The sequence below is a fragment of the Rhamphochromis longiceps genome, linkage group LG4 (genome assembly GCF_057381845.1).
Source record: "Rhamphochromis longiceps isolate RC_006_pf linkage group LG4, R_longiceps_female_GT1.1, whole genome shotgun sequence".
Taxonomy (NCBI): Eukaryota; Metazoa; Chordata; class Actinopteri; order Cichliformes; family Cichlidae; genus Rhamphochromis; species Rhamphochromis longiceps.
In genome coordinates this window covers 30,237,972-30,299,315 of record NC_140560.1, presented here as the reverse complement: position 1 = coordinate 30,299,315, position 61,344 = coordinate 30,237,972, and the positions used below count along the sequence as shown (strand labels likewise).

At 39.1% G+C, this 61,344-nt stretch overlaps 3 protein-coding genes across 5 annotated transcripts in view; 2 read left to right on the top strand and 1 right to left on the bottom strand.

The window, feature by feature from the left end:
* Positions 1-2,363: 2,363 nt before the first annotated feature.
* On the top strand, positions 2,364-18,617 carry atp6v0a1a (ATPase H+ transporting V0 subunit a1a). Of its 3 annotated transcripts, none has more exons than XM_085404436.1 (22): positions 2,364-2,510; positions 7,160-7,323; positions 7,782-7,860; positions 8,040-8,137; positions 8,224-8,352; positions 9,190-9,272; positions 9,506-9,632; positions 9,717-9,799; positions 9,885-9,978; positions 12,517-12,729; positions 13,056-13,206; positions 13,467-13,606; positions 13,743-13,909; positions 14,014-14,104; positions 14,273-14,391; positions 14,489-14,705; positions 14,812-14,919; positions 15,011-15,118; positions 15,670-15,687; positions 16,194-16,311; positions 16,443-16,614; positions 17,618-18,617. In XM_085404436.1, exons 2-22 carry the CDS (start codon positions 7,207-7,209, stop codon positions 17,709-17,711), a joined length of 2,526 nt encoding a protein of 841 aa, XP_085260562.1. In that variant the 5' UTR covers positions 2,364-2,510; positions 7,160-7,206; the 3' UTR covers positions 17,712-18,617. The 3 variants fall into 3 exon arrangements, with proteins under 3 accessions (XP_085260562.1, XP_085260561.1, XP_085260563.1); XM_085404435.1 differs by having other exon boundaries at positions 15,643-15,687; XM_085404437.1 differs by lacking the exon at positions 15,670-15,687.
* A 9,867-nt stretch (positions 18,618-28,484) lies between these two features.
* stk17al (serine/threonine kinase 17a like) lies at positions 28,485-39,690 on the bottom strand. The gene is made up of 7 exons (XM_085404434.1): positions 39,357-39,690; positions 35,727-35,939; positions 32,149-32,293; positions 31,242-31,368; positions 31,080-31,128; positions 30,604-30,783; positions 28,485-29,914 (listed from the first exon to the last, which is right to left on the bottom strand). The coding sequence occupies exons 1-7, from the start codon at positions 39,467-39,469 to the stop codon at positions 29,629-29,631; spliced, it is 1,113 nt and encodes a 370-aa protein (XP_085260560.1). The 5' UTR covers positions 39,470-39,690; the 3' UTR covers positions 28,485-29,628.
* Positions 39,691-59,089: 19,399 nt separating this feature from the next.
* Positions 59,090-61,344, top strand: part of hsd17b1 (hydroxysteroid (17-beta) dehydrogenase 1) — a 2,435-nt gene continuing 180 nt past the window's right edge. Inside the window, exons 1-6 of the mRNA XM_085405264.1 lie at positions 59,090-59,273; positions 59,540-59,701; positions 59,786-59,965; positions 60,114-60,207; positions 60,326-60,509; positions 60,952-61,344. The exon at positions 60,952-61,344 is cut by the window's right edge and continues 180 nt beyond it. Coding sequence (XP_085261390.1) covers positions 59,090-59,273; positions 59,540-59,701; positions 59,786-59,965; positions 60,114-60,207; positions 60,326-60,509; positions 60,952-61,104 — 957 coding nt within the window. The 3' untranslated portion in view covers positions 61,105-61,344. The remainder of the gene's footprint in view (positions 59,274-59,539; positions 59,702-59,785; positions 59,966-60,113; positions 60,208-60,325; positions 60,510-60,951) is intronic.

Sequence of the window (61,344 nt, the reverse complement as noted above, 5' to 3'; positions counted from 1 at the left end):
CAAGCCTGCACACTCTCATTATTAACTTAGACTACTTCACTCCCAGTAAGTTCCATAGATTGCAAGCCACAGTCCCATAAGCGGTCTCTTTTTATCCTTAGGGCAGACTTAGATATCCCCAACAAGCACTGATCAGCTGTTCTAAGAGATCGATGGCTCTTGTAGTTCACTAATAGAAAGCGGTATAAATTGAAACCTAAACTTTATAGGGAGCCAATGTAAGGAGGACAGAGAAGCCTCGAAATTAGAGGACTTTTTTTTTTTTGACAGTTTTGGCGACTTAAACTTGGTCCTAAACGTTATATTTAATCAAAAAACACAAATACTATTAACTTAACTATTAAGATAATCATTTACTAACGTGGTTCACTTTCACTTCCCTCCAGTGGTCTCCGGGAGGAACAACAGTTGTACGCTACTGTTGTCATTTCACGTGCAATAGCGCAGTAGTACTTCCGGTTGGTTTGTTCAAAGTAAGAGCTGAGATTTAGAGTCTCTTTGACCACCAGAGGTCAGGATGAAGTTCATGCAAATGAACCTTTCCCCTTTCATTTTCTGCTTGTGTTATATATTGCTGAATATATTTTGTACACATATAAATGTATATATTGCAAAAGGTACTTAAACTCTTCCACCTTCACTACCTTTACCCATTGTAGGTTCATCATTAGACCTGCCTTCCTCTCATTCACACACATGTATTCTATATTACTATTCTATAATGACTTAAATTCTTCTTGTCTCCAGAGTATGGCTCCACCTCTCCAGGCTGTCTTCCGATTGATCTCTACTATCACTAAAGATCACAATGTCTAAAATCTATACAATTTGAATCCATCTGCCACTCCTACCACACAGCTCACCACATCAATATAGACTTCCCCATGCAACACCGCAGTTCCTCTCTTGGTACCCCATCAGATACTTTCTCTCTGTTCACAAAGGCGGGTGCAACTTCTTCTGAACCTCTTTAAAATCATCAATTACAACAATTTTGGTCTTGTTTAGGCATCGAAATTAAATTACATTCTTAGAACTTCATTTACTGTAACTTTTTTTTTATGATAAATGGAAAATATATCTTTAAAAACAATAATATGTATTGATAAAAAATGAAAAAATGTCTCTCCTAAGAAGCTCTTTTAGAACAGATGTAGTTGTGATGGAGGCCTTACTAAACAACAATGTATTAAAACAGACAACAGCAGATTGATACTTCTGCAAGGCATGAATGCCAAAATTACTTCTTTACAGGGGTTCTGATGTCTGTTCATCCATCCATCTCTTACTCGGTTAACTTGGTTAAGGACATTGACTGAAAAACAATTAGGTCTTTGCCACAAGAAAAAACAAAACAAAACAAACAAACAAACAAACAAAACCATTCCAAACAAACTCAATGGGGTTTATTTGAAGAACTTATAGATTTTATCCTGGAAAACAACAACAACAAACAAACAAAGAAAAAACTGTGAGTACCTAGTGTGGGTTTACAGCTTCTTCACACAGTACAAAAACATGCATGTTATATTAATAGGTGATTCTAAATTGCCCATGAATGAGAGGTAGATAAAGTGCTTATAGCATATAGAATATAGTGCTGCAAGAATGGATAGTTACAGTGTGACTTAAAAACAATGTGAGCAGTCAGTAAGAAGAGAAAAATGATGTGTACATAATGTGTATAAATGTGAGTACATTATGTGGCTATCTACAAGCACAAATGCCCGGAATATAAAAAAATAATGCAACAATAAAACAGAATCCATTTATCCATTTAATTCATTTAGAATTTAGATTAAAAGAGAGCTCAAAAGAAGGGTTGGGACAGGGGTGGGGGTGGGGGCCACTGGCTTTTCAGAGTGTGGAAAACAGAGCTGACACATGCAAGAATTCTTGTCATTGCTTTGAATGTATATACTAGTTTGGAATGAGTGTTGATTGATCCTGAAATAGATAATTATACAAAAATGGGGACAGTGTTTAACAGTTTTAATGGTTATTCATGGTTATATATACATATACATATTCTAAATAGGTCTACAGTTCAAAATTCTGTAGAAATATTATGGAGAAATCCACCATAGTGTGATGAATAAAATCTGAGTGGGTTTAAGGATTATGTCATAATTTCTATGTCATTTGATGTCTCTGTTACACGTTTGTAAAGTAAGTCTGTCTTTTGGTTTTCTTGATGTGCAGGCTATCATTTTTTTGTATTATAATTGTGTACTCTCAATTCATATATTTTGGAATTTGTCAAAAAAAGTCAATACTTCCGGCGAGGGCATTCAAAATAAAAGTTTCAAAAAGATTTAAGAACGAAGTCCTGGTGGTTGTATAGTGATCACGTGGTTATGGTTCGTCGGCGTCGTCGATCGTCATAGGTTTCCGGGACACTTCCGCTTCGAAAGTCGAGGAGTAACCCTGTCAAACGGCCGAGCAGTCCACAACAAACAGCAAAGAGGCAACTGTAAGATAAAAAGGAAGAGACGATCTCCACGTAAACAGTAAGGACAACTATTTGTAAGGTTATAAGCAATTTTGTTAATATTACGCTAACACTAATGTATTAATTTGTGGGCTAAGTAAGTGAAGCTAATTGCTGAACAACAGGTGTGCCAAATTAGCGTTAGCTCGGCTGCTCATTCGGCTAATTGTTATCCAAGTTAAGACAGCCCGATTTCAGTAGATAATAGTAAAATAGCATGTCGTTGCACTAATGTTAAAGTTCGCCTCTAACCAGTAACGCTGGCTACTCTAAGCACTGCTGTCAGCTCGTGTTTGCATTGCTCCACCATCGCTAATTGGCTCTTCTGTTATGGTAGTGTTGCTGGATCAATACCTTGTAAAAATGACAAAGGTTTTGTTTATTCTAAGCAGCTACTTGTAGGCTTTCTGACTTGTTTGGCTGTAATGGGTGAAGCCTCTGTAGTCAGGTGATTGTACCACCTGTCTGACGTGTTTGAGCGCCTCTGCTGTTAATTATTGAGCTAAATGCAAGGCGTTTAAAAGGTGTAGTTGCTTATGCTTCCAAACCTGCTTTAGTTACATGTACACTCAGTGGTGATACTGGTGTCAAGCCAGCCTCCAGTTTGTTTTACGTTCCCTGTGTATTCAAAGTATTACGGGAATGGATGTGGAAACCGGATTTCAAAATAAAAGCCAACTTCGAGTGAATTAACAGATATGTTAAGAACATAATAACATATAATTTAGGCTTTTTTTTTTTTTTTACAAACTCTAATGTTAGATCTATATGACACAGCCTTGTACCCTAATTGTGCCCTGTCACTATCAAGGCCATCTTATTTTGGATTTCAAAGTAAAAGCCCTGTGAATCTTCATTTTTGAACTACTCTTTCAATGACTTAATAATGCTCTTAAAAGCAAAAGTCGTATTTCCAAATACTATTTGAACTTTATATCAACACTTTCCAACCACAGTCTTTTTACAGTGATACCATATTAATATCAAGTCATTCTGATTATGCCTTCCAAAATAAAAGACTTTTCAAATTGCCAAGATACGACCTACTCTTTTAAAGATTTCAAAATGCTCTAAAAGTGAAAATTGCTGTTTCCACAGGATAATTTCACTTTAGGTCAACAGTATACAACCTCACGATGTTACCATATCAATTTCAAGTAATTCTGATTATGCCTTCCAAAATAATGGCCTGTTGAAAATGCCCATAATTTACCTAACTTTCAGTGATTTCAGAATGCTCTAAAAAGGAAGATTTCAGTTTCCACAGGGTAATTCCACTTTAGATCAACAGTATACAACCTCACGATGTTACCATGTCAATTTCAAGTCAGTCTGATTTTGCTTTTCAAAATAAAAGCTTTTTCAATTTGCCCATATATGACTTACTCTTGGAGCGAATTCAAAATGCTCTAAGATGGAAAATTGCTGTTTCCACAGCATAATTCCACTTTAGATCAATAGTATCCAACCCCACAGTGATACCATATCAATATCAAATCAGTCTGATGTTGCCTTCCAAAATAAAAGACTTTTCAAATTGCCGATATACGACCTACTCTTTTAAAGAATTCAGAACGCTCTAAAAATGAAACTTGCTCTTTCCACAGGATGAATCCATGTTAGATCAAAAGTGTACATCCACACCATGGTACTACTTCAATTTCAAGTCATTCTGATTTTGCCTTCCAAAATAATGGCCTGTTGAAAATGCCAATAACTTACCTAACTTTCAGTGATTTTGGAATGCTCTAAAAAGGAAATTTTCTGTTTCCACAGAATAATTTCACTTTAAATCAACAGTATACAACCCCACAGAGATACGATGTTAAGATCAAGTCACTCTGATTTTGCCTTCCAAAATAAAAGTATTTTCAAATTGCCCGTAGACGACCTACTCGTTTAACGATTTCAAAATGCTCTTAAATTGAAAGATGCTGTTTCCACAGGATAATTCCACTTTAGATCAACAGTATCCAACCCGACAGTAAAACCATGTAAATTTCATGTTGGTCTGATTTCGCCTTTCAAATTAATGGCCCGTCGAATTTGTCCATATGTGATATACTCTTTCAATTATTTCAGAATGTTTTAAAAATGAAAATTGCTGTTTCAACACATATTGGGTTTTCATTTTGAAAAGCAAAATCAGACTCAATTGATTATGACAGAATTGAATCATAAAGATGATGTAAAAGGAAGCTGAAATTGCCACTAGGTTGTAATTGATAGTACGTTTATATTTTAAGTCTGTGGAAAGATGTCATGGTTGGTTTGCAAGCTGTTTTGTAATTTCTTTATTTAGAATGACATCTTTTATTTTGGAAGGCAACATCAGACTGATTTGATATTAATATGGTATCACTGTGGGGCTGTATACTGTTGATCTGGAGTGGAATTATCCTGTGGAAACACGAAATTTCCATTTTAGAGCATTTTGAAATCACTGAAAGTTAGGTCAATTGTGGACAATTTGAAAAGGCTTTTACTTTGGAAGGCAAAATCAGAATGACTTGATATTAATATGGTATCACTGTGGGGCTGTATACTGTTGATCTAAGGTGGAATTACCCTGTGGAAACAGGAATTTTCCATTTTAGAGCATTTTGAAATTGTTCCAGGATCAAGTCAGATATGGGCATTTTGAAAATGCTTTTATTTTTGAAAGCAAAATCAGAATGACTTGATATTGATGTGGTAACATCGTGAGGTTGTATACTGTTGACCTAAAGTGAAATTATCCTGTGGAAATAGCAATTTTCACTTTTAGAGCATTTTGAAATCTTTAAAAGAGTAGGTCGTATATATGCTCAATTTGAAAAGTCTTTTATTTTGGAAGGCATCATCAGAATGACTTGATATTGATATGGTAACATCGTGAGGTTGTATACTGTTGACCTAAAGTGAAATTATCCTGTGGAAACAGCAAAATTCTTTTTAAGAACATTTTGAAATCGTTAAAAAAGTAGGTCGTATATATGCTCAATTTGAAAGGGCATTTATTTTGGAAGGCATAATCAGAATGACTTGATATTGATATGGTATCACTGTGGGGCTGTATACTGTTGATCTAAGGTGGAATTACCCTGTGGAAACAGGAAATTTCCATTTTAGAGCATTTTGAAATTGTTCCAGGATCAAGTCAGATATGGGCAGTTTGAAAATGCTTTTATTTTTGAAAGCAAAATCAGAATGACTTGATATTGATATGGTAACATCGTGAGGTTGTATACTGTTGAACTAAAGTGAAATTATCCTGTGGAAACAGCAAAATTCTGTTTAAGAACATTTTGAAATCGTCAAAAAAGTAGGCCGTATATGCTCAATTTGAAAGGGCATTTATTTTGGAAGGCATAATCAGAATGACTTGATATTGATATGGTATCACTGTGGGGCTGTATACTGTTGATCTAAGGTGGAATTACCCTGTGGAAACAGGAAATTTCCATTTTAGAGCATTTTGAAATCACTGAAAGTTAGGTCAATTGTGGACAATTTGAAAAGGCTTTTACTTTGGAAGGCAAAATCAGAATGACTTGACATTGATATGGTATCACTGTGGGGCTGTATACTGTTGATCTAAGGTGGAATTACCCTGTGGAAACAAGAATTTTTCATTTTAGAGCATTTTGAATCGTTAGAAGATTAAGTCAATTATGGACAATTTCAAAGGGCCATTACTATGAAAGGCAAAATCAGACTGACTTGATATTGATATGGTATCACTGTAAAAAGACTGTGGTTGGAAAGTGTTGATATAAAGTTCAAATAGTATTTGGAAATACGACTTTTGCTTTTAAGAGCATTATTAAGTCATTGAAAGAGTAGTTCAAAAATGAAGATTCACAGGGCTTTTACTTTGAAATCCAAAATAAGATGGCCTTGATAGTGACAGGGCACAATTAGGGTACAAGGCTGTGTCATATAGATCTAACATTAGAGTTTGTAAAAAAAAAAAAAAAAAAAAAAAAAGCCTAAATTATGTTATTATGTTCTTAACATATCTGTTAATTCACTCGAAGTTGGCTTTTATTTTGAAATCCGGTTTCCACATCCATTCCCGTAATACTTTGAATACACAGGGAACGTAAAACAAACTGGAGGCTGGCTTGACTGCAAGTCTCGAATTGGAGGCTGGCTTGACACAAGTGTGGTGATGGAGGTCTTGTAGTCGGTGAAGCTTACTACAGCTACAGGTCACATGCTCCCCTTTAATCCAAACATAAGCCTTGTGTGGTAGTTTTTTACAGCAGGGGGTTATTATACTGCTTAGCTGCAAAGCATAAAATCTATACCTTTTAGTTTTAGCTAAACGCTCTTTAAGAGGTGCTTTCTCATGGCCTTGGCTCTTAACCTGTGTTTTATATTTACAGCAGAAATGAGGTCCTCTTATTGTGTTGCAGTAGCCCAGATCAAACTCTTTGACCATAAGTGCATTCTTGCACTGATCATGAGATCAGCATGAGGCCTGGCTTTTTTATTTCTTCTTTCTTAAAAAAAAAAAAAAAACTTGGTACACTGGTGTTAAACTAACACCTCACTGTTAAAGGCTTCCTCATTAGTGACAGAGAAAAGTGCAGAATGTAGAACTGTTAAGGTCCACTACATTTTTTTTTTTTTTTTTTTTTTTTTTTTTGCTTTAGCGTTCTCTAATCTTTTATATTTGTTGAGGTGATTTGTGGATTCACGGGTGCTGAGTGCTCACATCTTGAAGCAACATGGGAGAGCTCTTCAGAAGTGAAGAGATGACGCTGGCTCAGCTCTTCCTCCAGTCGGAAGCTGCCTACTGTTGTGTCAGTGAACTGGGAGAGATTGGGATGGTCCAGTTTCGTGACGTAAGTCTGTTTTTTTTTAATCAAACTTCTAAAGCATTACTTTTTATTATCTTCTACTATCTGAAAGTCGCATTAATTAATTATTACGGTCATGCATGTGGTGACGTAAACAACATCATTAGTGGCACTATTGAGAGAGTGGATGCCTTCTGCATCATGTGCTCACAGCTGACCCTCATACGTGCATGAGAAAAGCCATTCCTGACAAGTCCTGAGGGAAGCTTTGTTCTTGAGCGTAAGATGGACAGTAACACAGAAGCTCTGTGCATCAGCATGTCTTGTATCATCAAATTGTTTCCATTAGTTTAAGAAACTATACCCATTACAGAGTTTAGACTTAACAGAATATATTAAGTCTAAATAGTGTTTACAAAAACCTGCATTATGACAGCTATTGGTTATATTCTTTTAATTGAATTGTTTATATTCGTTGAACCTTGTGTGTTTTTCCTTTGCAGCTGAATCCTGATGTGAATGTGTTCCAGAGAAAGTTTGTCAATGAAGTACGACGATGTGAGGAGATGGATCGTAAACTCAGTGAGCGCTCTTAAATGTTCATTTTTCTATACCAAACTGCATTAGTTAAGTTTCCACCCCTTAAAGTATTAAAATACAGTTATATGAAGATGGTAGTTCATTATCCAAGCTTTACCATTCACTTGTATGCCTTTTTTTTAAACACCTTCTGAAAACCTTCTTTTACATTTCTCTCATAGGGTTTGTGGAAAAAGAAATTAAGAAGGCTAACATCCCAATACTCGATACAGGAGAGAACCCAGAAGTTCCTTTTCCAAGGGACATGATTGACTTGGAGGTGATTTTTGTTTCTTAAAGATAAGTGTAAGTGCTGTCATCTGCTACTTCAGTCAGCTCATAATCCCTCTCATTGTTTCTCCATAGGCCACATTTGAGAAACTGGAGAATGAACTGAAGGAAATAAACACCAACCAAGAAGCGCTAAAGAAGAACTTCCTGGAACTGACCGAGCTCAAGCACATTCTGCGTCGCACACAACAATTTTTTGATGAGGTCAGCTTAACTGCACACAGGCCTATAAAACAGCAGCACTCCAGCCTGTCGGTATAACACTGCCATAGCCAGAAAGGGAATTGTGACTTTTACATTTACAATCTCCAACTGTAAATCAAAAAGAAGCAAATATTTAACTAGTAACATCGGAAGAAGCAAATTGTTAAATGGCTTTTGTTTTGTATCCAAGAACAGGCTATAGTGAAAACAATACTTAACTTTTAGAAATGTATTTATTGTGGCAATTGGGAAGTCATTGATGGCTTACAGTCTGCTGATAGGCTGCCTGGTATGGTCTTTGTTTCATACAGACGGAAGCACTTATTGCTGTTATTGACGCTTTGGTAAAGCAGTGTTTGCACTCATGTCTTTTTATGGCTGTTCACATGCTGACCCATTTACACAGGTTATTCACAGTAGTTCCTGTACATTAAACGCCCTGCTGTTTAGTACTTGACACTGATTTCATTCCAGGCACTTTGTTCATTTGCCAGACTTAATCCTTGCTTTTTCACCTTTGGCCAGCACCTATTTCACTTCACTGCCTTTGAAAGCAAACCTGGCTGTTGACTTACCACGTTAGGTCATCTTTTACAAGTTATTATGAGGTTTGATGAAGGTGAATCATTAAGCCAGATAAAAAGATGTTCAGCCATTAACTGGAGTGAGAAACTTTTTTTTTTTTTTATTAAGCTCCCATCTGAATGTCAACGTTGCTGTAAATAAAAGCAGTTTGAGACATTTCATGGCAGTTTTCGTGTGTCTGTGTGTGTGTGTACACTGTAGAGAAATGATTATGTTGCTATTGTTACTAATGATTTGTTGTCTGTCCTGTAGATGGAGGATCCCAGTTTACTTGAAGAGTCATCCATTCTCCTGGACCCAAATGAGCCCGTTAGAGTGGCTCCTCTCAGGCTAGGGTGAGTCTGTTTTGAAGTACTGCACAATTTAAATACCTCCCACAGATGAGCTCTGATTGCCCCTCTTAGTCAGGCATCCAAGGTCACCTAAAGCAGAAATCCATGCAAAATCTATCTGCAGTTCAGAATTCCTTCAGTCCACACCCAAAAGTGATTGTTTTAGCTTTCTTGTCTTTGAAGTTAATCAGAGGGTGTTTATATTCCTTTATTTATCTTTCTAACATATTCTATAGATTTGTTGCTGGAGTCATTGGCAGGGAGCGGATTCCCAACTTTGAGAGGATGCTATGGAGAGTTTGCAGAGGTAATGTGTTCCTGAGACAGGCAGATATTGAAGATCCTTTGGAAGACCCAACTACGGTAAGTGCTGCTCACAAATGAAACAATTGTGAAAGTAGTTGAGATGTTTGTGTTTTCTAACTTAACTTGGTGATGTTTCCACAGGGTGATCAAGTCCACAAATCTGTCTTCATCATATTTTTCCAAGGAGACCAGCTGAAGAATCGAGTGAAGAAAATCTGTGAGGGGTAGGTGAATTTGCATTTCTACTGTTAATGAAGTGTCGTTGACCAATAGATTTTTTTTTTTGCTTACTTATTAATGTGTTTCTAGATTCAGAGCGACACTGTACCCATGTCCAGAAACCTCACAGGAGAGGAAAGAGATGCTTGCTGGGGTGAATGCTCGCATTGATGACCTGCAAATGGTAAATACACATACTCAGAACTGTCTTACTAACACTGAAAAGCAAGCTTCATTTGGTTGTTTCTTTTTTTTTTTTTTTTTTTTTGCTCTGTCAGCAAGACATTTTTTCTTTGTCATGAAGACGTTACCACATTTCCTCCTCTTGCTCATGAGGATGTGAGTTATTTTCTGTGCAGAGACATGTCCTTTAACAGGAAACCACGTTTTTGTTTTTCTTGTGCGAGTAGTGCAGTGTGTTTCCTAACTCCTCATAGCAGTTGTCTACTCCCAAAGTGGCTCAAGGGAATCCCTCCTTCCTTTTGCTTTGCACATGACACTCCTCTTGGTTTTTGACCATGTAATGTTACAGCAGGTAAAAGAAGTGTTGAACACAAATCAGTTTTCATTTTCTAAGTAAATGTATATCTAAAGGGGTTATTGACATGAAATTCTCACCAGATGTCAGTAACAACCTATCCATTTTATACATAAAAAGAAATGAAACCATAGATGTCCATAAAGTGTAATAATGAGAAATGAAACAGTAGAAAAGGTTTTGAGTACATGAAGGAAGAAAGGTATAAAAAAAAAAAAGCATGGAAACTTATCTTAGAGTTGGAAAACAATCCTGCCACTTAGTTCAAATTAATGTTAGCTAGTTCAATCCCAGCTGATGACCTAAAAGACGTTGTCTCATTACCAAGATGCCAACATGTCATGATGGGTAAATCCAGTGAGCTCTCTCAAAACCTTTGCAGCCTTATTGTTGCAAAACATACTGACGCCATTGATTACAGAAGAATTTCTAAACTAGTGAAGGTTGCAGTGAGCACTGTTGGGGCCATAAAGTAAAAAGCATAATTAGAAGAGTTGTCCAAGAGCCAAGGACCACTTGTGGAGAGCTATACAAAGACCTGGAATCAGCAGGTACAATTGTTTCAAAGAAAACGATAAATAATGCACTTGACTATCGTGGCCTGTATGCATGCTCACCACAGAAGACTACATTGCTAAAGAAAATAAGCCTGTGAAATACTGACAGAATGCAGTCTGGCCAGATGAGACCAAAGCTGAACTCTTTGGATGCCATAATACACACCATGTTTGGAGGTCAAAAGGCACCGCTTACCATCCCAAAAATACCATACTAACAGCGAAATTTATATTATTAAAGGAAGGATTAATGGGAAAATGTACAGAGACTTTTTTGATAAAATCCTACCTGAGCAATTCATGTGACCAGTTTCTCGATATGAAATATTCAACAAATCTCAGTTCAAGCATGTTCAATACTTTTATTTTTCCCTGTGTTATTTTTTTAATTATTACACTATTTTATGTTTATTTTTAATACTTATTTTACCCACTGTACATGCAGTGCTATGGGGATTTTACATCATGTTACACAGACTCGGGTATCACTGAGGTCCCACATGCTACTTCACTCTGTCAACCTGATGTGTCAGCACAGTTCAAGTGTCATGTACTTGGATATTGATGAAACAATGACAGTTTAAACCACAGGAAGTTAAAAAAAAAAAAAAAAAACTTGCACAAGACAGTTGCTTGATACTCAACATGCCCTGTGCATGACAAATCAATGGATACTTCTTTGCTCCTCTGCATGCTGGGGGAATGTGAATCTCTGTGTTTGTGGATTATGCTTGTTGCTACTTGGGCATGAGATCCACGTAACAGAACGGCATGTCAGTGTTGTCTCAATAGCAGGCAAGAATTTGGGTGTGGGAGACAACAGAGATAGATATGAGCCTTCTCTTTGCTAGTCATGGGCTGGGCTTTTAATCTCAGTCATAGAGCAACATACCTGTGAATATTCTGTCTCCCTTATGGGAATCCCTTAATGGATTAGACACCCTGTTGCTCTTTAGCATGACCTTTTTTGCTCACCATTTATGCCAGTAAAAGGAACGTCTGATTCATTTATACTATTTTTGTTTTCTTTCGATTCTGTTTAATATTACACAGCCCTAATGTTAGATTTTTACCTTCAAGGTCATCAAAAAAAATTATAGTAATATTGTGATAGATATAGAAACTTGAAAAAAATTATTAAAATGAATCAGTAGTTTCATTAACCGTGTCCTTGGTTTTAGTAAAATGATTGCATTCGAACTTGAAACTAAATGAAAATAAATGTGTATTGAGGTGCAGAGATGTGTGTAACCTTTACTGTACAAAACCATACGCACATTTACACTGTCTAGTTGCAAGGTATTATATTTCACACACCTGTTATTGTATTTTTATGAATGGTAAATGTCAGTGAAGAACATGACAGTTTCTAACAATTATATTCAGAAGTTTTAATAATGGGTCTGATTTGGAGAAAGGCACCACCATTACACTGATGCAGTTTCTGCTGAAACATGATGGCAGGAATGGCTGTTGGCTTTCTGTGTGACTTGTTTTTAGAGAGTCTCATTGACATTCATAGATTTATTTATTTATGTGGCCAAAAGAATTCTTCATGATCTCACTGATCATGTCAAAAAAAATGTATTGCTACTGTGGCCATCACTGCTCTTGTTTGTCATTAAAGGTGCTTAACCAGACTGAGGACCACAGGCAGAGGGTCCTGCAGGCTGCAGCCAAGACAATAAGAGTTTGGTTTATCAAGGTGAGGAAGATGAAGGCCATCTACCACACCCTCAACCTGTGCAACATCGATGTCACTCAGAAGTGTCTGATTGCTGAGGTGTGGTGTCCCATCTCAGACCTGGACTCCATTCAGTTTGCCCTGCGTAGGGGGACGGTGAGTAACAGAGGAGCAGTTTATATTTGGTGTAAACTAGCCAGTCAGGTTTTTACAAGGAAGATGATTTCATGTTTGAAAAAAATCAGTTTCTGCTAAATGTTTTGGGTTTTTTTTTTTTTTTGTTTGTTTTATGGTTGAGTCCTTTTTGCTATATTGTCTAGTTCTACATGTGGTGTAACAATAACAAGAACTCGTTATGGCTCTCAGCACATGATCCGATTCTTGGAATAGCTAGTTTTGCATTGTTCCAGGCTTGATGATCTAAAGTTAGGACTTTTGTTGCATGACATTCATATTTTTTTTATTTTATTTTTTGGTTTTAGGAGAAGAGCGGCTCTACTGTGCCTTCAATCCTCAATAGAATGCAGACCAAACAGACCCCTCCAACCTACAACAAGACAAACAAGTTCACCTCAGGCTTCCAAAACATTGTGGACGCTTATGGAATTGGCAGCTACCGTGAGATTAACCCAGGTAAGCAAACTATGAATTCTGTGTGTTAATGCCCAGCTGGTTTGTGTGGACCTTTTTGTATAATGTGGCATTAGGTTTCTATAATCTGTTTACTCAGCTGCCTTAAGTATTGAGTTACAGACAATTAAAAGGCTTTTACTTCAGCTCCCTCATCAACCGTTATCACCATGTTGGAACATTGTGCATGTTTCATTCATTTATTTATTTCTTTATTGACATACTACACCACCCTTGTATGATGCCTGCCTCCTTGTCTCCAGCACCATACACCATCATTACGTTCCCCTTCCTATTTGCGGTTATGTTTGGTGATCTGGGCCATGGGACACTCATGACCTGTGCTGCTCTATACCTTGTGTTAAGAGAAAGCAGACTGATGGCACAGAAGAATGATAATGAGGTATGGATCCCATCATTACCATCTCATTAGTCCTAAACCATCCCTTGTCGATGACACACAAGCACCGATTCCACAGGACATCGTGCATTTTATTTTCACAGTTTCCTTATGAAAGTTCAATATCTTTTTGTGACAGATATTCAACATGATGTTTGGGGGGCGCTACATAATTCTGCTGATGGGAGTCTTCTCAATGTACACTGGCATTATTTACAATGACTGCTTCTCAAAGTCCCTAAATGTGTTTGGGTCTGGATGGAGTGTCAGACCAATGTTCAATTCCAGAGCTGGAGGCAACTGGACGTAAGTGTCACTGGTAATAATTGACAAGAGCTTTAACACAGGGACTTCTTTTTTTGTTCAGTATGTAAGCTCAAAAATCTGATCTCTGTCCTCATTCTGTTCAGGGATGGTACACTTAATAGCAGTACAGTTTTGCAGTTGGACCCAGCAGTTGATGGAGTCTTCAATGGGCCGTACCCCATTGGCATTGATCCAGTAAATCATTTTGTTTTTAATCTTTTGGAGCTCCATATTTATACATCTATGTCAGCTATTTTGTCTGTCAGTTACAAAAAAAATCCACAAAAGTCAGCAGTCATTGGCAGACATAAACTAACCTGAATACTCGCATAGTTTATAATTCGTAATTGCATTATGTCTCAGATATGGAGCATTTCTGTCAACAAGCTGTCATTCCTCAACTCCTTCAAGATGAAGATGTCTGTTATCCTGGGGGTAATTCACATGCTGTTTGGAGTCACGCTAAGTCTCTTCAACCACCTGTGAGATTTCCATACCTATGTATAATTATGCATTGATTCTTATGTTTTTCTTTTTGAATTTGTGGACTTCTAATATTCTTTTTGTGGTTTTCCTCAGGTATTTCAACAAGCCCCTGAATATTTACTTGGGTTTCATTCCAGAGATTATCTTCATGGCCAGCCTGTTTGGCTACCTAGTCATTCTGATCTTTTATAAGTGGGTCTCCTATGGTGCACGCACTTCCAGGGATGCTCCCAGTCTCCTTATTGCCTTTATTAACATGTTCCTGTTCAATTACAATGACCCCAATAATAAACTATTCTACAGAGGACAGGTGAGATCAGCATACTTGCAACTTTCTTTTTGTCATGAATGAAGAGATCCATCTAACTGTCCTTATTTTTTTTCTCTTGTACTTACTTTCCACCTTTTTTTTGTAGATGGCCATACAATCCCTTTTGGTGGTAATCGCCTTGGCATGTGTCCCCTGTATGTTAATAGTAAAAACTCTGGTTATGCGAAGACAGTATTTGTGGCGGAAGCATCTGGTAAGATAAAACAGTCCGCGCTCACAGTCACTCAATATACTTTTATAATAGATTTAAATAGATTACCTCATTACGTTTCACTGTGTTACAGGGTACACAGAACTTTGGAGGAATCAGGGTGGGCAATGGGCCCACTGAGGATGAGGCTGAAATCATCCAGCATGACCAGCTCGCACAGCAATCTGAGGATGAACCTGAGGTAAAAGATGTGTTCCCATAATAACACTGAAGTCAAACATCAAAAGTTAATGTCTTTTTGTATTACAATAATTGCATACAGAGCATAAGTAACAACAGGACAGCAGCTTGCTGGAGTAACTCGGGAGAAGCACAAGTTAAAGGATCTTTTCACATCTTTGAATAATTTAGTCTTTCAACCTTAGTTGGAGACAGAAACTTGATGCCTTGTTTTTCCATTTCCACCCTTACTGTCAACATCAATAATGAATACAGACATTATGGATCCATTTTCTTGTAATTCCTGCACAGATTTAACACAACCATGAACAGATGGCGAGTAGTGAGTTATTTTACCTGGACTTCATAATTTTACTTATGTAATCTGATTACTCGTTTTATTTTAAGATGATCTGAAAGCACAGTGTGCTCATTCGCTAATGTTGGTTTCACTCGATTCTCCTTTTAAATAATTAACTGGTTTCTCTTGTTACTTTCCTGTTTATTGACGTTTGCCTGTCCGTGTGTGTGATGTCAATAACCAAGCGTTGCCTTTTGTCACCTGCTTTCAAGGCCTGTGAGGAGGAAGAGGTAGGACAGGAGCTCATGCTGCACATCCACCTGCACCCTATCCCCTCATGTTAATATACATGTCTTCAAAGTCTTTCCTTTACTGCCCCTGCTTTGTTGTCAACCATTGCCTGTTGCTACTAGTTGCGTCTGAATGTTTGTCATTGTATGGTCCGGTCAGGGACTTCTAAATGTATTCTATTGAAAATGGGCAGGGATTCGTCATGTGGCGGGTGCCAGTAGGCCAGTGCTTCCCTATGGTCTTGGTGATGTGCATGAGGCATCAGGAGGGCAGCTGACTCTTTGGGTTCACAGGTTCTTATGATGATGATACCTCTTTTTATTTTCGGGGTTGATGATCTACAACAAAAAATGGCTTTTCTGTCAATTCCCTAAATCATTGGTGACACATTAAAGCTGACTTCTCCTCTGTGGACCTCAGGACCTGTTGTAGAGATGTTGTTTTCTACTTTTTTTTTTTTTTTTTTTTATGCTGAGTAAATGAAACCACTAACTTTTACCCACAGTTTAACTTTGCGGATGTAGCAGTGCATCAGGCCATTCACACCATAGAGTATTGCCTGGGTTGTATCTCCAACACTGCTTCCTATCTGAGGCTTTGGGCCCTCAGTCTGGCTCATGCACGTAAGTCACTTCACCTGCAGTATTCAGTTATTTAGTAAGAGAAATGGCTCACTGTATTAACACCTAAATGCTTTGACTCTCAAAGGAATCAGAATAGTAAAGTTGGTGTGTATGTGCTTTCTTATTCACAGAGCTGTCAGAGGTGCTGTGGTCCATGGTGATGCGCATAGGCCTTTATTCTCGCAGCCTTGGAGGCTTCATCCTTCTGGCCATAGTATTTTACGTCTTCGCTGTTCTCACAGTTGTTATTCTTCTCATTATGGAAGGGCTGTCAGCGTTTCTGCACGCATTGCGACTGCATTGGTAAGTTTAGTTTTAATGTTGTTTTTTAGGATTTGTATATGTATTTGCTTGGGTTTGATATTAAACATACACTAATACCTTTGTGAAAACTTGTTAGTGTTGAAGGATAGGACTCCTTAAGGCAAATTACTGTCATTGCTACAAAAGCAAAGCTCTAGCTCCACCTGCAGGCTACAATTAATGTCTCAGTGACCATCCCAAGTGCTCAAGTTAACAAACTGGTTTTCCAATCATCTCTCCTGGCCTCTGTCCTGGAATAAGTCTGCTCTTGTCAGTGTGGTGCTGTTCATTTATGCTCTGTGTGGCATGCATAACAGTCTGTGGCTCGGCACCGATGAGCCTTTGTTGCCTCCTCATAAATGTCTTTGTCTGGCTTTGCTGAATGTCACGCTGGTTTTATAGTTCACCGGCACATTCACAGAGCACGTCTGTGTTGCAGCCGGCCTTCACAAAATTGTCCTTTCCACAGGAATGCTGGCTGAGCGTGCTTTCACAAATTGTCTTCATGGACAGTCTGTTTACATTTTAAGCGAGGGAAACTAAACGACCCCTCCCCCAATCAAAATATTTTTATTTCCAGTGATATCTGGAAACCATGTAATTACTGAACATCAAACTGACAAAACTGATACGCACAATGTGCAATATGTAATACTACATATTTCTTCTTGCCACACCAGACGGGCTTTGGAATGAATGCTATCCATGGCAGCTCAGCTAAAAGGTCATCTAGCCATCACTTAGCATTGGCCTTTTTTAAAAATAGACCCTGATCATTTTCCTGAAGGGAAGAGGCTTAGGTGTCTGTCCCAGGATGTAGACATGAGCTTATGCAGGTGTGTGCAGACTGTGGAATGAAGAGCAGGGGGCATCAGCCGCTACTGCTCTGCTCAGCATTAACCAAGCTGCCAACTATCGTCACTGTATGCACGACAAGGTTATTGTATGAAAGTATATATGTCTTTTTTTTCAGACTGATTTTTATTGATTTCTTTAATCGTAGGGTGGAGTTCCAAAACAAGTTTTACTCAGGCAACGGCTTTAAGTTCCTACCTTTCAACTTTGAAAGCATCCTGGACGGCAGAGCTGAAGACTGAACAAATCCTCTTCCTCTGTTCATGCCTCTAATCTGTTGAATTTGTGTGGTGGTGAATAGTGATATTTTTTTGTGTGATGCAGTTTCCACCTACTTGTTACCATAGCTACATAACTACTACATACTATTTACTTAGTCACTCGTCATCGTGTCTTGTGTTTTAAACTTCCCACTAGAATTGGTACCTGGAATATGTATTCAAACATAATTATTTATTCATTCCTTAATAGCCTTGATTCTAATCTGTTGTCTTCTTTTAGTCGGGCCTTTTTATTTTATGTTTTATTTAGTTAAATGTTATTTATGCATTTGGGGTTTTTTCTCCCTTTATTGCACTGCAACTTATGTACCATATACACCATGTTTAAAGTTCATATCTGCTGCTGATGGATTTAGGGGATGACAGACTTGTTTTCTGATTTTCTTGTATGTCTTCGTATTGTTATATTCTAATTTTCTTTGCTTTTCAGAATCATTTCTCAGTCAAAACCTTGTGCACTGCACAGCTCATCTATTTGGTTTAATAAGAAAGAAAATGCATACTAACCTCACACAGAGCTCTATAGCTCTGAAGGGAATGTTAACCAGTTCTTTGCAAATGAAAAGACTTTTTCATCCATTTGAGCCATTGATATGTTTTGTCTCTGTTCTCTCTGACGATCTACGTGACAACAGGGGAATCTATAGGTGTCCTAGTAGGTGGATTTTCTGTAGAAATGTTGCACTGAAATCATTGCACATTATCAGTCTCACTTTAGATTTTGGGTCCTGTATTATGTTTTCATTTATGCTCAGTTGTTTTTGATTTGACACAGTTAGAAAGCAGTAAGAACCACATACAGCAGACATGATCTTGTCAGAAAGGATTAAGCATCACACGAACAATAAAGTGGGAAAGGCTTTAAAATGTGGTGTTTGGCTTGATTTTTGCTTATCTTACTTTCTGCTGCAGCAGTAGAGCAAAAACAAAAAGGTAGCACTTTATTAAGTTTGTTAGTAAGTGCTTAGGTCATCATTTATATATCATTACTCATCCTTAATATGCTATTTATGTATGTTTATCCATCTGTTACTGTTACACGATATACAGCTATAGCTATCACTGCTGCTACATCACTGCTAGTATAATCATATCAGTCATAATACATCTTAATGAATGGCATAACAAGAGGGAATAATGCTATATAAATGACGAATTAACCATTTGCTAATACCGTAATAATGCCCTAATAGAGTGAAATTATTATAAAGTGCTACATACAAAAGTTACCTTTTTTAAATGTGTATTTAGAAATACATTTTGACTTTTTTTTTTTTTCTCAATCATGCCAAACTTAATGTATGGACTTTAAAGTTTTTAGAAACACTTTACATAAAATCTCAAACTATATGTATAATGATTTGTTTTACTTTAAACCTCCTCTAGGTGGCACTATTGGGTAGTATATGCAGCTGAGATGGTTCATAAAAAAGGAGAATTGATTTGATCACTCTAGAGCTAATAAAGACCCCTAAAGTTGCTTTTGACTAAATATTTGGACAGCTGGTTTTATTATAGTACTTTCTGACCAATGATGCTACCTGTCATAAGGAAATGTATCTGCTAGTGCACTGATGAACTGAAAACATATGTTTTAACTGGCCCCTTCTTAAACACAACCATGATGATTTAAAGGATGTTATTCTATAATGAGTCCAAAAAGAAGTATCCACTTGTGTCCTGACCCATTTTGAAAGATTTTGTTTAACTTTATCTGAAGCAAATATCTGTGATATGTAGAAGTCATCCTTTTTAAAATCGTACTCAAAGTAAAAAAGTATTGACATCAAAATAACGAGTACTTTATGTAAAATAGCCTGTTAATCATATAGTTACTGAGTGCACTTGTGAATTTTTTGAGGTAAAGGTGGTATAATTTTGTTGATCTTTGGTAGAATATCTTGGAAATCCAAGTCTTAATGTATAATAATGACTTTTGATTATGCTTTCTGTTAATTGTGGCAACTGGCTGCAGTGTGGTGGAAGTATGAAGTTCTATTTAAACCACATTTTTTATTTTATTTTAGTGGTTGATAAATGTACTTAGTTACTTTTGGCCAATTTAGTTTGACTTGCCAAGACAAAGTCTAAGACATCCTTTTGGCAACGTGAGCAGCCTGACTACAAACATCGTCCACCACTCTGAGTTGAGGAACATAATGTTCTCTATTCACATGCTTTCGTTGTATAAAGGGGGAGCAGGGGGCTTCAACAGCCCAGGGTAATAATAGAACTCTTTATTTGTCTTTGTCTCTTTTTTTCTTCTTCTTAGAAAAACTCATTTAATTTGATTTTTCCCAGTGTGTCCTGTATAACCAGGGGTGAAAGTGAACTTGCATAAGAGCCCCAGATATCTTGCTGTGTTTACACATCCAGTGAATTTAACTCTGCTGTTTCAAAGCTAGAATCGCAGTGAGACTGAGCTTATGACTTTGCTCCTTTATCTAAAGCAAACGTGAACAAATAAGTGTACTTTAGTTTGGCAGGAAACAAGTATTCAGGAATTTTGTGTTTCTTCTCGAGCTGTAGTAGAGTTTTCTTGAGGATACCGGAGATGCTTTTTCAGCTGTTCTAGGACTTGGTGTCCTCTGGATGCAGGCAGAGAAAAACAGGTTGATGATATTGTCAGGAAAAGACAGCTACAACAACAGCAACTAAAGATCTTACAGCACAAAATCAGTTTTCTGTACTGCAAAGGCCTAGCTACACTTTAGTATTTTTTTTAATTACTGGGCAGATTCTCTGCAGACTGAACAAGTCCAAACTACATAATATTGCACATTTGCTGTATGACTGTTCTCGCAGGAATGGCTCTCAGCACCTTCGGCGTCTTTATGGGGTGACTCACTGTACCTATTTGGTACACTGCAGCTGCAATAATATTGATACTGTCATTTGGTCTTCTGTTTTCCAACCACACAAGTTCATGCATTGTGTTAGAATTCCAGATAATTAATAAAAGTCAAACCTCTCATATAGTTTACTATTGTATTCTTAAGAACACAAAGATCCAAGTTCATTCAGACAAAGGAACACAATTTTATTACTCTTAGGCTGCTGTTACACATTTCCATCACTTACAACGATTAAATTAGCGAGTTATTTATTGCTACCCTAATACTGCTTACTAAATCCTATCCCTAGTCATGGCTTTTGTACTAAAATATGATTTAAAGGAACTTAAGTAAACACTGAGAAAATTATCCACTTAGCTAAATATCATTATCATGAAGATGTTGTCTTTAACACCATAAAGACTTAGATGGCTGTGATAAAAAGTACTGTGTATTTTATTTGAGGATATCCGCACAAAACATGCTATTAGCACTCAGCAGCTTCTCCACTTTTAGAACTGTTCATAAACCATAGGACAGGGATAGAAAAATGGTCAATATTATTACTATAGTCAGAGGTTCTCATCAAACCACCAGGGGGCTTAACTGTCGTGCAGACAGTCAGTGTAATGACTTAAAGAAATTAATTTTATGCAATTTTTCCTTAATTTAGATGCAGCAGAGGCGGCAAATTAGAAAGTAGAACAGACTGGGGCTGACAGTCTGACACATGGCACCGGTACAGGAGCCAGACCAGGGACTCAGTTAGTAAAAATACCAACCAAGAATAAGTTCTGTGCTCTAAGCATTCAGTCATTGAATGTCCTTCACCAGTCATAAATGATGGACTAAGAAGACTGACACTCCTGCACAGATAACATGGCAAATGTAAAGACTTTCAAACTTAGTTTCTTTGCACCTGATCCTTCTGAAGGGCTGAAACAATCTGTTCTACCATGTAAGTGTAGGTTTTGTTCTGTCTTGACAGGACTACAAATAGGTCCATGAGGTCAGTAGGAGGCCTAGGTGAGTCTGGGAACCTGTTTTTGCTTTTGTGCACTACTGGGACTTTATTACCAGCTCTCCAGATCACATTGTTCTCTAAGCAGTTTTCCATGGCCTGTCTGGCCTCCACCTATTGTTTCCAGGCACTTTTTTATACACTGATTTGGCCGGAAGCTTTATACAATAAAAAAACGAAACGCATAAATGACAATGTTGAGCACAAGGGCAACTTACAAATACGCTCCATACCTTTGTGCAAAAGAGTTGCGTAACACAAAAAGCCAGAAGAGATGGAAAACGAGAGGGGGATAGAACGTGTCGGTTGCATAAAAAGATATGACAGCTGACTTTTTGACTAATTGATTGCTGTGGAAACCCTGAAAATATTCCTGGAGGCGGTAAGTTCAACTAAAATGTCACCAAGTTCCAGAAGAGGACACATTTTCTTCTCCTTTACCCTCAAACTCTTTTGCAACACCCACAGAACTCATAAAAGTTACCAGTCATAAAGAAAGCCGAACCAAAACAAACAAAATTAGCCTTAAAATGCCAGTGGCTGCTCCCAAAGTCTTTAATATGAATGAAAAAATGTCTCCAGTTTGAAAAGCTTGATCATAGCCAGAATCTCTAACCTATTGTCTGTGTGATAGTATATGTTTATGGTGATTTTTTTGGTACTGAAAGAAAAGACAACTTTTTTTTTACTTTTTTGATAATATTTGAGAAATGTCTTAGCTTTATGCATGATGGCTGGAAGTATCACTAAAGTCTTGCTTGAAAGAGAGCCATGTTTGACATGAAATATAACCAAACAATTTGTATGTATTGTATTTGTGTGCTGAATGTACAGTACCTTGCTGATCAAGGACCATAGTAAATGCAGAGAGTGCTGTTGGTTGAAAATCAAAAGCTCAAAAAGATCCAGACCACCAGAATCTGTTCCCGGACAGTTTGAAATCTGGACTTCCTCCCAACTCGTAGTGAGTCAGAGGACAGAGTTCATTGTGGGTACTCTCGTGAGTGCGTGTGTGTGTGTATAACTACAGTCTAAGTACATGTGAGTGGGCATTCATGCGCACCGGGCCCTGCAAATCCAAACAACAGAATTGGCAATGTTTTTGTTTCTTTCCAAGCGCTTACCCACACTGAAACTGAGCCTGAAGGATCAACTTAGCAGTGTTTCTTCTCCAGCTTTACAGTTGAAAAGTTCTCTTTGAGTTGAACGTGCCTATTGTGTGGCTTTTTGAGTATGATGTGTGCCAGTAGTGCCCCCATTTCGTAGAAGGACAGTCACCGCAGACGGGAGGAAAACAGGCAGCAGCATCAGGTCGTGCTACTCTTTGTTGAGAATACTTTTGTTGTTCTTCAGCTGTTTCCAGGGACAGAATAAATAGCTCCGCTTAACCAAAGGCATTTGCCTCCCTTGCTGCTATGAATGCATCACCATGAGAAACATATTACCAGCGGTTACGAGTGTTTTGCCTCTTTTGGAAATTTTTCTGTTTCTTTTTTCGTTTGGAAGCACCTCCGGGACACGTGAAAGAAATGTTCTCTATGTTTGTCCTGGTCAACATCTAGAATGGGAACATTTAGGCTTTCATTTTTCATGGCTGCCTTTATGTCTGGGAAGTGCTGCATGATTCTGGGGTTAAGACTAACTTTGTTCGGTGACTGTCAGCTACTTTCATTCATCAACTTCAACTGACTGTATGAGTCAGGGAGTCAAGAGCTATGGGTCAACATAGAAATTAGAAATAGAAAACAGTTGTAGTCAAAGGTTTACATTCACTCATCATGGGCATGAATGTCATGCTAATTTAATGTCTCTTAGTAGATTGGACATTGACCAGACACTTTTGTTTATTTGACCACTCATCTTGGCAGAATCAGTAGAGTTCATTGGTTTGTTTTCCTGGCAAAGTCCCGGCTTTAAAGAATAGTTCACAAATTTTCAGTACGGTTGAGATGGGGGCTTGGGGAAGGACATCCCAGAAGCTCAAAAACAGTATTCGTGTGTTTTCATGTTGGAACAGTTAACTGTGTCCAAGTTTCAACCATCTGCCTGTTGATTAAGGAGAAGTTGAAGATTTTACTATTCATTGCACTAACCATTTGTGCAAAACAGCCCCAGGGGATGATGCTACCACCACCACGCTTGACAGCTGTTACAGTGTTCTTAGGTTTGAAAGGTTCACCTTTACTCCTCCAAACACATCCCTTGTCATAGTGGCCAAAACACTGAATCCTTTTCTTGTCTGACCATGATGTTTGAATTTGCTATTGTTCAAAAATGAATCTATAATTCTTTCTTGGATTTTTCCACCGTTTTGAGTATCGGTCAGTCCAACGAAAATCAAACAAATCCTTTTTTATGCTGGCAAAGAGAAACTACCAGTTGCAGTGATCATGATCACTAACAAGTTAACAAGCCTTGTCCTTGTCAGGGTAAAAGACATTGTAGTATTATATTTAAATAAATGTATGTATAATAATTGAGCCTGTATATATACTTTGATTATGCTCAAACACATACACACCGCCACACTAGCCTACCTATGTTTTGTGTTTTTTTGACAGTGTTGAACTTTCTATAATAGCAGAGTAATCGGGAACATAAGCATAAAGGAATTTCCCCCTTATGTAAGGTGGTAGGATAACGTGTTCTGAGAAAATGGTTCACTGAAAGAGATCTAGAGATAGTGAGACGGAGTGAGACAGTGAGAGAGAAAGCATGGCATTTCCAGGGGACATAAAGAGACAACCAGAGAAGGACTTCAGGGGGATTGAGAGAGTTTAATGCCTCATGAGGTGCAGGGGACGCTCCTCTTCTTGTGATGGAAACGTACACCTAAGGGGCTGGCCAAGAAAATTAGCTTTCAATGGAAATCTGTTGGTAAAACCAAGAAGAGCGAATGCTTTGCGAAAACGCAGCTCTAGGCAACAAAGTCCTGCACTGTACTGTGGTTGTAGTCTTTGCAGTATGACATCTAAATATATATAAATACTGGTCGCTGTAATCTCTGTAATTAGTCAGGACAAATGGACTTGTGTACCAAACAGGCTTTGTAATAAAAGACAGACAATGTCAGTTCAAAACTTGTTGGTTCTGTTGCACATTTACAGCATATTTAAGGAAATTGCATGATGGATAACGTGCACACTCAGAATACCCATATTAGTGGTGCAAGCAAGACTCAGAGAGTCAGAAAAAAATGCCGCAACATTAAAACCACACACTTCTGTGTGACCTGCATGGACAGATATGGACAGTGGGGCTCTGTGGTGTTTTCAACTCTAACGTTGTACGTGGATTCTTTAAGAGGAGTATGGAGACTGGATCAACACCTTGTGTTCCTGGTTGCGTTCGTAAAGCCATCCTCAGTATTTGTGGTTTGGTGTTTTGCAGTATGTATCCTGCTATAGGAGTGCTTGGCCTGTAATAATGTTTACTGCATATGCCAAAGTAACATCCACATGACTTCCAAGAGACAAACTTTCCCAACAAAATATTGAGCATTTCAACAAGATCAGAAATGTCGTTCACAACCGCACATCTTTCACTGGTTGTTGTGGCTCGTTGTTGTGTAGCTCAGTCCTGCAAAAAATCCCCCATTTGTAGTTCTCTGCAGTGCTGTTGTTTTACTTTTCTGCTATTCTGTGTCTATTTTTAGTACCTGGCTCTGTGCGCAAGTATGGAAATTAACAGCACTCCTTTAAAAGTTAGCAAATTGTCTCTTGTTTTAGATAAGCTATTTTAGGATATTCCTCAGCATGCTGCCATCATCCATCCAGATAACTTAAAATATTTGACTATGTCAGAGAAAAATGTTTTACATAAACAAATAGTGATTCTAAATTGGCTGCAGGTGTGGATGTGGGCGTCTATGTTAGCCCTGTAATGGACTGGTGATCAGTCCAGGGGGTACCCGCCTCTCACCCTATGACAGCTGGGATGGGCTCCAGCGCCTCCACCTCCCTGCTCCACCTCCCAAATGCCAGTTTTGTAATGTGTTCCTAAGCTGTCAGTTGCAGATGGATGGGAATGCCACAGTCAAAATACCATGCTGTCAACAATTCTTTCTCATATAACTGATTATTGGGACCGTTACAGTAGAATGCAACATTTTCAGCTTTCCATTTACGTTTTGCAAATCCCAGTCTTGGATTTTTGCAGACCTCAAGGGAAAAATATGACAGTGGGTGGCACTGACAGACATGTCTTAAGGATATGCAGCTGGTTACCATTAAATCAAACCCCTGCTTAATGGCAACAAAATCATGTGTAGTCAAAGTTTGTATAATGCAAGCAAAAACAGTATTTGTTATTTTAATGTTATCTTTTTTGGCTGGTTGACTTAAGATAGATAAATGAATTTTGCTTAGACTCGGTGTTTCAAAGCAACATTTGCTGCCTGATATCATTTAAAACCATTAAGCAAGACCGTGACAGTCCACAGAGACTGCTGAAAGCAGGTTATCTGGATTCCATAGTAAGCTTTGGTCAGCTTTTCATATTTGTTTGGATTTGTAGGAACTAAGTTCTTGTTTGCCACACGGTCAGATTTTGGAGTGCACTCAAAGTTAGAAGACAGTACAAACTGTCTCCACATCTGCCTTAAATCATCTCCTAATGGTCACCGCAAATATCAAAGTCACATGAACTGAACCTGATTTTTTTCTGGGAAACAGCCACTTAATCAGTGACTTCTAGTAAGTGCGTGTGTTTATGTGTGTGCGCTGTGGTATGGAAACAAATTCATAAGGAAGATGAAAGGGAAGAGATGCATAAAAGACAGTTTTGGAAGGACAATGTTGAAAGCAGGCCAGTTAGACATTTCTGGCATTCCTCAGCTCCATGTAGAAGAAGGATTTTCTTTAAGGGAAACAGCAGATGCAGCCAAGAGCCACCAGACCAGGACCATGGAGATGAACTGGCTCAATGCCAACAACAAGAGGAAGAAGACATTAAAGCAAGAATTCGGGATATTGGCAGGCACGGATATTGTTTGAACTGACACAAGTAAACAATCACAGGGGGGAGAAAAAAAGGGAAAGAAGCTATATTACACTGGAACGGATTGCTCTCTGTTCCTCTTTACATAATCCTGGCATTTCCTGTTCACAGCGGCTGCAGGATATTTAAGGAAGACTAGCCTGAGGGGGCTTCTTTTTTTGTAAATTTATGATGCTGCATGCAGAAAGACATATTGAGAAGAAAAACAGATGCTTTCAGAGGAAATCTGCTCTTAGCTAATGTAATTGTGTTGGTATGCTTTTCTAAGGACACACAGGTGAACTACTGACAGCAGCTCAACAGAAAGCATGAAACGGGCTGTTGTTCAGCAGCAGCATGCAAAATACGAAATGGGATGATAACAAAGTATGATAGCCTCACAAAGACTGAGCGCTGTTCCCAAACTGGGAATCAAGAAGAAAATATACCTTATTTTTTAATCACAAATGTTAAAGGCTGGTCACTGCTGTTCTACGTAGGATTGTTTTGTATGCATTGTTAGATACAAGTGATTGTAACTAAGCAACAACAGTGCAAACAAGCAGAGAGATCCATAGGACGTGCTAATAGTGTCTATATCAGGGGTGTCCAACTCCAGGCCTCAAGGGCGGGTATCCTGCAGGTTTTAGATCTCACCCTGGGTCAACACACCTGAATCAAATGATTAGTTCATTACCAGGCCTGTGGAGAACTTCAAGACATGAGGTCATTTAGCCATTTAAATCAGCTGTGCTGGATCAAGGACACATCTAAAACCTGCAGGACACCGGCCCTCGAGGCCTGGAGTTGGACACCCCTGGTGTAGATAGTCATGAAATATTTGATATTTAAACTTTTTCACAAATATATCATATCTATGTTTAGATATGTAGCTCTGTATCATAATAAATCCAAGTGATTCATGTCAAGACAAAAAAAAAAAAAAAACTAGCAATTTAAATTCTATTGACTGACAAAAACAGCTTTAGTGGACCTTCCTTTTGCTTAAGTTCTTTAATTTCAGTTTGGAAAGCATTGATTTCCCTCACCACCCAACCCAGTTTTATTTGAAAGCTGGAATGAAGAAAAGAAACGGCCATTAAACTACAATCAGGCACCGTGCCAGTACCTGTATGTAACATGCTGACGTCATACTGTGACGTTCTTATTTTAGTTCAGTGTGTTAGCATCCTAACATTTGTAGAATAGCGGAAAAAGAAAAAACAAGCAACAGATCAAAGCATCACTCATTTTACTAAGATACTGGAAAAATGTAAAAACTTTGACGTCATGATGATGGTTCTAAGAGGAAAAGATAGATTTATAAAGATCGATTGTCTGGAATTCATGAATGTTTATTTTTAGTCAGCCTTCTCGGAAGAGCTCATGCCCACTAACTGGATCTCATTGAATTACATCATAAACATGTTATTACATTTTTTAGTTTTTCCAGAAAGCATATTCTCTTATTGCTGCTACGATAAAGAAAAAAGGAAAGGGAGGAGGAAAAACTCACCACAACCAGACTCAATATTTTGATACAAAATTCAAATGTATTTCTCATGATTGTTAAATTTCATAATGCAAGCCATCAACATTTATTTATTTTAACATAACGTCCACAAGGACAAGTGCAAACCTTCCTGAAATTCGAGAGGCGAAACACAGTAATACATAAAAGTTAACAAAGTTACCAAATACAATATAATGACATTAACATCTATACAATGATAAAACAAAACGACAACAAAAAAAAAAATATTACAAACTCAATATACATTTTCAGTACTTTCTTTTGAGAAAATGTCAATTCTCTGCTCCCGAGCATCTAAAGGCAAACATCACATATTCAAAGACATCTTGGGCTTCAGTTTTCCGTGACATATTTTATTCTGTTCCAGATTTAAAAAAAAAAAAACAAAAAACAAAAAAAACAAACCAAAATCCAGCCCCTGCGATTCCCTCTTTCCAAGGCTGATGTCACAAAATTTGTCGAGCATGATATCTAATGGCAACCTTGCAGCAAAACAAAAACAAAAGCCAAAATGTGCAACTTGTGCAAAGGTCAACAAAACCGACAAAAAAAAAAAAAAAAAAAAAAAAAACTGTAAAAATTTCAACTGTAACATTAACAGAAGTGAGGTTAAAAGAGTGGCACTTAATGAAAAAGAAAAAAAAAAACAGGTCACGTGACAAAAACAGAGGGTGTTGCAGACTGGTTAATATGTACAGTACATCGTGTGACACCTAACTGTGCTTGATGAGCCTTTGGTTTTACACAAAAGTCCAATAACAAAATAAAAGTGCTCATGATTGTCCTCAATAATAACAATGCTACCATATCCATCTTAACCTCAGGCATCGATGTGGCTTTGACCGTTTGAGGGGCTAAAATGGTACAAGACACATTAATAAACAATACAGTTAACGTCTGGCTTTCGCATAGGGCGCTGCTCATTGCTTTCCATTCTTTTTTCTTAAGTAGATCCACCTGTCAGAATGCTTTACTTTCTTCAACTCGTCACAGAAGGTCTGTCTGGGTCACTGAAACGTAACTTGTTTAGATGAGAGCACACACTGAGTGAAGTCATCCAAAGAAGTGGGAGGCCATCTCTCCTCTGAAACCCCGTCCGAAGGCTAATTGGGGATAAAGCAGTATGTGTGCAGGGGTGAACTAGCCAGTGTTCAGCTGAGCCAAGTTCAGATTTATCACATAAGGCAGCAGTGCAGTCCTCAACAAAGTCCTTGTTTTCTCCCACTCCTTTGTCCTGCATCTTCAAGCCCTCTCATATTCCTCCTGTACAATCATTCTAACTAGCACTGAGTAGCGTGTATTATTTAACATATACACAGTGACACACACAGGCGCAGGCAGAGGTATCAAGCTCACAGACGTCGCAGCAGTAGGAGCAGGCGGGCAAACTGTAGCCACTCAAACACGGTCCTGGTTCCGATCAAAACCAAGCACCTCAAGGCTTAAAGGTTTTCAGGTTCTGCTCCATGGAGTTTCAATTTACTGAGTCCCTTTCCAACTGTGAAACATCAGTCAGCAAATGAGCTCCTGCTGGATTTCGGGTCTTGTGCAGAAAGGGGGCTCACTGAAAGAGAAGGCGCCACGGCCCGCCTTCAGCTCACCTTGGCCTGGGCACCTGAGAAATGATCCAATCACGTCTAGCTCAGGGGACGGAGCTGGACTCTCTGGTTCCGATTCGGACTGACTCGTCTCCGGCTCATCCAAAGAGGACGGCGACCTGTTGTGGAGGTGTGGGTGGGAGTGAGGACAGGAGTTCAGCCAGGGGTGATTGAGACATTCCTCTGCTGTGGCCCTCTTCCTGTATACACAAACACAATAACACTGTGCATAAGTGGAAAAATCCCAGAGACATTACATAACAGATTGATTTCCTAGATCTTCAGATTCACTCAAGACATTTTCTTACAAGTTGGCCAAATTACTTTTCAACATTGGGCACGAAAAGCCACAAAGACGACGCCATTTGCTGTCAAGATTTTTTCCCCTCCGTCTCTAACCGATTACTCAGACGGTGAAATATCTGCCTTTTTCCAGTGCTGCCACTGTACTCCTGCAATTAAATGATACTGACTGGAGATTGTGTGTCTGCATCTGCTGATGCTTTTCTAAACACATTAAGGTATCTTTTTTAAAGATCTTTGAGAGGTTCCGCTGAATTTAACGAAATGGTAATGCAGGGAAAAGGTAAGACGTGCATCAGTGTTTGATCTAACGTCAATCCAAAAATGCTGACCTAAAAGTTTGCTAAATGAGTAAAATTCACAACCAGCATTTGCAAGAAAGGAAACGACTTCTCGCCCAAGTGACGCAAATCTTGTTACCACAAACGCTCATTTAGACGTGTGCCGACGTGTGCTTTCGTGCCGGTGTGAACCTGACTCACATCCTTGGTGTGTTAATCTGCTCAAAGTGATGCTGATGGAAACTCTCCACATTAAGCCATAACATCTATTCATCTTCACCTTTACTGTTTAAAAAGAGCCTCACCTTGGGTTTTTAACCAACAAAGATTTGATGAAGTCAACAGCCAGCGAGGAGATGCCCTCGAATGTATCCGGTGAATAGTCTATGTTGACTTGAGAGATGTTGAGGAATGTCTCCTGTTTGTCAGCACCCAGAAAAGGAGACTCGCCCGTGAGCATGACATAAGTCAGAACCCCAATACTCCTGGTAAAGAGGAAGGAGAAAGGAGAAGGTGTTTATGGGGCAAGTCATTGTCGTTTATGGTTACACAGTGTATTGCAAAGCCCCACACATCTGGCTGGCTTCCACTATTCTATGATGAGCCAATTAAATGCAAGTATGTAGCAAGGTTTGTCTTGTGGTCAAAGGTCTAGACACAAAATTGTCTTTTGCACGTTAGGGAGGTGATGTCATTGTCTTGAATATTTATCTAGATTAAATTAGCTGTGTGTGGCGTCCTCTAACATGAGTGGAAATACTATCTAAAGTAGCACACTTACCACATATCTGTAGAAGTGCTAATGGGTTCATAGTTCAGGATCTCTGGGGCTGCAACAGAAACACATGACCAAAGTTAGTCACCTTAAAATGTGCTCACATTTTTAAAAAAAGAAAAAGAGACATGTAGTTTTGGGTAATTTTTAGCTGAAAGCAGGACTTACCCACATACTCTGGGGTACCCAGGATCTCCCTGACTTCTGTGATGTTGTCCATTCGTCTAGACAAGCCAAAGTCCACAATACGAATGTCCCCTAGAGGTGTGGCACTGGTCAGCAAGACGTTCTGAGGCTGGAGAGGGCACACATGCGGATTAGGCAAAGGTTACATAAGGAGATAAAGACTGATTTGAGCAGCCTGAGGTAATTAATTACGCATCTACGAGTCAAAGCATTTGGGAAAACTGATCCTGACAGGATTAGGGGTCTAGGTCATCAGTCAACTTGCTAACTGGGCCTTTGAGCCCAGATCATCCAATAAGCCTATCAGACAATTCTGAAGAGAGGTAAAGGCATTTCTGCCAAACACTTAAATGGCTCTATGGTTAGTCTATGTAAATACTGTAGTGTACATACAACCTAAATCCAGGCCAGGCTGGCCTAATGCCAGATTTAGCTGGAACAATGGGATACATACAAGAAAGAGAAATCCAAATATCAGACTTGAGCCAGCAAAGCCTGAGGAACCACAGGAATGCTTCGATAATGAATGATTTCTCTTTTGAAAACAGTTTGACACAAGATCTCAAACATTTGAAAGCCCTTCTAAAACAATTTAGTGCATCTCAACGGATAATTTTATCTAGAACACATTGTGTAATGTGTAACCAGAAGCCCGACGCATCAAGAAAGAAAAGAAAATCTCAGTGACGGCTGCTTTGTTACCTCAAGACACATCGAAGAAAACATGATAGTTAGGTCAGATGCTTTTATAAAGTGATTCCTCACGGGAACAAAGTCGTGGCACGCTGAATGAGCTGTGGTTGCATAAGAGAAATAATATCTTCCCCATTCTGACTCTTGAGAGAACGCACCGTCCTATATTTGTCATTAACATTTCTTGTGCATTTACCTTCAGATCCAGATGCACCACATTATTCCGATGCAGAAAGGCCACCCCGTTCAGGATCTGCCTGGCCAGTCGTATCACATCTTTCTCTGTAAAGGCTTCGTCGTTGTCCGCAACACACTGGTTGAAGATTTCGCCACCGGCGGCACTGGAAGAAAAACACAGGAAGGAAAACTGAATAAAAAGAAACTAAGGATAAGATGAGAAGAACATAACTTTGAGTGGATAACCACCCAGTGAAGTTTAGCTTGGCTCACTTTCATTTGCACTTGTAATAATAAATTGCTCCTCGAAAGTTACAAACACACCCTTCCACTCAGTTTCAGTCACATAAGTTGGCAATGCAAATTATCAACCTATCGCACAAAAAGGGAAAAAATATAAAGCCATTACTGCTTTCTTTACAATTATATAACCATTTCCCCCTCATTTGTGTTAGAGAAACAAAGTTCATCCACATCTACACACTGCAAGCGAGTCCAACATAAATCAGTACAGTGTTAGGTACCCCGCCTGTGTGAGTACTTTCCTCTTGTCAGGAATATTGCAGAGATAAGAATGGTCATATCAGCAGCTTCAGATAAGCTCCTTCACAACCTCATATACTGAAATAAATTCACTAAAACAGGGGAAGGAAATAGACAAAAAATAAAAACACCCGCCACCTAACCACTTTGTAAAAATATTTTAACAGAAAGAAAGAAGCAGCGAAGTGTGAAGTTTGTACCCGCTCTGTATGAGCCCCAGCATGCATCGTTTTCTACTCCTTTACTCGAAACAAACTGCTTGCTCATTTTTGAGTAATAGTAAGATTCCTGCATAGCCCTGCTGTGCTTGTATAACAACGTTAAGTAATGTGGAGACATGGTGGATTTATGTTAGGTGCTCCGTCAGTTCTAGCAATGCACGAAGCTGACAGTCGACTCCCTCCAAAAAACACTGCAACCATATGTGGGGGATTTAGAAAGCAGACATGCTTTTTATCTTCAGAGGAAATTTTTTTTTGTTCCAGCCCTGGGCACAAATGTTACATAAGCTGCACCTTCCAGTCCCCGTTAGGTCCTGGGCATGACTGTTATACAAGCAGCACCTTAAAATCCCCGTTAGCCTTCTCAACCTGCCAACTTCAATAACCTGAGCAGTAAAAATAGAAAGCATTTTGTTTTGGGTTTGGGCACTCTACCTCTCTCAGACCTAATTCTTTTTTTAAACTCTTAGCAATAAATACTTGCTTGCTGTAAACACAGTCAATCCCAGCTGATGACCCCCAGAGTACTTAAGAGCAGTGGCTCAATAGGTTTACGCTGATCTGCACATGTAAACCAAATGAATGCAAGCTGGCTATTGATGCCTTCATGTGGGTGAAGGAACTGAAGGAATAAGTTAGTCTGATGGATACTTTAATGATCCTTGCTTTCAAATCCTAATAAAGACCATTTGCATATATTGTGGCCAAGAATGACAGGCTAATTCCCTGAAGTCTGAATATTGTTGCTGTGCTTTGGAAGTTGATGCATTCCCTACTTTAGAATGCAGGCAGACATCCTCCCTACAACAGTCCAAAAGAACAAACCTATCACAACCACACTGTTTGAGCTAAATAATTGGTTTAAGACAAGAGTTAAGAACAGCTGACTCCCACCCAAACTCTGAATGCATAGATAAGAAAGCAAAAGGGGCAAAACAAGTCAATCCTCTGTTTGATTAGTAATCATTCTTTTTGGCTCATTACTACATGATAGCCCTCTGTCACCTAGAGCATGTTTCAGTTAAAGTCCAGTACAGCCTGGGTTATGTTGCATAGCATTTAGGAAGAACTTTGCCCCCCCCCATGGATAACCTATCTCACTGATTACCTCAAGTTACTCTCCACAAAAAGAACTTAGAGGCGATTTGGTTTTCATGAAAGTGATCATGTCTAAAACTAGTCATTACCCTGGGGGTTTCTTTGGTACTGACGCATGCTGGAGCTGTATTTTTGAAGATGATTAGACTTTGACTTCATTTCTCTAACATTGACAAGGAAGTGGTTGTGGCTACAAAAAGTGTGTGTGCACACGACATTTTACCGGCATGGCTGTGTGCTACTTTTGGGAGCTGCGCTTTGCTTGCTGCTTACATTTAAACCCACAGGAAATGGAAAATGGTTTGCAATTCTTGAAACTCATGCCGAGGTCAGACGGTTTGTGAATGCAGTTTTTCATTCGCTTGCTGTTAGTTCTTCTGTAGCTTTTAGGACATGCAGCAGAAAATAACTGACATTTAAAAAAAAAAAAAAGAAGCTTTGTCAGAGCTAAGATGTCGTGCATGCATACTCTGCTTCAAATCCCAGCGCACCAACAACTCCCAGCGTAACTTCTTTGGCGGCTGAAGAGGAAATGTGGGCCACTGTAGACTGACCTCCTGCTATGTTTTCTCTGCAGGCATGCAGGGGTGAACTATGGTGCTACTTCCCCTTTCGCACTTTAGTCAAGAGGTCAAACATAGCCTTCCCCATAGAGAAGCTTTTGTTCTACAGAAGCATTCCATGTCTGGGAAGGGAATAACTGGAGTGGATCCTGAGCAGGAGAAGGATTTCTGCCTGAGAAGTGAGCAGTTGTGGAACAGGGTCCCTGGAACATGATTCAAGGACAAACTCCTTTGTGTAATGAGGGAAGTGAGGTGGTTAAGATGCTAAGGGATCTTTCTAAATCCTAATTAAAGTGTTTCATGAAAGGAGTTTGATGACACTCGCTAGATACCTAAAGATTTTTAAATCTGAACCACAGTATTAAAAGCCAAATGCTGAATTGACCTTGTTAGGGAACTGAATCAGCAGTGTGAACCACCTGCTGTGTTCACATGCATGTTTGAGAGTCATCACTGCCTTAACCAGATTCAAGCGGTAGCATCTAAATGAGTAATCCATAGCTTAATGTTGTCATTTTTACACAGTAAGCATGCTGCAGTTTTACTGTGGCATTTAAAGTGACACTTCATCACAATCAGTAAGCGTAACAAGAAACTGAGGTGTTCACGCTACAGCGAGACGAGCGACTAACCACAGACACAGAATTTCCATTTAAGGTAGAGACCATGTTAAACTAGTGCAAGCCTGTGCATTTCACACGTGGGTGGGTTTTTTTGGGGTTTTTTTTTTTTAAGAACTAGCAACTTGCCTAGAACTATGCCAGGAAATACTTCCTTTTTTTTTTTTATTATTCTTGCAAATCAGCCGACCATACTGCATAAAATCTAATTATTCACACAGAAGCACCAAGCTCTGACGTTCTTATCTTGCAAAACACAGGATGTTGCATGACGTATGTAAGATTTGAGGCTTTTCCAACTAAACCTGTGCTTATGAAAAAGAATTATTTGTAAGGTACACCTGGGAAACCTGCGCAGAGCCTACCCCACCTTTCTCTTCACCAATACCTGGTGACCTAATCACCCCCCTCAAGTTCTCTGCTATGGCTCAAACACTTAGATTCAGGAAGAATTATTTAGATTACTGCTGTATGATGCCATTAGCTATCCAAACCACTGCTAGTTTGGGAAAGAGAGTTGAATATTTGTGATGTAGAACATTAGTGACTTACCACTCAAGAACGAGAATGATCTCAGTGCTGGTTTCATAGACTTCATGCAGTGTCACCACAAAGGGGTTTGCCTTGGCCAGCTCCAGCACAGCAATCTCATTTAAGATGTCCATGCGGCAGTCTTGGCCCTTCCGTCGCTTTCGCAGGAACTTGGCAGCATACTGCTTCCCTGTCGCCTTCTCAATGCACTTCTTCACAACTGCAAACTTTCCCCTGGGAAACAACAACAACAACAAAAAGAGCAACAGAGTGTTTAGCCATGAAGAAAAATCACAACCACCTTCCTGTGTTTTTTTATTTTATTTTTTATTTTATTTTTTTTAATTTGTTTAGACATGGGTCCATTTCCTTTTCAAATTGTTACTGGGTTAAATGTAGGTCACTTAAAATGCATACAATCCACTCAATATTTGACTGTTAAGAAGACATGAGGCATTTTGGAAAGGCAACCCAATTGGCTACAAGTGCAACAGCGAGGGTGCGGTTATGGAAAAGTCCAGAGATAAGGTGCTTATGTGGCATCATTTGAAAAATTTAGACCGTTATTCACCACTGATATGCTGTGCAAAGGAGGCATTCGTTGAGAGATCCCCCTTCTTTCTCCTGTTCCTCTAGCCTTCAGGAGGGTCTGAAGGAGAGCAGATAAGGCTGACACTTTTGGCAAGAGCGGCAGAATAGAGGGCAGGGCTCTGATAAGGGTATTGCGACTTTGTAGGTCAAGCAAAAACAAAGATGTGACAGCTTGGTTGCATAATGTCACTGGTAAAACACAGCATTAAGACTATCTACGTTTAATTTTAATAAACATTGACTCCCCCCCCGAATGTACATTAATAGAGTCATAAAAGGTGCTAAGGGTCAGCTGTGGGTGAGGGCAGGATGTCCGATGTATTCAGAACTGCATTTGGGTCAAACCAACACAATCACCAGCCGTCTCTCCCAGGCTGAAAATGAGGCCTTGTGCACCACTTCCCTTTCTTCACAGCTGACAGCAGCAGGGACAAATGGAATTGTGTTGACACCTCCACCCAGACCCTCAGCCAGAGACTGCTTCTGCATTGACAGTTGTACAAAAGCTGACCAGTCAGCTAAACACAGCAGTCCTGAGACCAAGACCACCCACATGAATGTGACTGAGCAGGTCACACGCTGGGGGGGGGGGGGGGGGGGGGGATGTCACAGTTTGACAGTCGAGTTAGAACCCAAGCAACATGAAGACAGTCACTGTAATCTTAACATCTACACCTAACTAACATCTCAGTGTTTTCTTAAGCTACACTTTAGACACAACACACAAGGCTTGGGGAAAGTGAGCAAAATATGCTAGAAGATAACTAAATAAATGAAGCTATTTTTCCTCCCACACAGTATTGCTTAAAGCTGACTGTGCTGCTGACCAAAAAACAGCTACTGTTCTGGATGGAGTCTGGTTGTGTGCTGGCTGCCACCCCATTTCCCAGTCTCGCAGTGTAGTGACGAGTCATTGTTCAGACTGAAAAGGCAAAAGCCATCAGGGGCTTTTCATCCTTAATTAGCCAAGTTCAGAGCTGTGGGCTGGGTGCTACATATTAGAGTGAAAAGAAATGACTAGTGGTTATTGAAAAGGGCAGCCCGGGGGGGTCCGTTCAAAGGCTGACAACAGGTCAGAGGTTACTAAACAAGGCCATCTTGTAGCCGGCCATGTTCACCAGGAAGATGAAAAGAATATTTTTGTTATTAAAAAAAAGAAAAAAAAAAAGAAAGAAAGAAAGAAAAAAAATATCACGCTATAATTTAACATTTTAAAAAATACATTTTTGCTTTTTTGGATTAAAAATACCAACATCTCACTGTTAACACAGAAAGGTCTTAACATACTCTGGCTAATGATGAGAAGTGCTTTCTCAAATAATCAGCAATTGCGGTTATATAGTTCAAACAGTTCTCTTCAGGAACCTGTCTGAAACTCATCTGCTATCAATCACCAAATTTACTGTGACACAAAACATTCCTTTGCGCAAGATGGCGATAATTTGATTAAGAAACTGGTTTCCTGTGCAGTTTGCATTTTGTCTTCCCCAGAGGCTCACTGACTCATGTCTGAAGCGTAATGAAAAATGACAGCTCTTATTTGCCTTTTTCACAGACAGTCTGACACACAACCTGAGTTCCTCTTCCTGCTTTCAGGTTGCCCACAACATATTTTGTGCCATTTCTGCAGGAAACCATGCAGAGCGTGATAATGAGAAGGCTTTAAAAAAGGGTCAGGAGGCATTTTTTTTTTCTGCAAACGCTGAATTATTGCCTGGTATTTACAGTTGAAATGTTCGGCATTCAAATGTACAATAAAGCTAATCTCCTGCCATGCGGCACTTACGTACATTCCTGCACCTAATGTGATTATGAAGCCTGATCTCAGGATGTTGAGAAAGGGAAAGGGAGTAAAAAAAAAACTAAAAAAAAACTAAAAAAAAAACGGGGGGGGGGGGGGGGGTGAAAGTTGATCTATGGTAGTGAAGGGAAAGAAAAAAGTTTATAGGATGCTGTAGACTACACTGGTAGCCTAAAGCCAGCACGACAGGTCATGCTACTCTCCCTCATGTCCCAGGGTGTCTTATAAAAGGTAATTGGCTACTTACTAGGACATTACTGAGCATGTGCAAAAGAACAAACCTGAAGTTGATTTGTGAAAACAGAGAGTGCAACCAGCTGCTGAATTGAGTGAAACCCAAGGAGCGAAACACAGCTCATCTTCTTTATTCATGCTGCAGTGCTTACTAGAGAAAGTCATTGTAATTTGGCACATTGGGGAATCCCCAGTTAAATACAGCGGGAATCTGGAATTTCAGCTGGCATCCACAAACCAGCAACTGGGAGACATAAATATATATGTGGCTAAAGAAAGAGGAAGCCAGAGCAAAACAAAAAAAAAAAAGGCACTGTTGGTAGACAGGATATTTAACTTGTGGGAAAGCAGGTACATGAAACAGGAAAATAGTCAAGAAAGCAGCAAGAATGAACTATATAGGCCAGGATTAGAAAGTCTTGCTTTGTGTTTTCGCATGTTTGATCATTAGTTGTTGCACGTATGTTTCTTGATGTCAGTGTAGATCGCCGCGCATTCAGAACGATTACTCCAAGTCCATTCTTAAGCACTCTTGACATTTGAGGTTTTTCATTTTTAGTACCACTTACACCAGGATATAATGGATCGTGCACGCGGGACCTCAGCAGAAATAATAAGCAAGTCGAAAACTTTCTTCCTTAAATCGCAAAGATAATGTATAAGAACAGTCCATGCATTTCCACACAACTCGTTATTGTCACTGTTTAGAATTAAAAAAATCTTTCAGAGTCTCAAAACTATTTAGCAACTTCCAGCCAGGACTCACAGAAGCGCATTAACATTACGCGTTGCGTGTGCCAAAGCGCTGCTCCGCGCCAGCAGATGGAAAGCGCAATTGGAAATATTCAATTAGCAGGCTTCCCAGTAACACGTGCAGAGAGTAACTCTAATATGATTGAGCGATTTGCCTAAATCTGTTCAGACATTGTTGCAACGTCCAGCCAACGCACGAAGGTATTAGGATTTTTGTCAATGACTGCTTGGAGGAAAAAAAACGAAAACCTTCAGGCAACAAACAAACTTACCTGCCCAGTTCTTTGCCCACCAGCTCGTAGCTGCCAGCGAACGGCTCAGTCCTTATCCTGGTGTTGATTTTTGTAACCATTCCGCTTTTGTTCATGGTTGTTGAAGGTGGCATTGAAGTCGTGCCGTGTAATGAAACAGTTCTTTCTCGCCAAATAAATACAAAAAAGGAGACGACTTTCTTGTAAGCTCAAGTAAAAACTCGCATAATATTAATTATTAAATAAAAAAGGTCAGTTAGAGGCTACAGAAGCTGTTCGAAACCACCGGTATGTAATCCAGCTTAAGTGCGTCCCAAACATAAAGGTGATGTCTGCAGCAGCGCGACACAGTCAGTGGGGTTTTAGTGCTACTATGCATTCCTGACAGCAAAGTCCTCATCAGAGCCCAGCCCCCTGCGCTGACGCTAAGCAGCAGAGGCCAATGAATTTGCAGAGCAGGACTTCTCAAGGTGCAAGCCAGCTGGTTGGCATGCGGTAGTGAGTGACCCGATCTTAACACGGCAGGTACGTATAAATAGACACTTATAGCATTAGTTTTGCTTTGATTGGTATAAGTATAACTTTAGCTGATAACAATCACTCGGTTAAACGGTAGCCTGTTGTAAAATACACGAGTATAAGGAAAAATAAACATATAAACAGAAACCTATTTTATATCCCCACATAAGGCCATTTGGATGAGTCTGTCAATCGTAGGATACCATACCAGCTTTAGACTTAAAATAAAGGTAAACTCTAAAAGAAAGATAAGCGTCCAAGTACACAAGGGCAAATTAATAAGACATAAACCTAGGTGTTTACAAACCACTTACTTCTATTAAAACTTCCAAAACGGACTCCCAGAGCAAACAATAGGTACAACAAGCCAAATAGTTTAAAACTACAAACATACACAAAAACTCTCACGCTCAAAAATATTTAAAGTATGCTTGATGTCGTTGGTATTTGTTTTCCCGATACTTGCTCTGGGCTTGGCTGTGGAACAGGTGAGATTGACTGTTGTCACATTTAAGCTCAGTCATGAACATGATGCTACCCTGAGGGTTTGAGAGCCTTCCGCATTCTCTCCCCCCCCCCCCCGTTGTCTGGTCATTGAACCTTTATGTCATCCAACAAGAATTCAAAGCATCTCATTAGATAACACATCAGGTCATGTGGCACAACCGAAAGTTGGAAAGTCCACTAATTTTAATGTGCGTGCATCCTGCAAGTTTTCCATATATAGCTTTTAAAGGTCAAGGTCTATGCCAATCATAAGTAAACAAAACGGCGCACAGATAAAAAAAAAACAAAAAACAACCAACTTCTCCATCTGATACTAGTAGAACTAGTAGTGGATTTTGTGTTTCTGGTCTCAGTTTCTACTACGTGAAATAAAAGCATGATATCAAACACTGTGAGGTGTTTGCTTTTATCAAAGCGATTGGTGTTCTTTCCAGTAGATGGTAAGACTTCATAACCATGGGAGTTTGATGGTACCATTACTTATACAATCAATTAATATTTTGGTTATTATTTTAGATTTTAGATATGCAAATATAGGACCTACGTATTAAAAAATCTATTGATAAAATAAATGATGAAAGCAATTTTGTCAGTGCTTTGTCCTCTCTAAAAGTCCTTGAAAGACTCCTACCAGCCTACATTTCTAATGTTTCAGTGAAGAAATTAATAGCTGCTCTGCCTTGAGGGAATATCAGCGACAGAGTTTAAAAAAATGACAGTATGAACGTTTTTTCTGTACTGGTTTTATGGCCTGTGGCTGATTACTTTTCCAGTGGTGGGTCACATGCCCTACATAGCTCTTATCTAGCACACAGAGCAGGATTTGTCCAATCTTACCATACCAAAGCTAATTTTGTTTCCACAAACAGAAACTGATGTAAAAGACACCTATTGAAAGACCACATTCCTCAGGCTCTGCCGAGTCATTAGTGTGTAGCGACAGGGTTACATAACATGTTATGCCTCCTCAAATTGTTACCTTAACTCTAAGTGGACCTACTGAAGTCTTGACCCCCCTTTAACCCCACCTTCTGTGCCAGGCTTCCCATTAAAGCCAGGGTCAAAGTTCAGAGGAACCACGTTAGCGAAGGAGCTTTACTCGGCCCCAGAGACCTAATGAAAACACATACCAGCAAATTAGACTGCCAGCCTTCAGTTTGACAAACATAAATATGAGAAGTTCAACCATGACCTGGGAAACGCAAAAAACCCCTCTCAGAGCCACTGTAACAAATAGGCCCAGTCAGGACTTGATAGGGCACAAGGGTATGTGATCATGTTCCAGTCTTTCCCCTGAGTTCGTATTCTCTCTGGTGGTGGTGGTGGGGCATTCACTGCCATTCATTTCTTAAAATCACAGTAGCGCTGACACAATACAAGCATTCATTTACAAGTTCCACACTTATGGGGCAATAGTGTTATGATTCGTTTCATCTGCTAGATGTACATTAGATACTCAATTTTAGCTCTGCTTTTAGTCTCGGCCAACTTTTGATCTGCTTCTTTAGCGGATATGTGCTCAATTATGTTCAATAGCAAGTAACTGAGTGCACTTATTGTCCATTTTGTTCTGATCGGGGAGTCAAATTTGGCTTTTGGAACTTTTCTGGTTATTAATGATGCTTTGAGATTGGCAAGAGTTGCATGCTAGATAGCTTAACTCTGAGCTGCAGCATGCTAGCTCTGTAAAGTTGAGGTGAGCTGCCGATTCAGTGACACACTCTCTGACCAACTTAACTTGTCATTTTAAAAATGCACTTTTATATAAATCCCAGGTGGCAGTCATCCTCAAACAGGGATGTGATAGCAGAAGTTGTGATTCTTACAGGAGCTCCTGGACACCCAGAGAAATAAAAGGATGTTTACAAAGATGTGAACATTTAAGAATCGGGGTAAGCTTTATTTATGCCTTCATTAGGTAAATGTGTTAGAGAGACAGACTGTCTTTTGTCAGAATTTTCAAAGATGTCCTTTGTCTCCTCTTTTTGTTGCCTATGGCATCGTTTAAAGGGGGATTCTCATTACATAAATGCTTTTCACCAGTGACTCAGCGACACAATGCTATTGAATATTTTCTGCTGCTCCCTTATGAGACCGCTCGGAGGGCAGTACAGTTATATAAAGATCTCATACTCTGATAAGATCCCAGACTTTTCCTTTCTGTTTGAATGACCACAATAACCTGTTTCCACCCTTAGCTTGTAATGCAGAGATGACTTGAGTGAGGAATGCCGTGACGTGGCAGAGGGAAATGTCTGACTGATGCATTATCCCTGTTTTTGGTTTTGTCATAGAGCTCTCAATCATGCACCGTTTGCTGACTATTTGATTTCCTTTCTTTGCTTATTTGCCTTCACTTGTGAATGAAAAAAAGTCTGATGGCTGATGATAACCTCTTTCCTAGAACAAGCAGTTCATGAGAATCAAACTTTCGTAGGAAATTAGCTTTCTTAACAAGAACTAACGGAGTATATGTGGGCTGCAAAATGTCAAATCCATAGATAAAAACTGCTTATTGCCTAAATTCTCTGTTTATGGTTCTTAGTTCTAACCCATTGTTTATGCAGAGAGAGGTTTCCATATAATGAATGGCTTCAGAATCAGGCGGGTAATCTCGCCTCAGTCTATAGGCGTTCCCTGTCTTCTTTGGTTACTTATGCAGGGCTTCATTATGTATCGGATCAGTTGTGCAATTTGTCCTTAGCGAGCAACTTGTGTTTTGTCCCAGGAGTTTAATAGCAGGCATCACTTTGCTTGGGTAGAGAGCTAATCACTAGCAGGGTGAGGGCAGGCTAGCAGCAGTCCCATTTAACACATGACATCATACTTTTATTAACTTTTTCATTTGTACAGTAGCGTGATGGTGTTGATCATAGATCACAGTTTGGTGCGATCTTCCATCTCTTCGCAGTGAGCTCAGTGTGAACGGAACAGCAAAGGTCTCACACCTCATAAAACTAAATAGTCCAAAACCGCTGCATGATTTAGTTGCTTAACGCGTTACCCACTGTGGTTAATATAAAATGCAAACATCTCCTCACAGGGATGAATCGGTGGTTTCCCAGACGCTGGTGCTGGAAGTCAATCACCTCAGGACTGCAGGATGACGTGCACAGTTGACGTTCGAGCGGTATTAAAAGATAGGTTCTTAATCCTTTTGGCAACTGAGAAAAACACTGAAGGGGGATAAAAATAAGGCATCGGGATAGGATCAAGAGCTCATTGCGGTGGTTGTAGTCGAAGTTCAACACTAAGAAAACAGGCCTGTAGGAGAAATAGTGTGTGGCCTTATCAAAAACTACTCAGTTATCGTGTTACTCTATAATGATAGATTACTGTAGGCAGACGTAGGTTAGTTGGCTGTTTGCTCCTTGTTGTAAAGCCGATAAGTTCTTTTTTTTAACAAACAAATAATTCCTTAATGTTATGTTAAGTTGAACAGGCAGTCCCTTGGGTGCTGCAAATAAGCAGAGTTGTTGCAAACCATATACACAGTATATTATTCTGGTGTATCATAATTCTAAATTATCTTGTTTGGCAGCAAAATAAACAATTTCCCAGTCTCGTTCCCTCCAGGACCAAAGGTTTTAAACCTCTAAGACTTACGCTTACTGCTTCTTTAGGTACACCTCTTCAACAGTTCAATAATGCAGCATGGCAGCAACTTAATGCATTTAGACATGGTCAAGACAACCTTCAAACTGGGCACAACAAAATGGGGAAAAAGGGGATTTAGATGACTTTGAATGCGGCATGGTTGTTGGTACCAAATGAGCTGCTCTAATTGTTTCAGAAACTGCTTAAAAACTGGTATTTTTCTGCACGGCCATCTCTAGGGTTTACAGAGAGTGGTGTGGAAGAGAGAAAGCATCCAGCAAGTGGCACTTCTTTGGGCAGTAAAGTCTTGTTGATGCTAGCGGTCAAAGGAGAACGACCAGAATGCTTTCAGTTGACAGGAAGACAACATTAAGTCCAACAACATCTTGTTATGACCAAAATATCCAGAAGAGCATATCTGAACAGGCAACATGTGAATTCTTAAAGTGGCTGTGCTACAGCAGCAGACGAACAGCAGAAAACTAAGGCTACAGCTTACATGTGCTCACCAAAATTGGACAACAGAAAATTAAAAACCATTGTTGGTATGTCTCAATTTCTGCTGCGACATCTTTTGATTTGTCCTGCAACACTTGGATGGTTGGGTAAGAATTTGGCATAAACAACACAAATGCATGCATCAATCCTGCAATGTATCTGCGGGTGTTGTAATGCTGTAAAGAATATTTTGTTATGCCTCATTTACACCGTGACTATTGTTGTTGACCATGTCCATCCCTTCATGTTCACTGTGTCCATCTTCTGATGGAGGATAATGCGCTATGTCACAAAGCTCAAATAGCCTCTAACTGATTTCTGGAGTATGAGAATGAGTTCGCTGTACTCAAATGCCCTCCACAGTCACCAGATTTCAATCCAATAGAGTACCTTTTTGGATGTGGTGGAATGGGAGATTTGTATAAATTTGCAGCAGCTGCATGATGTCATTACACCAATATGGTTGAAGAATTAAGGCAGTTCTAAAAGCAAAAGGTCATCTAACCTGGTACTAGGAAGGTGTAACTAATGAAGGGACCAGGAATATATATATGTCTCATGCAGTGCATGCATGAGACATATATTTAATTGTTATTTAATAAGCAAAAAGCACCATATACTGTGAATCTTACTACAAATAACACACAAATATTTAAAATCATTTTTATGTCTGTTTCTTTCATATTTCTGGATTTTAGCAGAGCTTCATATACTAAATTCCTCTTTCCATGCTTGGATGCATATTTTGCTCTTCAGTGTTGCAGTTAGCAACAAGGGTAAAGTGCATTTAGCAAACTTCCTACTCTCAAACAAACTTATTCATTCAATGAACTCAGATTTTTTAGAAGGGGCAACACATATGGGTTCTAGCTTTAGCACATCTCTCCTGACCAGAAGAGGGAAAAACTGACACGATGTTAAGGCACGAGGGTAGAGCTGGTGTTTAAATTGTAGATCCAAAGATTGCAGTGGAAAACTTGAGTGTGAAATGCATCTTTTATCCCCACAAATATGCAGTTGGCTCTTTGCAGACTGGTTGTGGCAACTGATTTGTTTTCTTTGAAAGCGTGCTCTGCTCTGTGTGGGTTTCTGCAAAACAGCAGTACAGGAAGAGCAGGCAGAGACACAGACAAGATGAAAGCTGTTCTCAGGTATGAAGATGAAAATCTCTTGCCACATCTGCTAAAGGATTGCAACTATAGCTGTGCACAGTCTACTGTTCACACGTAAAGACAGTGATTGTGGCAAACAGTTGATTTTCTTATGCAGGCAGATGAATTAAAAAAGACCTGTATGTGATGGTCAGACAAAATCAAAAATCATTGCTGTATTCACAGTAGTGGCTTTTTTTCTCCCTCTCAAAAAGTATAGAATAGATGCAACCTAAACCCCCATGAAAATTGCTGCAAGCAGTTTAACAATGCCAGTCTAGTTTGGTCAAAATAGCTACATACAGATTTAGATATTACACCACCCTAAGGCTATTGGGGTGTGGGCGTTAACAGATGCTGCCAGAGTTAACCATAGGTAGCAACACAGCACAGACAGACCAACTTAGAAACTGAAAATGCTTTCTCAGCTGTTGCTTCTTTCTCTGGTCTCGATCATCCCCCCTCGCTGCCACATCATTGTCTCATTAATCTAAAAACAGGGACATAAATCCTGTCAAAGCTCAATTTACTGAACCTTCTTTTTCCAAACACCACTTCCTTTGTTTGATAAAGGATTAAACATAACTTTAGAGAATTCAATAATAAACATCTTCATGGACCAGATAAAATATTAGTCATCAAAGCTCTGCAGCCATGGTCATCCATCAGAAGCCTATCTGAGTGGGTTCTAAGCAAAACAAATAGCTGTTTTCTCAGTTGGGACTTCATGACATTAAAAAAAAATAACAGTCACAGTCTGACAAACGTGATTTCCGAGCAATGGAAGATAAAAATGGTGTCGGAAATTTGGTTTGATTTGAGAACGATAAAACTAGAAGGAGGTTATGAGGACTATAGGTGACATAAATGTCAGAATCTGAGTAGAAGAAGATGCCGATAGAAGACACAGCAAACCAAGGAAACATGGAAGCAAAATGTCAGAATGTCTGACTCAGGAGAGAAATGGAAAAATGTATTTTATCTGGCAACTGAGCATAGGAGGAGAGGGTGGCGGTGGTAGTTTGTGGTCTGGGATATTAAAAAATGAGGGTAGTGCTTGTCAAACGTGCAGAGACATCAGTAAAGAAAAACAGAATCTAAAAGAGAAAATAAGCACAGAAAAAGTGTCTTTTAAATCCATAAACCTCTAAACTACAAATTCTAAATAAGCACTTGGATGTTTTTGTAGACAGAAAATTGTCTATAAGGGAATCAGCAACGAACTTTTGTTGACGTTTGTCTGTTTCTGCAAACTCATGCAGAGGGAATTTCCTGACATGTTTGTAGTGCATTTGTTTCATGTAAAGAAATATTTCCCAGCCTAGAAGATACACAAAGACAACTGATGAGAAATATACGGCAGATCAGAGCTATTTTATTTTGTACCTAAATCTGCTGCCCTGTCAGTGTAGCCGCAGTCTACAAACTGCTGCTCACACAGCTCAGTGACTCCCGTGACAGCAGGTAGTTGTGACCATATGTCATCCGAGCCAAGGGAGGGGTCAAAGGTCAGCTTAGTGTTAGTGATTACCTGGTGAAGCGTGCCAGCTCTCTGTGTTTGTTTGCATATCCATGGTGACAGCCCAACAATCTCCTTCCTTAAAAGCTCACGCACGCACACTTCCCGACAGCATCGCCACAGCCCTGTTCGTCACCTGAAGAGGTGATGAGGTCAGCCAGTAAATAACATTCCGTGTAAAACTATATGGGGACTTGCCAAACTCTGCTCAAATCTAATAAGCACCCTTTTTGCTTTCTTGTCCGTGGAAAATGTGTGTGGGAGGAGAAAAATGCTTTGAACCTCAGCTAAGTAAATCTTTAAAGAGGTTAGCCTCTTGGCCTTACATCCATCCCACCACAATGCCATTGGGGAGAGAGTTTGTGGTTTTAGTTTATGGGAATACTTTATCTTTAAAAGGTGAAACATAAGCAAAAATGATGACAGACACCATAAAATAGTCAAAAAACTTTAAGGGTGAAGGTATGCTTATACATATTACTGATTTGTTCGCTCTTGCATACGTGTTTCCATATGTACATATGTATTTTGTTTGTTTATTTTTATCACATGACCTAGAAACCAGTATTTTATGCTGCCTCGTTGTGTCTTGCGTGATGAACACGATAAGGGAATCAAAGGTCAGACGATATTTAATCTTTGTTTTCTGCAAATGCCACGCATGCCACTTTTATAACTATCGATTACAGCCATAGTAGTATCAAGGGAAGCATCATATCTCTGACTCGGGGATACAAAATAACTGAAGTAGGATCCTGAATTCTCCACTAGTTTCTTGGCAATTGCTTTGGGTTAACAAATAGTCTCTCCATATTAATATAGAGTGTATATTGCACTTAGATTTTGTTTTACTACCAGCCTCAATCTTTACCTGAGGTACACTAAGGGATATTTTGCCATTTTGCCATTTTGTCTTTCTGTATAAAAGTCAGATAAGACAGTGGACCTAAAAGCAGTAAGCACAGTAACAAAAATGTCAAACAATAATTGCAATCAGCCCATCTTCCGTCTCATAGTTTTGGTCATGCTACTTTTTTATGAACAATTGTGCTAAAAATGTTTCTGAAGGACTTTGATAAAAACAAAAGCCACTGGGCCATTAAAGTCAAAAGGATTTATAGCTGTAAGGAAAAGGATAAGAACATTTTTCCTAAAGTTAAAGTACCAAATGGAAAATTGACTGTTAGATTGGGATTTTTCTTCTCTGTGTGTTTGGCATCATGGTAAGTACAGAAGAAGCATAAGTTAACCATCAAAATCATCCTGTAGGACTAATGAATCTATATCTACATATAGAGCACATTTCATGGACAACAGGTCATGTGATTTTTAGCTCTATATGGGTCTGGCAATCTCACAAGAGATACTCAAGTCTTCTATGGAAAAGAGTTGGCATTTATAATAAGCAAAACACACAAAAAATACATTGGATTCATGCAACAAAAATGCCGGTGCTTCTTCATATAAACTGTGCTGCAGGAACCTGATCCACAGCTCATAAATCAATTTTTTCACTTTCTGCCAAGTCTCAGATGGACTAAATCAAGATGAGGGTTTGGACCACTTCCTCCTTTTCTACGAAGATCATTCATCTCTTTTTGTTGTAGCGAGCTACTGTTTCCTGTGTTTTGTTCTCATTCATACGACCAAAACTTTTTCAGTTTTGCTGAATTCACAATTTGGCTCAAGAACCTTGTAGACTTGAGAATCCAGCTGCATAATTTAATATTCTGTTCCCACTATCTTTCTTTGGCTTTTTTACTTCTACAAGACCTCCCAGCGAGGCATGTACTCTAAAGTGCATGTACGCTGTGAATGTTTCCATCGGCCATCAGCTTAGCACTTAAGGACCCCACAACTATGACTTACAGCTCATGTCGACAGCCAGATATTTATGTGTCTCCTCTGGCCTTTGTGTTCTTTATTTACCACCTCAGCTTTAGTTGACCACGTAACAAATCAGACAAGAAGTCGGTCACTAATGAATGAAACGTTTCCCAAAATAAGTAATGATCTAATTTTCCACAGGAAGGAATAGGGTTTGTGTGCCGTTTCACTAAAGTGCTCAGGTGAAGCTCTAGTTTTACAATCCTGTGAAGGATTAGAAGTGAAATATTTAACTGACTGAAACTGGCAAAAGAAAATGTAAAACGAATGGCCCTCCTAACAATATGCACAGAGTTGGAGAGTGTCCAGTGGTCTACAGCTCCTTCCTCAGACTGAATAGGAACATAAAGCATTCTGCCAGAGAGTCAGACTGATTTAACCACCCTCGAGCCAACGTCTGTGGCCATACTGAGGGCGTGCCCTTACATTGATGGAACACCCACCCATGACAATCCCTCTTCTAATTCAAAACCACTGAAACCCCACAGATGAAGACAGGGATTAGTGCCATCTGTTGGGTTTTAACATAACCTTGCTAATTAATTCTAGTGATTTAAGCACAGTATATATGTTGTGTTAGTGATCTCTCCACCTGTTTCTTCTATTCCAGAAATTTCATGTTTTTATTGCACGCCTTCTTATCTTCATTCACAACTTAGGATTTGTTATAGACAGCGACTCTTGTGTTATTAGAAACTGAATTGCTCTTTTGTCGCTCCTCCTCCTCATCTACTGAGCGAAACGTCTGTCAGAGAAGACACCATTGTCACTTTGAGGGGTTTTTTTTGGCTCTGTGCTGACATTCGCCTCGCTGGCCATAACTCTGAGCTCAGTGAGCATTTTTCTCACACCCCCTGGGGGACAGGAAACAACTCAGTCTGTGACTGCAGCTTTCGAATATTTGTGTCACATGAACGTTGCGATAGCAATATGGAGGGTCGATAAGAATGCAGAACCCATGTGCTGGATTTTAAGGAATCTCTGCTGACGCAAAGCCATGGTCAAGCTAAAACTTGACTGAAACTAGAAGCACAATACATCAGCACTGAAGACAGATGAGTTATTTGAAAACAAAAACTCTTTTTTATTTGTTTACTGTAAAAACAAGCTCACGGTTTCTTTGATTTTTTTGCAGTTACATAAGAAGTCTTTTTAATATATCATGTTGTATTTAAAACAATAACCATTTAAATGAGGAGTGTGAACCTGTGAAAGATTATTTGCCTTAGGTTGCACGAAGAAATTTAAGGTTTCAAACAATACATGAAAAACATGACATTCTCAAATCAGACAAGAGACAAGAGCTTTTCGGTCCATTTAGTGTCATTTTCACCTTTGTCCAAAGCGGAAGATTAATGAGGAGAACAACATGTCTGCTACTGTTTGTGAACCAAAGCACTGATCAAAGACTGCGGAGACAGACTAGTCATATGATCTGGCTAAGCCTTGAGAGTCAGACAGCCAAGATAGTCATGAATTGAACTAATTCAAAGCTCACATGGATAAGGCCCAGAGGTGTATTTACTCTTTGCTTTGATCAACTTTATCTCTTCTGAATCTCGAGCTGAAATGATTCGAATAATTTTTTCTAAAAAGTGCAAGAACATCCTGATACAATCAGATAAGTATCAAAGATTCTGTCATTCCAACATCAGTTTGTTGACCAATAAAATACATGACTCATAATACAGTACATACAGCATATACATGGACTCGCTGGCCACTTTGTTTGGTGTGACCCTTCTCAACTGCTTGCTGGGACAAGTATCTAATCAGCTAATCACACTCCAGCAACTCAATACACTTACGCACATAGAAATGGTCAAGATGCTGTTGAGGTTCTAAACAATCACAAGAATGGGGGAAAAAAGGTTATTTAATGGACTTTGAACTGCTAATGGTATCTGGGGAAAAACACAAGCGAAAGATAAAAATAAGATACCAGGATAGGCTTAAGAGCTCAATGTGCTGACAAACCAACATTCTGCTGATCTACTGGTATTTCCCTACAGAGCCATCCTTGGGTTTGCAGAGAATAGCCCGAAAAGAGAAAGTACCCAGTGATTACCTGCTCTCTGGGTGAAATACCCTGCTCAAGTCAGAAACAATGGCAGGAATGTTTCGAGCTGATAGGAAGATGACGTTAACTCAAATAACTACTCGTTGCAACCAAGGTATGAAGAAGAGCATCTTTGAATGCACAGCATGCAAAACCTTAAAGCACATGGGATAGCAACGAACGCCTCGGTGCTACTCCTAAGAGCTAAAAACTCGCTGCTTCTAGCAGGATTGTGCACCATGTTGCAAAACTCACATCATCTCAATCTGGCAATTTCCAGCATGGATATACAGCCAGCAAATCCACAGCAACTGCATTATAGCACTATGTCAATGTGGACCAATGTTTCCATCACCTTGTTGAATCTATGCCATGAGAAAGTAGAACAGGCAAAAAGGGATCCAGCTTGATATTAGCAAGGTGTACCTATCAAAGTGACCAGCGACTGTACATGCAAACTGATGTATCCTTGGGTTAAAAATATATAATGAGGTCCTATATAATCAATTTCATATATTTATAAGTCACAAGGACCATTTAATTCCAGGAACTGGGTACGTTTACATAATGATGGTACTTTACTGTAGAAATTATAGTCACTCTGTTGTGATTGAAGTTCTTTTATACAGAAGGAATGAAAGGAACCTCTCAAGTCAGGAAACACAGGTGTTAACCAAGCCGTTTACTGTAAGTATGCAAGGGTGTGAAGGACGCGATCACCACCCATGTTTTCAGACACTTTAATCCTGTTACCATCCTTAAATGAGCAGTAAATATAGAAAGAATGTGAAAGTGAGTTCATAGTGTTCCACACAATAGAAACTGGAAGCTGGGACTTTACTGAGCACAGTATAGCTCATTATTATGCCCTTATTAGGTTGTGGCATTCCAAACATGCCCACGATGAAAGAATGCCATGCGTGTCAGTTAAAACCCACTTTGTTAGGTGTGGTAAGTCGTGAAAAACAAACACCTCATACACCGTAAGCAACAAAGTTTAATATCTTTGGGCTTCTCTCCTCTATCTTCTATATTATCTGCTGCTTCCATAGAAGTCGTCTTTCCAAACCTAAATTATAGGCCAGAAATTCTTATGTAATAATTACTAAGTAAGATAGACTGTCAGCAAAAATATTTGTCCCAGATATAATTGAGTGATCTGCTCATGTTAGATGAGTTTTACAGTTCTCAGAGGATCATGCAGCACAGCACGTTTCCCAGAGCCTTTTTTGACCTTTGGTCTCTCCTCACATTAACTACAAGACATATTCAACCGCTGTCTACAACAAGGGTGTGTGAAAAATTCACCAGCATGTCACAGTGACCCCTTGTATCACTGTCAAATTGTACCTCAGCCTTTGACTCCAGCTAAACTAATTTTTCAATCATGGATAAAATATTAGGAGGAGTAGAAAAGATTAACATTAGTAATAATATTAGTTTCCACTGACATGACATAATAGAGAGTTATGTGTGATAGGCACGTAGCACCATTTACAGTAAGCACAAACATACTTTAGGGACTTGGCTCCTGGTCATTTATGAGGAGGAAATGATGCTGAAGAGGTGATAAGACCCAGATGTTCTTTGGGAATGTTTTCTAAATGCATCCTTCGCTCAGGCAAAAAATAACAAACACGTCTAATCAACTCGGTTTCTTTGAGATACAAACATTCATTTAGGGAGGTTTTTTTGGTCATAAAAGGCACAATATTATTCTTCAGATTCCTATTTTTAGTCCAAGGTTTGGATTTTAATGTTAATTACAGTCTTTTGTTTGACAAGACATCAGATTCTTCTCAGTTTTTAGGCTAAGTCCAGGGTTCACAAGGAGCAGCCCACAGGTATGTGATGATGTTATACAGTAATTTCAGCTCTTCTCAACAAATACACGTTAAATAAAGCATCACTACTGGGTAAAAAAATAGTACACTGGCACTCAGACGTCAAAACTTTGAGGAACAATAGACCAGATTAAAAAAGAAAGTTCTAAATGCATATAACAGAACATGCATATTAGCATTAAAAAAATATTTATACACATGATTATTTGTAGGGTTTGTGAGGTACTTCTTTTGTGCATAAACTGATTTATTTTATATATAAAACTAACTTTTATAACATTAAAAAAAATATCCTGACAAGGATGAAGCAAATTATGAGAGGAGGCAAAACAGGAAGTGAACAGAAAAAAAATAGTTGCATATAGAAAAACAAATTTCACCCTTATACTCTAAGCAACTGGGATTCTGTGAGTCATTTGGGAATGGATTAATCTGTTTTCATTGGAGGGCATGACTATCTCTGATTCACTGAATCCTTTTCTCAAATATGGCATAAACAAACCAGGCAAGGACCACACCAAAAAAGAGAACCATGGCGACAAGAAAAACACTAAACCAGAATTGGTATGTTAAAAATGAGGTTAGACAGCATTTCTCCCTATTCTCTTAATAACAAGAAGTAGTTTGCATGCAAGGGACAGAGAGAATGTGACAAAGGGTGGTGAGAAAACACGATCATTTAAATATGTTAATTAGAAAAAGAATAGATAACGTTCTCACGCTGATAGTTAAGAGGTTTGCATGCCACAGGTGCATGAAATTTGGCTCCCGGGAACTGAAAGCCTACAAAAAAATATTATATAACCTTGGCGTGTCCTGGGGAGTGTTATTATAATTCTTAGCACAACAGTTATTGTCTCCGTGCCAAAGTTTTACTAGAGCTTACGTAAAACGTTAACGGTTGTTGCTCAGAAAAGGACCCCCTTTACACGCAAACAGACACTAAAACAAACTTTGCGATTAAACTTCAATAAAAAAAATCTAAAGACTGCCCATCTTGACAGCTGAGAACTATGTGAACTGTGCATTTGAGAGTTAGGGGAAGTGGGTTTGTTAAGCATTTGCACACAGACAGGAAAGGGCTTCGGAAAAAGAAAGGCAGAGGCATGTGTGAGTGCAAAATGCAAAAACACATTTGCAGTTTCAGAGAAAAGGAGTGTACTGTGATAGTTGTGTGCATGTCTATCTCTGCGAATGAGCTGTTACTTGTTAACACAATGCATTATGCAATGCCTGCATTCCTGGTTACAGTGTTTCTAAGCTAACTGTAAACAAAGTGCGTCCAGGTAACCAGGTGTGGGGTGGGTGTGCTCCTGATTTCATCAGTGCGTGTGGGAAGGGTGATAACAATGCTAATAGAGAAGCATTATTTAGAAATGATTCAGACAAAAAAAAAAGTGAATCACTCAAAGAAATTAGAAGAAAGAGGAAGTGCAGACTGAAGGAAAAAGGAAGCATCTGTGCCAAGTGAGAGTGGTAGTATTACTCTCTGCTTGCCTTACTGCTGCAAACTCTTTTTGCACAGTATCAGAGATACACCTGCATACCTGAGTCACTTACATGCCTTGACACACCAGACATCACTTTATATCACCACATCACAGAGAAACACTGATGCATGGAATGCTTGCTGTTTCTCACCAGCTGCACCTGGAACAAAGACACCGCAAGCTGAACAAGAATTTAAAACTCTGAAATATCTGCTGCAGGGCATTCTCACTATATCCACCAAATATTTATGAAATGATTCATTTCTAAGGCTTTAGTCTGATGTTTGATGAGCTCCACCAAGCTGGATATGGAGTTTCTCTTAAAAACTCTTTTTTGATCAAAATCTACATTTTGATGGTCCATATTTTCTTGTGTATGTTATCTAAAGAGTTCGATCTCACAACAGAGAAAGCTTTTGATACTAAGTCAGATAGATTTGTGTCTGTCGACCAAACAATTTTTTTTATGATGGTGCAGCTGCAGGAGGCACAGCGTACATGCTAACACTGTGCTGTTTTGACATTTTGCTCAAGATGCGACTAAGATATCAGTCCACTGCCAGGTCTAGTCCCAAGACAGACTCCAGTGCTTAAAGGCCCAGAAGAGAACAGGATGTCCTCAATGTCATGACGAAAAAGAATGTCTAGAAAAGTTAATCCAAGGCAAGAAGACATTTCCCATGACACAATGCTTGACATTTCCTGGACTGCAGAGGTTTTGTACACAAATGGGTCCCGTGGAATGCCAAACCGGCAGGTCAAGCAATGGCCATCTGGGTTACGGCTGACGTAGAGCCTTGTGTCAAGCACGGTACTTTAAAAAAATAACCCTGAAAGATCTCTGATATCAAAATATCTGAGAAAAATAAAAAACGTGTATAAAATATAATGTCCTCCCATGCAACTTATACATGACCTTTGCTTTAATGGCCTTCACCCGAAATACTGACGTCTATATTTGTTTCCTCGACTCACAGCAAGCACACTGAATTATGAAAGTACAGCTTGTTTGCGAGTAATGCTTTAAGATTGTTTGGATTTCTTAAGAATAAAACTTTTACAACAGTATACATTTTAAAGGATAGTAAATAATGAGCTTTTGTGTTAAAATCGTTTACCTTCTGTACATCAGAAAATACAAAAATGTGTTGATTCAGCCTCAGTACATGTGAGCTCAAAACCCTTCATACTTTCCACTTATCCTCTCCTGTTTCACTTATGATGATTTTACCAGGACCGAATAAGCCCCACTGCTTCTACAGTATGTTACCATGTGAAGAACTGTGAAAAACTGATCTTTACAGAAGTAAACCTGCCATGAGCTCCAAGGTTGTCAGAACGAAACAATTTGCAAAAGCCACATCTCTCAACAGTTGGCAGTTTTTAAGCAGGCATGCGATATAAAGACTCGGTTTGGGTTTTATCTTCCTGGATGAATTCTCAGAACGGGGAATACATTTGATCTCTCGCTTGGGTCCGAGTTGTGCAGTAGGTTTCACAGGACAGGGGATACCTTCTATTTTTTTCCTGTAACATATGAGTAAATAAAGCCAACTGCAACAGACAGAAGCCCAGAATGACTCCCACACACAGACAGTTTACTTATTTTTGTAGTTTACACGTGCACATTTTATTGAGTGAAATAAAAGCTTTCAGGTGGCTGGACGGGAATTAAAGTTCAAATCAAAACAAAGTCACATTATCTACTGGCATGTAGACAACACGAGACACACCAATCAAATTATACCATTTGTGTGGCATTTCTGTCTTCAAAGGAACAGCATCCGTTTTATTATCTGCATCAACTGTGCAAAGACTTTTTAGTGACTGCAGTTTTTATTAGACGACATGACACAGAAAACCCTGACCTATATAAGAATCAGAGTCACAGCAGGTTTGCATGTCCTTAAAACCTACAGAGAAGCAAACAAAAAAAGAAATGTAATAATTTTAGAGCGCCTTAATATCATCAATGAATATTTACCAAGTATCAGCTTCGAGACAACTTCATAAGACTTTTGTCTTACTGTTGTTTTGGAGAACTATTGTGATAACATTATCTCATAGAAAGGCATGACAGATAAGGAAGCTCTGATATACCTGCGTAGAAATGGTTTTTTGTTGTACTACACGTATACAAAGAGGAAAAAGTGTCGAGAACGCTACTTAGTTTACTTTAAACGCCCCCAGTGAAGCCTCATTTAACCTTGTTATCAGGTATAGCGTGACATTTAAGTTTCACCACAACCACCACTACACGTCTTCAGCTCTTTCACTTCTGCTCATTACTCTCACATGGGATATCCTGTTGAGCCCATCTGGTTCTGAAGCCGCTCACTGCTGTTGAAACCCTGCTGGGTCTACATCACATGGGTCTGTTTTGGAACAGCAAAGTTCAATGTGACTCTCAGTCCACCGCAGGGGGAGCACATGAACAGACAGACAGGAGCAAGCTGGCATGTTTTTCCCCCCTTAAGTACTATATACAGTAGCTCTTTCACTATTTGCCCTGTGATCTCAGTGCAGAAGGCCAGCCTTATCTACTTAGCACTTTAATTCTTATTCTTATTTTTATTTTCATGTCTATTTAAGCGTAATTTTTGACAGTATGTTTGCACTGAAGCACCGCAGCAATTTCCTAATGTTGTAAACCTGCTCAACATTTGGCAATAAAACCCTTTCTGATTCTGATTCTGATTCTGCAACCTCAACGGCAGACTCTCCATCAAGCACTTTACTTGTCTCCGAATGCCACAAAGACACAGCTCTGTATGTGTGATATCCTTGTTTTTTTTCATCAGCAGCTGTGAGATCTGCAGAAGTCTGTTTAATTTGAGTGCTGGGAGCTGGTCCTGCTTAACAGGCATTTTAAAGGCTTTTCCAGGCCAGCGTGCACCTCCACTAGACCTTGTCTTGATAATTATTGGGCCAAAGGGAGCCTGCAGGCCATGTGGAGCAGGAACCTCCCATGGGAGATAGCCTAAAGACACCTAATGGAGGACGTGCAGCCTGTGCATTTCGGATTAAAGGAGACAGAAAAAGATGCATGCATAATCAGTTTTCATTTTCCAGCGGCATTTGCGCATAGCAGCCACAGAAAGTTCCATGCTTCTCATCACCTTTTATTCAACAACTATAACAACGTACATATGAACATATGTGCATACGGCATGAATAAAACATACAGCAAAATAAAACCTGTTAAATTTCTGAGGTCAACCAGTACAAGAGTTTGAACAATGCTTGGGAGTTTAAGATATTTGAAAGAGGTTCAAGGCCTGCTGTTATCTGTCCCACAGACTCTGGGACAGCAGCCAAGCTGATGCCATCTCAAGGAGAGGAACGCAACAAAATGGCAGGAAATTCCTACTTGGTTTGGTCCCATCAACATAAGAAATTCTTTTTAAATCCGCCTGCTGAAATGTTCCATTGAGATGCAAGTTATTTTGACTTACCAGAAACACTCAGCTGTAAAAGAATGCAAATGTTATGATAACAGCACAGGGAGAGATTAAAGAAATAGTAGAATAGAATACACTGTATGATTCTTAATAACAATCTTTTGCTGGTTCTGAATAGAAAGAAAATTTACGTTAATTTTATTGTAAATTCTGACCGTTCACGATCGCTAAATGGTTGCTAAATTTTTATTATTTCTTATCTATACTTTCTTGGGAGCCTATTTAAAACTCACTCCTATGCAAATATTAACTTAATTTAATCATCATCATTAAGAACTTGCACGATAAAACACCTGAACAGAATCCTTGTTGAAATTGAAATATACGTACTTCCTCGTTTATTTCCTCCCAGCATTAAAAACCCATTTAGTTTGCAGTTTTTATTTTGGAAATGCTTCTTTTCCAAACACGTGTGATCAAAGGTGACAAGACTGAGGATTACGTTAGACTGGTTTTACACCTTTGCATGAAAACACTCAATTTTTTCCCTTGTGCTTGAATTTAACTCAGCTTCTAATTATAGAAGCTTATCCTTAAATTTGCGAACAGTACAAAAGAAAACTAATCTCTCTCAAAGGGTCATTTAATACCATTTTTAGAGAGTTTTTTTATCAGCTGGTGTAGCACATGGAGCACAGAATACGTAGACCTTCACCCAATACAAATCTGTAAACAGGATGTGAGTCAACGACCTTATGAGAACAGCACTTAATGAACAAAACTTAAACTTGATGACTTGATGTCCTAAAATAAAATCCATTGTTCCCTTTCTCACTATTGTGAGATGTTTCTTTTCCTCGATCAAGCCCCCAGAGGTCAGTGTGGCTTTAGTTGTGTGGTACAAGTCCAGTACAGGGTTTTGCTGCCACCTGGTGCTCATGTCATCGGTGCCAATTAAAAATGTAGCCAATGCACAGACACATTGTTAATATGTTAAAAAAACAATGTTGTTCTTTCTCTAAACTAATATTTTTCTGAAATGCACACACATTATATTTCCACAGCCAGCCTATATAAACGTGCATGCACTTATATTGCTGGAAAATTCATCAACCACTCAAAAACATGACAATCTGTTTCCCACGCATCTCAGGTGGAAGGAATGAAACTATATCAACAAGGACATGAGAAAAAAATAGAAGGACTCCAGCTGGCTGATAATGGGCAGATGTTTAGTCTTAAATGTCCTTGTGATAGCGTAAGATGTAAAAACAGTTTTAACATGCCTCCATTTTATTCCGTGGCTCATTTTGCAGTATCCTCCTCGCTTTGCTCCACCGGCTCTTTTAATGTAGGTGAGTTAGGCTCCATGGATAAAAAGGTGGTGCTCATCACAGGCTGCTCCTCGGGGATCGGTCTCAGCTTGGCTGTCCGGCTTGCTTCAGACCCAGACAAAACATTCAAAGGTAACCACAGCTGTGTATGTGTCAATCTTCTCTTTGAGAATATACATTACATTAAAGACTGGCTTTTAAGAACCAGTAAAACCACTAAGATGATGTACACTGTGCAATTTTATGTGACCTACACAAATAACTTAGCAGATGAATCTTCCATGTACATTGTTAATTAAATGTTGTGTGAAAACCATTTACCTCCTTGGGGGTCAACTCTGTAAATTCCTTTTTACATACACATTCAAACTCATCATTAACTGAAGCTTTCTGTTCAGTGTATGCAACAATGAGAAACTTGTCTAAAAAGGAGCGTCTTTTGGAGAGCGTGAAAGGCCTGCACAGGGATACTTTGGACATACTCCAAATGGATGTGACCGATCGGCAGTCCATCCTGGATGCAAGAGATAGGATTGTGGAAAAACGCATAAACATTCTGGGTATGGACCCGTGCCAGTGTGTTCCGATTAGGATTGGAAAATGTGATTTGAGTGGGTTAATGTGCTTATCCTTGCTATTTGCAGTGTGTAATGCTGGTGTGGGTTTGATGGGGCCACTGGAGGTGCAGTCTTTGAACTCAATGAGGCACATCCTGGAGGTTAACCTCCTAGGTACCATCCAGACCATCCAGGCATTCCTGCCACAGATGAAGGCTCAGAGCCAGGGACGCATTCTGGTCACTGGCAGCACCGGAGGCCTTCATGGTGAGAAGTGCAGATGGTTGAGGAATGTCAACAATGTTCTGCATGTGCAGTTTTTGTAGTGATTTGATGGAAACCCTATAATTAGATCATGTTGATACTTGTTACCATGCATAGAATTTCCAAAATAAGCTTCTAGAGTTTCTTATAGGGCTCCCATTTAACGAGGTCTACTGTGCCAGTAAATTTGCAATAGAGGGAGCATGTGAGAGTTTGGCTATTCTCCTGAAACACTTCAACATTCAGTAAGTTTCATAAGTTGGCTGCATGTTGTCTCGTTAGTTCAAAGACTACTTGTGTGTATAAAATTAAGACGCAAATATGAATTAAGATACACCATTGTCCAAATGCTACATCCTACAGTGTGAGTCTCATTGAGTGTGGTCCAGTCAACACTGACTTCTTGGTCAACCTGAAGAAGACGGAGCTTGGGGATACGTCTCTCCAACAGGTTGACACCCAGACACAAAGGCTGTATGAAAAATACCTGCAGCATTGTAGATCTATTTTCCAAAATGCTGCACAAGACACTGAGGATATTGTGAAGGTATGTTCCATGTTTACAGAAAATCATAACTTCATTAATTTCTATTTGAGGTTTTAAACAATGGCAACATTTAATTACATTTGCTTAATTTTATAGGGACAATGCATTTTAAGTATGACAATTGTTGTCCATAGTTGACCTTTTACATCCACAATACACAGCCTGAAATAACATATTATGTCTGCAGGCTGGCATGCAAAATAAGAAAGGAGTTAAGTAATATTAAATCATTTTAAAATACACTGAATCATTTTCTTTTTTCTGTTAAAATAAAATTAATACATCCCTCAACACTAATCATTCAGTGATTTAACCCAGACATTGATCATTTTAGAGCTCAAATAAATGAGTGAGCTTTCATGTGCTAACCACACACATATGTATAAAATTTATTTAAATCTCTAAACGTGTCTACTATTATGTGTTTGGTTTTTTCCTGAAGGTATTTCTAGATGCCATCCAGTCACCCAGCCCTGCCTTCAGATACTTCACCAGCACTACTGGGCCACCTGTAACCCAACTGAAGGTCACAGAACCAGATGACTCATACATCAGTGCTATGAGCAAAATCATTTTCTCACCTGAGGAGCAATAATTTTGTAACGACTGCATCACTTCGTGTGTAAATGTTGTTCCTGTTTTACTTTATGTACACGGGTTAATGTTTTGCTCAAATACCCTTGACTCCTGAAACACAGTCTAGAGTAGAGTTCACAGGATTCACTCCATGTTCTATTTTTGTGTAAGGCCTAAACATAGTACTCCTTATCATAAGACAAAAATGTAAAAATAGACTCTGTTCTAGTTGGTGGAGACATTTTTGATAAGCATTATT

Bases quoted from the DNA above. Each gene is read 5' to 3' on its own strand.
- atp6v0a1a (XM_085404435.1), top strand. From the start codon at position 7,207: ATGGGAGAGCTCTTCAGAAGTGAAGAGATGACGCTGGCTCAGCTCTTC. The intron at 13,607-13,742 runs GTATGGATCCCA...TTTTTGTGACAG, and splicing joins CACAGAAGAATGATAATGAG to ATATTCAACATGATGTTTGG. The intron at 14,920-15,010 runs GTAAGATAAAAC...ACTGTGTTACAG, and splicing joins ATTTGTGGCGGAAGCATCTG to GGTACACAGAACTTTGGAGG.
- stk17al (XM_085404434.1), bottom strand. From the start codon at position 39,469: ATGCCACCTTCAACAACCATGAACAAAAGCGGAATGGTTACAAAAATC. The intron at 32,294-35,726 runs GTAAGTCACTAA...TTTTTCTTCCAG, and splicing joins ATCATTCTCGTTCTTGAGTG to TGCCGCCGGTGGCGAAATCT. The intron at 29,915-30,603 runs GTGAGGCTCTTT...TTGTGTATACAG, and splicing joins TTGTTGGTTAAAAACCCAAG to GAAGAGGGCCACAGCAGAGG.